Here is a 72,089-nt window from a genome sequence, read left to right as displayed (position 1 = left end):
TTGTGTCGACCGCTCACTTGGTGGTCCGGCGGCTAATTAGCATCACCCGCTAAGCACGCACGTCGGGCGCCGCAAGAACCCACCCCGATAGTGAGGGTAGCTCAATGACACGCTTTACTAAAGTTGCTCTTCGCGACTCCCGCAGGGCGAGCACAAGTACCCCTTACAAGCTCTTCTCCGGAGCGCCGCACAAGCTTCTTGCGGGCTTCCACGGAGACCACCACCAAGCCGTCTAGGAGGTGGCAACCTCCAAGAGTAACAAGCACCACCGGCTTGCAACTCGATTACCTAGTGCCACTCGATGCAACCTCACGATGCAATCGCACTAGAATCGCTCACTCACACAATCGGATGATCACTATCAATTATGTGTGAGATGGAGGGCTCCTAAGCACTTTCAAGCATGGACACAAAGTCCCCAAAGGTGCTTAGCCCTAGCCATGGCCGAAGGCCACTTCTATTTATAGCCCCAAGGGCTAAACTAGCCGTTACCCCTTCACTGGGCAAAAGTCAGGCTGACCAGACGCTCCGGTCGGGTTGACCGGACGCTGGACCTCAGCGTCCGGTCGCCCGATGACAGCCACGTGTCACCTGCATTAAACGGCATTCTTCCAATCTCAACGGTCATCTTCTGACCGGACGCAGCAGCTTCAACTGACTGGACGCAGCAACCCCAGTGTCCGGTCGTTTCTAGTAAGGTACCAGACATGACCGGACGCGTCCGATCGCACGTGATCAGACGCAGCCCAGCGTCTGGTCACACTCCAGCTTCTGCGTCACCGTACGTTAGCCTGACTGGACGCACCCTGCCAGCGTCCGGTCGAAGACCGACGCTGCATGCTCTTGGCCACCACTGACCGGACGTAGGACCCCAGCGTCCGGTCACCACGTGACCAGCGTCCGGTGCACTCTATGAGACCCGGTCTTTTCTGTCTAGGGTGCCGATGGCACCATCGGACTATCCGCACTCTACGGGCGGACACTCCGCCAGTGGAGTTTCTTCACCAAGTTGATCCACATCAACTCCAACTCCATCTCCTTTGTAAATGTGCCAACACCACCAAGTGTACACCACCATATGTATGTGTGTTAGCTTTTCACAATCATTTCCCAAAGGATGTTAGCCACTCAACTTGCCACGCCACTTGATCCTAGCGACGATGCAAAGTTAGATCACTCGAGTGGCACTAGATGACCGACATGCAAACAAGTTTGCCCCTCTTGATAGTACGGCCATCTATCCTAAACCCGATCATAAACTTCTCTACACACCTATGACCGGTGAAATGAAATGCCCTAGGTTATACCTTTGCCTTGCGCATTCCATTCCATCTCCTCCAATGTTGATGCAACACATGCACCAACATGATCAACAATGATATGATCCACTTCATATCATCACGTGATCATATTGGTTCATCGATCTTGACTTTACTTGCTCTTCACCGTTGCCATCGTCCGTCGGCGCCAAGTCTTGCTCAAGCTTCACCGCCACGCGGTCCATCACTCCAAAGCCTTCGACTTGCCCTTCACACTTGCAACCGGTCCATCAAGCCAAGTCTTGTCTTGATCTTCTCCACCTTGATCACATGACTCAATGTCATGTCTTATGTGCATTTAAGCTCCTTCATCATCACATGTGTGAGCTTTGCAACATCTCCAAGCCATTTTCACCTTCATGGCATATGTTGCTCACACACATGTACCTGTGGACTAATCACATGTGTATCTCACATAAACACAATTAGTCCACCTAAGTTGTCACTCAATTACCAAAACCAAATAAGAACCTTTTAGCTTGGCACCGCTGCATCCACCCTGCTTTGATTCTATGGCTAACATCTTCATCAATATCCCCGTCTCTCTATAGCATTGATCCTAAATATCAAAAGGTATCCTTCCTAGGCACTACTTGACCTTCCAAACTAATATCTTTCTCCTCCCGAGTAGTAGTGCCGAAGTCACATCTCATATACTCAGTTTTAGTTCTACTGAGTCTAAAACCTTTGGACTCCAAAGTCTCCCACCATAACTCCAGTTTCTGATTCACTCCTGTCCAGCTTTCATCAAATAGCACTACATTGTCCGCAAAAAGCATACACCAAGGGATGTCCCCTTGTATGTCCCTTGTGACCTCATTCATCACTAAGGCAAACAGATAAGGGCTCAAAGCTAAATATTGATGTAGTCCTATCCTAATCAGGAAGTCATCCATGTCTCCATCACTTGATCGAACACTAGTCACAACATTGTTGTACATGTCCTTAATGAGCCCGACATACTTCGTTGGGACTTTATGTTTGTCCAAAGCCCACCACATAACATTCCTTGGTATTTTATCATAAACCTTCTCCAAGTCAATAAAAAACATGTGTAGGTCCTTCTTCTTCTCCATATACCGCTCCATAACTTGTCTTATTAAGAAAATGGCTTCCATGGTTGACCTTCTGGGCATGAAACCAAATTGGTTCATAGAGACCCGCGTTATTGCTCTCAAGCGATGCTCGATAACTCTCTCCCATAGCTTCATAGTATGGCTCATCAACTTAATTCCCCGGTAATTAGTACAACTTTGAATATCCCCTTTATTCTTGTAGATCGGTACCAATGTACTTCCATATTGGAAAGATTTGATGTTGCGGCATAATTTTGATGTCATGCATATAGGGGAAAATGTGTATGAGAACTTTGTGAATACATTCTTGGGTACTGATGGGAAATCTAAGGATAATCTGAATTCTCGCTTAGACCTTCAAGCTCTAGGTATTAGAAATGATCTCCACCCTGTTAAACTTGAAGACCAATTGTATTTACCACCTGCACCATATTCAATGAGTCCTGATGAGAAAAAGTTATTTTGACAAGTGCTAAAAGGGGTAAAGTTTCCTGCTGGTTATGCATCTGATATACGACCCAATGTTCATGTCAATGAGAGAAAGGTGGTTGGTCTTAAGAGTCATGAGTGCCACATTGTTCTACAACATTTACTACCACTTGCTGTGAGGAAAATATTGCTAGAAGTAGTTAGTGCTGCAGTTATTCGTGTTAGTCATTTCTTCAAGAAAATTTGTGCACCTGCTTTTCGGACAAGTGATATGGATAGTCTAGAGGCTGATATTGTTGAAACTTTAAGCCTCCTAGAGACTATATTCCTTCCTTCATTTTTTGACATGATGGTACACTTGATGGTTCACCTTCCTGCCCAAGCAAGAATAGCTGGTCCAGTACATTTTCGTAGCATGTGGCCTGTTGAGAGGTAGCACAGTTCAACTTAAGAGAAGAAAATAAATACCTACTGTTTTAATACCATTATGAGCTAATTATATATGTGTATAGGTTTTTGATGAGATGTAAGGGTGATGTTCGTACAAAAAGCCATCCGGAGGGATCAATTATGGAGGGTTCTTTATTTCATGATAGCCTTAAGTTGTGTGCCCACTACTTACATGATGAGACTCAATTTAGCCGGCGACTTAGAAGTGATGAAGGGCAGCAAACAGAAATTTGTAGCTCAACTCCTTTCTTTGATAGCAATGGTAGAGGTTTAGTCGGGAAGTGCACAGTGACTTTAGACCATAGGACTTGGCTTCAAGCACATAGATATGTTTTGTTCAACTATGCCGATATAGGGCCTTACTTGGAGTAAGTTATCTATTGCACTTTACATCACATCTGTTGTTTCCATTGCACGATCAATTGATAAATTGCTTTTTTCAGCAAGCACGCTCACTATCTATCGTCACTTGGTGTTCGAAACCAACGAGATATCAACCGCATGCAGCGTGAATCCTTCCGTGAGTGGTTTCGGTCGCATGTAAGTAGGAAGAGAACGTAAAAACATATTTTCTACATTAACTTGACATTTATCTTAAAGTTAGTGTTGCATACTAATCACAGGTGGAAGGATTGTGTGAGGATGCACCAAAAGAGATCCAAATTTTAGCTAAGGCACCAATGATGATTGCACGAAAGTACAGTAGCTACACGATGAATGGATTTGATTTTCACACAGAATCCTATGATGTGGGTAGGTGTGTCCAGAATAGTGGGGTTGCTCTAGTTGCAGAATCGGCATGCTTTGAAAGGGGAAATAATGATAGAAGCATAATAGGAAACAAGACTTATTATGGTATTATAAAGGAGATTGTTGAGTTGAACTATGAACACAAAGGAAATGTGGTTCTTTTCAAGTGTGCTTGGGTTGACAATCGTGTGCAGGACAAATGGGTAAAAACTGATCAGTTGGGGGTCACTACTGTGAACTTCAAGCATTTGTTCAATACAGGTGAAAAGGAATCTGATGAGCCTTCCAGACTAGCATCACAGGCCGTTCAAGTCTTCTATGTTCCTGACCCAGTTGATACTGAGTGGGTTTCTATTCATCAGTCAAAGCCAAGAGATTTCTATGACATGGATAATTTGGAGAGTGAGCACTTAGATAATGGCAATGGACTAGTTGTGCCATTGCCTGATCTAAATGCTAATGTGACTGTCGATGTTATTAATCGATCTGTCCCTGTTGTTAGAACAGAAATAGATGGTATAATTGTTCCAAAAACATCCAAAAAAATCTAAGAAGTAAGTGTCCTTTGCATAATTTGGTTGCTGCTGATTTCTTGGAAGTATTTCCCTTTTTGTATTAGTGCTTATAAAAACAAAGTGTGCTTACTTTTTGTACTTTTCAAGAGGAAAAAATGCCCCTAAGAAGGAAGAATATGGATGGCCTCGTTAATGAGTATGAGCTGCAGCAGCAAGCACAGATTGCAAGAAACAAGCAGCACCTAGAATCTTTGAACATTCCTACTCTGAGCAACGCGGTGCAGCCACCACCAGCTAAGAAAAGAACAAAGGTCAGCCTAGTCATCCTAATCTCCTCCTGTGAGCACCATGATACATCAGAAGCATGCTTTTTTTGAAACACTAATGGCTGCTGTTGTGTTATCTTTTATAGAAGACTTATCCTGCACCCACTGATGGTCGTAATTTGCGACCAAGGCCACAAAAAGTACTGTTGATACTGTAAATGAGCAGATTGTTGATGCTCCTGACTATATACCAACCGGAGACTTCTTATGTGACAACAAAGGTAAATATTTAGCACTGCAGTCCTGAATATATCTGTTTTTCAAAAGTAATACTCGCTACACGTGTTGTTCCATGTGCTTGATGCTATAGTAAAGTGAAGCTTTTTGTAGAAGCATTAGTATTATATTATGATTGGTTATGTTTCTCACATTCCAAATTAATTTCTACAGATTTGCTCAGTGGTACGCAACAGAAGAGGGATGGAAGAGGCATCACACAGATGAATGACATATTTTTAAGGACTGCCGACATGCCTAAAATCAAAGTAACACTAAATGAATATGGACAGCCTGTTGGAGAAACTGCTAGGAAGCTAACTAGTGTCATTGGGTGTCAAGTGAGAAAGAAATTATCAATTGGTTGTAAGGACTGGAGGCTTGTTGATCAAAAAAGAAGTTAGCAGTTTGGAATGACATAAAGGTACAGCACCTATTATTTAGCACTGATTTTTTTTCTGAACTGAGTGGCATATCGAATTGATAACAGCTATTGTGTCTTTCTCAACTGAGCAAAATACAATTATTTAGCGCTGATTTTTTTTTTTGAACTGAGTGGCATATCGAATTGATAACAGCTATTGTGTCTTTCTCAACTGAGCCAAATACAACATGATCTGTATGTTTATTTCTGTGCACATGATCTGTTAATTTGTAACTCATTTTTACTTCTTGTACTTATGGAAATTGCTATGTTTATTTCTTTGTGTTTGTTTTTGTGCACATGATCTGTACCAAATACAACATGATCTGACCCATGTTACCCTGAAAATTAGGCATTCTATGACATGGATGACGATGTCATGAAATGGTTCATGGATACAGCTGCAAGGAAATGGAAGGATTACAAGGCGGACTTAAAAGAGAAGTTTTTTGATGAATCATTGATGGATGATGAACTCAAGGCAAGAGTTGGTAATACAGTAAATGCTGCTGATTGGGATTACCTTATTCGCTTTTGAAGGACTCCTGAATCTGAAGTAAGTACCAAATTATATGAATATGTTTTTAGAACTTTTGGGGGACTCCTGAATCTGAAGTAAGTACCAAATGCTTTCAATCTTAGGCTCGTACAGCAAGAGGAAAGGCAAATCGTGCCAAGTTGCTGCAGCTTCATACATCAGGCAGTGTGAGCCATGCATGTTGTAGGCATGATCTGGTAGATAAACCTTTCCCTCACATTACTAATTCAAAATACATTGTTTTGAGGAATTTTTATTACTTCAAAGTTTGGAAAAAAAACTTGTAGGGTAAAGAACTTGGTCGCACCCCTCGAAGAGATGAAGTTTACATCAAAACTCATACAAGGAAAAATGGAGTACCTTTAATGCAGGCATCATCAACAATTGTAAGTTTCCTCCAGGAAAGTAATAGCAACATGTAATGTTATATATAAACATACTTATTCCTTTTTTGTAGAATGAACTTAAAGCAGTTGTTGAAGCTCGTCCAGAGTTGAAGGACAGATCAATTCAAGAAGGAGATGCATATGCTGCTATTTGTGGAGAAAAGGAAAAGGCCGTGCCCATGTTTTGGGTTTAGGACCAACACCCCAAGAGATTCGCACCCCAAGGTTGAAGTCATACATGTCAACAAGGCTTCAACTGGAAGTCTTGGCTCGTAAAAACTCTGAAATTGCGCAAGCAACCTTGGAACAACGTATCGTTGAACTAGAAGAGCAAAGGATGGCACAAGAAAGGCAAAATGCTGAAACTTTGTCACAACATGGTTCTAATTAAAGACAACACATGGTAAAGTACTTTCGATATCTTTGTCTCTTATACAACGTCTTAAGGCTCCATGTTATGTAATCAAAATATATCTTCATACTCTTGATATGTATTATTTCATTGCATGATGTAGATCCCGAGGTCTAAAGAACATGTTGATGCACATTATGATGCTCGACGCGAAGAATATGACAATATTGCAGATAATGAGGATTGTGGTCAGGACATTGAAGCCCCACCAGTGTCTGCTGGCATGAACGCTATAAACACAGCAAGAAATAAAAATGCCTCTCGCTTTACACATGATGGGCTTGTAATGTTCACCATCCTCTTGTTAAGTTTATATTTGTGATTTAATATTTGTTCCTCACATTTCTGTAATTCCCATGGATGTGTCATCTACTTCAGGTTGGAAAGGAAGTGATACTATTTGCTATGCTGAGGCCTGATCTCCCTGTGGCTAAGGGAACTGTCCTTTCTGTTCATCCAAAGACCATGGTAGGCCGTCAGCCTCTTGGAAAGCAGTTTTGTGAAGTTATGGTGGAACATGTGATAAGAAAGGATGCAGTTCTGCCTCGCCCTTATGATCATATGGAGAGTATGGCTGGGGCTTATATGATGTCAATTGCGTGGCCATACGAGCGAGTAAGAAATTACACCTAACATCATTTCTTTTTTGCTTTTGATGAGTGTCCAGTGTTCCTATTTGATGCGCTTTATATAGCTGAAGCCTTGCAACAATGCATCTGGATCTTCCAATGGTACACCAGGTATTTTGAGCCCCTTTATGACTCTTCCTTTGACCTGTACATATGTCTGCTCGCTGCTGCTATTTTAGCAGCCACATCTGGAGTGGTATATAGTTAGTACATATAGCTGTACATATGCTGCTGCAACATATAGCTGAACATTTGCTGTTGCTGCTGCTGCTAGCCACAGTTGGAATGGTATATTGTGGCTAGCTAAAATGTTCTCTGAGATTGCAAATAGCTAAGATTGAGATGCAAATAGCTGAGATTGCAAATAGCTGTACATATGCTGCTATTTTCTAAGATATGCTGCTGATGAGATTGCAAATAGTTGTACATATTTTAGCTGAAATTGCAAATAGCTATACATATTTTGGCTGTACATATGCTGCTATTTTCTGAGATTGCAAATAGCTGAGATTGAGATGCTAGCAATTTTTTAAGAGCACAAGCCAGTACTGCCCACATGCCTAAAAGTATTAGCAAATTTCATTGCACGGCTATCTGAGATTGCAAATAGCTGAGACATAGACCTCCAGTTTCTGATTATTGTACTACTTTCAATCAATTTAGGTTGGGACATCCCCTGCAGCTCTTCTAGTTAATGATCAAATTGATGTTAATTTTATTTTTCAGGTAGCGTTGGGTGCCACTAGCTGCTTACAAATGAATGGGATGTCAACTTTTGCGCAACTACTGCATTTGGATCCAAGTATTTCTTTTGTTTTCTGAGTTTCTGGAAGAACTTGTGGACTTGACTCGTTGGCAGTGCAAGAACCTGCTGTTGGATCCATGCATCTCTTTTTGGTTGCTAAGTCTATCAAAGTGATTGTGTACTGCAAACAATCTAGTATGCTCCCATTTATATTTTATGACTTGGTGCAAATTGGATATGCTGCCATGTATGTAATTGTGCGACTTGGTGCAAATGTTCAATACAACTATATGCATGTCATATGAAGATCCATGTATTTGGGGACTAAATTTGTGGAGATGAATGTGATATGATGTATTTAATATGTAATGATTCTGCTACGTTGGATTTTATTTTTTTAATTAGTTTTAAAATCCCTATTGGAGAATCTGTCGGTAAATATATGTATAACATCGCACGGTCTGTCAGCATAAATGGTAACACGTTGTCTGTCGGTGATTTTTCTCCATCGGTCTGTCGGTAAAAGGGTAGTCTGTCGGTAAAACTTTTTACCGACAGGGCTTACAGCGACTAACTTGGTCTAACGGTATATCTCTACATCGACAAACTGTCTGACGGTAAAATGACTTATACCGATAGATCGTCCGACGTTCTGAGGCTGTGGTGTAGTGATAAAATAATGGCGGTTGGCGGGGAAAGGCGTCGACGCTATCCTCAAACACGTGACGGCAACTGCAACACAAGCCAATGTTCGTCTAAACGGCAGTTTACAGTGGGTTCACATAGGGCGTGATTGGTTGCTCCGGCATTGGTGATCCGGGATGGAGGGCCTGTGCAGGCTCTTCCTAGCCATGATGGAAGCATGCAAGTGGGTGTGTTTGGTTGCAACCGAGTACAGGATACCAGATGAGCAGTGTCGTGTTTGGTTCCCCGTTTGCACCGTTTCGTTGTATGAACTGGTGATTCTAGTTCTTGTTTGGTTGGCCGCATTGCCCCAGGTCTGAGTACCCATGTATGAGTTTGGTGTGGTTACCACCAGCTATTGCAGAATGAAGAAGAATAGAAGGAAACAGAGATAACTTTGCCTCAGTTCAACAAGCTTCACATTGACAATGACCTTGGAGCTTCTAATGACATAAACATGATAATAGTACTCCCAACAAATCATAAACAAGGGCGTGATTGGTTGCCCAAAACATACAGTTCCTCACAAGGTCATTGTCTCCACACGTTTTCATGGCATTTTGAAACCATCACAGACAATATGAAACAATTAGAGGCACCTACAACAATGCTTAGCAATGAAAAACTCAAGCATCATCAAAATAAACGACCGAACTTGGAGCAAAATGAAGGGTAGTTCAATCGATTTGCCTCAGATTTAATTGCCTTTTTATTTGACCTTGAATTTGGAGCTTAAGAAACATAGACAGCAGCAAACCTCAAACAGATTGTAGAAAACCAAGATCATGATAGGAATGAAACCATGAGAGGCATCCAGCCCAGCCATCAGATCATCAGAATTGTCCAGCTATTGCTTAGGCATGGATGTCTCACATGGTTTGATTACAGCCATGAGAAGCATAAGCAGAAGATAGAAGAAACAATGCTCCAGTACCTCACAAGTCCAAGGTCAACAATGTGCATAATCCATTACTCAAACTGGCACTGTTATCTTCGTAGGCATGAAAAGGATCTCACAATTGTATCAGCCTTAGTCAGAAACTGCAATCATCCCAGGTAGCAAATAAGAACACAAATTGCTAAGGCAAGTTCATGACTCCCATGGAACCGTGGGACACATCCATCCCAGCCATCTGGTAGGCATGCCTACAACAGTTGCTTGGGAATGGATGTATCCCACGGTTTGATGAAAGACATGAGAAAACACAAGCAGACAATAAAGCAACAACAGGAATAATACCCACAGCTACCTTAGATTGCTATAGTTTGCATCATCAGCCAAATAGGAACTCCTACAAGAACAATAACAGCATCTAAAATGTATCAGGTGAACTGACAATCAAAGGTATTTTAGGGCTCAGATCAACTAAGTGACAATCCATCACCCTTTGTTAATGTCTACACCACACAGATCAACAAAGCCTCACATCCATCACCATGGCTCCTATGCTATTCTAGACTAGGTGCGGCCTTGGTTAGGCGGCAACTGGTTCTTTGTAGCATCAGTTGAGGTAAGTGCTACACATCAAAATACTTCCTACAGCATAAGACAGTTAGCATGGCTATGCAAAAGTGGAGAGGCCAGCTAGTATGCATCTAAGCAAAGTAGGTTGTGCTCAGGTAGGTCCTAAGCCACATGATCCTATGAGCCTCTGTCATTTGAACAGAGCAAAGTTCCTCAGCCTTGTTCTTCAGCAGGTAAACTAGGGCAAACATGAGTGCCTCCTGTGAGTACCCAGGGCAGTCCATAACATAGCTATAAAGATCCTGATGCACCTCATTGTGCTGTGGAGTCTTGAGGGCATCTCCTACATACTCCATAGCCTTGATCATTCCATTCGTGAGGTCTATTTCCTCTGGGGCAAGCTTCCTTCTCTTGCCACCCCTTTCCTCCTGGCCCTTGGCATTAGAACCCTTAGAGCCTTCCATACCAGAAGGAGTTCCCTTTCCAGACTCAGCCTCTGTGCCACCTAAGTCAGTGTTGTCCTCAACGATATCAATATCACCTCGGCCAATGTCGGTTGGAATACCTAGAGGCTCATTTGAGCCCATTGCATACCTGCCTGTTGCCTGGTTACCACCAAAGATGACCTCCATCTAAACATAGTTCTCTATTGGTGTGTTCAAGAACTTAGCATCAGCAGGATGGTCCTAGTTAGTGAAACAGGTGTAACTATTAGACATAGGGGAGCAAAACAAAAGAGAAGGGATAGCTGAGGTGTTAACCAAACAGTTTCTAACCTTGGTGTGGCCTAGCAGGTGTTCATCATCAAGTACTATCATATGGTGGTCCTCATCCCACAAAGCACCACTCAAATCCTTGAGCCTAACAACCTTAACCCACCTTTGCCTCCACTTTCTCAGGTGATTGTAAATCTACTGGGTGGTCATATTGACCCCAGCAAACTCAGAGACCATGAGTGCAACCTGCCTAACATGTACCTCCTTGAACCCTTTCTCAGTTTTGACCCCCTACCCCACCAAATCATGGAACCTCCTAAGCATGAACCCAGACTGGATAGGACTCTAGTGCATAGGGCCATTGGGTTGAGGGGCTGCTTGGTTGCCATCATCAGTAGCAACTACCCCACCCTGTTCCACCACATTGTCCTCACCACCAATGTTAACAACCTGGTCAGGCACATTGTCCATTTCCTATCCACAACTAGTACGTAAGGAAAACAAATTGCATGGTATGAAATACAAGTTGAACAAATCAAATAGGCAGAAAAGGAATAGGTACTACATCATTACAAAGTGCCAGAGGTCTCAGTAAAAATACAAGTTTCTCCAATGCTACAAAACAATACACACACCATGCCACTACACCCTAGAATTCCCCCTATTTTGCCACATCTGTGTAGCCCATGTCTCCCTCTATTGTGCCTAGGTACCATTGTCAGGGACATGATCTGGTTGTGAGGCATTATCATTGATGTTAGGTGTCCATGTGGATTTAGCAGGCACAAGCTCGTCCTGCCCATGCCTGAGGATCCAATTGTGAAGAATACAACAGGCTAGAACAAGCTTAACTTGGGTCTTGTATGGGTGGAAAGGTTTGTTGTCCAATATCCTGAATCTATTCTTTAGAGCCCCAAAAGCCCTCTCAACTATTACTCTAAGAGACGAATGCCTTAGATTAAAAAGCTCTCTTTGATTTTGAGGTCGGTTTGAACCAAACTCCCTCAAATGGTACCTTGTGGCATGAAATGGTGGCAAGAAACCAGGCCTCACTGCATAGCCAGCATCGACAAGATAGAATTTGCCTAAAAATTAGCAGATTGGAACATGTTTTAGTAGTTTCATTTAGGATTAAGCAAAGTGTCAAAGTTTTTTTTTGTTTGGATGATACCTGGTGGCACTCTAAGGCCATCATCTCTTTCAAGAGCATCAGACAAGATAAGAGCATCATGTGCAGGTCCCTCCCAACCAGCAAGCACATAGGTGAATCTGAGGTCAAAGTCCACGGCTGCCAACACATTCTGTGTGATGGTGTGCTTCCTGCCTCTAAAGGCAGCTTGCATCTTCATAGGCACTCTAGCTAATACATGAGTACCATCAATTGCTCTTATGCAGTCCTAATTGAAAAAAACATAAGTGCAAGTGAACATTGACACTAAACTGATAATGCATGAGACCTATGTATGAAAAGTTATGGATACCAACCTTGAAATAGGGGTACCACCTTCTACTCCCAAGGATCCTAGGATGGACATTGGTAGCAGGAGGGACAATCAATTCATTCCTCAGCTCTCCTACCTTATATAACACCTTCTGGAAGAACCTACTAATTGTCTCTGCGGACCTCCTGAAGGTAAGGTCAACCACCCTAAACCTCTCATTGTGACCAAAACATGCAAGAACATGGCTACTTGTTCTTCAACAGATGCATGTATGCTGTCAGTGACAAGCTCTCTACTACGGAAAAGATCACAAAGTTGGAAAAAAAGGGGCCCTCCTCATTCTAAGAAGGTTGACACAGTGCACATCATCAGATTCATAGATGTATCTAAGGTTGTTCATCCTCTGTATGTCCCTCTCAGCCAAGGGACCATAGGTGACTGAGCGCGAATCTTCAACTCTCCTCCTAAACCACATGAAAAACCAAGCCGCCACTGCAACAACCACAGCAGCGGCAGCCCTTCGCCTAGCTTCAAATGCCATGTCTACCACAACAGGATGGAGGGCAACATTAGGAAGCGAGCATGCAACATGGGTATGTACTGCTTAGCAAGCAAAAAATCAGACAAAATGAACAATGAAAGACGCGGCTGCCACACCAAAGGGTGCTCCTCCAGCGTATACTGTTAACCAATCAACATCATTGACCTCTAGGCACTTTGCTCAGTGTGTACAACAAAATAGGCATCAGCATGTACAAGATCTACACAAAACATGAGGTATAAACAAAAAATGAAGCATCATGTACAGATCTGAGCTAGGAATAGGTAAATCAGGTATAGCATCATACAGATCTGAGGATGTCAAACCAAGAACCCTGATTTCTTGGCATTTCAAGCAAAATCCACCAACAACTCAACAAAAAAACGACAGTGAAGAAGAGGAGGGGAAGAGCGCAGGTGGCATATATACCGTCCAAGCGCCGGAGGACCGAGAGAAATCTGCCGGCGAGGGTTGCCTCGGTAGGGCTACCGAGGTCGAGGGGGAGCAAGACGGGAGTTCGCACCGGAGCAATGGTAGAAGGAGAGGCGAAGAGTGAGGCTGGTAACCCTAGCCGAGACCCGCGCGCGCGCTTTATGGCCCGGACGGCCTCATCTCCCGCGCTCGGCGCGAAGGTTCCCGCCAAGCACCGAGCGAGCCAGGACCGAGAGGGGAGGAGAAATCGAGAAGATGGAGGCGTGCGGGATGGCGGAGGGGAAAGGTATGGAGAGGAGCAGGCAAATGGTGCTGAGTCGGGATACCAATCAGGCCCTCACTGCACCAACTCGTGCCGGATGGGCCTTAGGACCGCCCCGTCGGGGCAACCAATCACCCCCATAAAGTTTATGCCCTAGACACAAGACACATCTAAACGGTCGAACTTGTCAAAGAAGCGATTTCAATGATGGTATTAAACGGTGTGTAAAAGCGAAAATATACCTTTAAAATGTTGTTTTGGTGATAAATCATAGTAAAAGGTTGGGTGCTAGATCAACTCTTTGGGTTGGTGACATTGGATTTGCGTGTGGAAAAGAAATTTTGGTGTTTCTCAAACGTCGTTTAATTTATATGACTATGTGGATGATTACTTACATATATAATTGTTTATTGTCTATATGTCAAATTGTGTAACTATGTTTCGTGTCTTAATTTACACTTAAAATTTTATATAAAACTCTATATCAACTGCTACAGTGCACATTGTTCAAATCGTCTAGTTAGTCGTCTAGACTGTCTAACACTAAGTAGATAGATGGTGGCTAACTGTTTAGCTTTTAGGTCCTTGACGTTGAGTCTTCAAAATATCTCTTCCTTAGAAATTTGAATCTCTTCCTTAGAAAGTTGAACTTGTTATTTATATGTTGAGTGCTTCCTTGACGACAGAATTGCCTGGGGCCCTGGGCAAGAGAACCCAGGTCACAGCCGCGAAGCAAGCAAGCAGGCCCAGGGTGCTACTGCTGTCCAGCCAGCCTCCAGGAGACATGGGTCGTCACTCGTCGTCCTGCATGACCCACCCATTCTCGGGTCTATTCCAAAGCAACGTGTTGCACTCGGTTTTTTTTTTTTTTTTGGAAAATGGTGTTCTTGTCCCTTACACATATGGGCAATTGTGATTTTGCCCTCGTTTTTTTAACTTTGTGATTTTGCCCTTAACTGTTCACAAGTCAACGCGATTTTGCCCCTGGTCAATGCGAATTTGCCCCAGTTTTTACCGTTGACCAGGGGCAAAATCGCGTTGACTTGTGAACAGTTAAGGGCAAAATCACAAAGTTAAAAAAACGAGGGTAAAATCACAATTTCACAACAAAGTAGGGACAAGAACACAAGAGCCCCTTTTTTTTAAACAAGTTGTACTCGAATTTTTTTTTAAACAATGGCAGGAGCTCTGCCTTTCAGTTAAGACGAATGAAGTTTATATACAAGCAAAGGTAACCAAGCGTGGTGCCAAACACCGCGAAAGGTTAGCCCACCCACACAACGCGGTAGAGTACACACTACCATGAGTCATCGTTGCCGAGCGTGGCTGCAAAGCAGCCAGCAGCTCCGACTTCCCATGGCAAAACACCAACGACCCATCCTAAGATGACAGACCAACAGGCCCGAAGCAGGAGGCTGCAACAGGTCATCATGGCCGAGCTCAATGGCTCCGCGAAGAGTAGCTCCGACTTCCTGCCTTGATCCCACGCCTCGCCCGCGGCGATTGCCGAGCCGCTAAAGCTGGAACCCAGCCGTCGGAGAAGGAGGGTTCGACCCGCGTCATCATTGCCGAGCTACATCCCCTGATGCAGCAGCTCCGACTTCCCGATGCAGAACTCGTCGTCTCGCGTCAACCGGGCGCTGAAGAGGCAGAGGACAACCGCCGAAGGAGACATCATGGCTGAGACGGATTTCCACAGCGACGCCTTCAGGAAGGGTATGACGCAGATAGCGCCGCCGTCGCTTGTCCAGAAATGGATCGGGGTTCCACCCGTGGAAGACATGGCTGGGGGCACAAGAACACGACGCCCCCAACAAGGAAAATGGCGCCCACAGGCGTCGCCGTCGCCAAGGCTTTCGCCCGAGGTGCCCCTAGCACAAATGTCGAGCCAAGATGCCGTACCGTAGCCTGTCGCCACCGTCGTCGTCACCGCCATCCCGCAGAAGCGCCTCCAGAGGGGCATCGACGCGCCGGCTGCTCACAGCAGCCGCACAGCTGCGTCGGCCGCCACCCCCTCCGACCGGGCAACATGCAGAGGTGGACTTACCCTGCGCGCGTCACCCTGTCGCACGCCGAAGCCGTCGCCAGCTATCGTCGCCGGCACAAGCACCCGCCGTCGACGCTGCCGACCTCCGCCAGCCACCAACAGGCGCATGCCCCACCTCAGGTGCCGCCCCCTGCCCTGGGGGCACCGTATAGGCCCAATGATTGGGCAGGCCTCGGAACGAACCGTCCGGATGGAACATGACTGAAAGGACTCGCGTGTGTCCACCGTTATCGTTACTAGCCACGGGTGCCCGCGCTTCGCTGCGCGTGACTCTTTTTGGATATATTCTATTTAGATCTTTTTTTTAATGCGAACAGACCTGCCCCTTCGATTCTATCATTAAAGGCATTTGTATCTCTTATCAAAAAAATTATTTATCATTTTTATGTACCTATGACAATTTGTAATGCATTTTGTTTTCTTAGTTTTAATGTCCATATATAATTTTAATTTAGCTTAAATTTAGGAGAAATTTTTAGTTCATATTCATATTTAACAAAATATTTTTAAAACTTATTTTTCCTTGTTGTTCCTCAAATTAACGGTCATGCATGACTATGTGATAATTAGAGCCTTGCTTCAACTATATGAACAAAATTTATCAATAAGAGGACCCTAGAAGTTCTTATTTATAGTTCACTTATGATCAAGCAACAATGTTAGGATTTGTGGTATCCAACATCTCTAGATATTTAACACTACAACAAAGGCATGATGTCATGAGTATTAGATTAGGTTAATCAAGCATATCTAATTTGTTGTGTTGTTTTTTGCTTGTGGCATTTGTCACCCGTAATTGTGCAATTAGCCATATTAATAATCACTAAAAAGTCGCAATTATGTTTATTCAAGGAGGCAACTGCATGCATGTATTTTATTTATTGTGATTGGCCATCTAATCTATTATATTTTTTGGTACCACGTGCATTGAGTATGGGACGTGAAAAATCAAGAGACTGAGCATGTCTACATATACCCATTTTATACATCTACTACGCCATACATACATGTACAACATGGCCCCACAATGGATAAGGCCATGCTGTCCTACCTCCCAAGGGTGCCCTGATGCACTTTCCCCTTTCTTGTATCCCAGTGATCGTTTCCAAACACAGATTTGTTCTCTACATTCTGTCTAAAAGAGATTTTACTTTTTGCTTAACAACTTTGCCCAAACTTACCCCTTTCTAGAAAAATGAATTTTATTCCGGCCGTTGCAAAAATCATGCATTTAACAAATCTACAAAGGTAGCCTCTGTCTGGCACAAGCAACTTCTCAAAAGGCTCTAAAAACACAACTCAAGTAGCAACTAAGCACTAATTAAGCCCATTAGAAAATGGCCACCCATCTTTGGGGAAGACCTTCTTTATATGGCTGCACTCCTCTAGCATACGACATGCCCATTTCAAATCTCGGCATGTGATTCTCCTTTTGGAGGGTGGACGAGTAGCTTGTCTCATAGGTAGCCCTGAAAATGACATATAAATAAGAAAGGGTGTCTTATTTTCAAAAAAAAAATCCTCCGACACTACCAAATAGACCATATTACTCCATTCGCTCCCACACAAAATTGAGAGCATTTTAATTAAAATGAATGAATGGCGAATGAAGTAGATCAGTCTACATTGCCATATTGGTCCTTAGTTCAGTCCCAACCCAAAAGCCATATACTGGCTTTCATAGCTGCCACATAAGCAATAAATTACCTAAAGAAACTATAGCTCACAGTGCATTGTTTGGTACGTGGGCACTTAATAAAATTCAACCAATCCATTCTTTTGTTTTCTCCTTTCCCAATCTTCTCTCTCCTCCCTGTACCCATTTTCTTCTCCCAGTTTAGAAAGATCCAAGCTGCCTGGTCCTCTTCTCATCCGTAGCCTGACAGGGAGCAGCGGATGGCCACTAGCCAGTGGGCAGTGCATGTGAGCGGGTGGGTGGCGGGCCTGTCCCGGGCGGCATGGCGGCGCAGCATGAGTGGGCCAACACGTCGGCAGGGCTCGTGAGGACGAAAGGAGACGGGTGAGTGGAAGTGGGCAGTGTGGCTTGTGACGATGTTGCGCGAGCAACGAGTGTGACAGTGGTAGTGTGAGGCGGGGCCTCACTGAGGCGAGCTCATGAAAGGTCCTTGTGTGGTTTTGGTAATTGAGTGACAACCTAGGTGGACTAATTGTGTTTATGTGAGATACACAGGTGATTAGTCCACAGGTACATGTGTGTGAGCAACATATGCCATGAAGGTGAAAATGGCTTGGAGATGTTACAAAGCTCACACATGTGATGATGAAGGAGCTCATTGCTCATGAGACATGGCATTGAGTCATGTGATCAAGGTGGAGAAGATCAAGACAAGACTTGGCTTGATGGACCGGTTGCAAGCGTAAAGGGCAAGTCGGAGGCTTTGGAGCAATGGACCGCGTGGCGGTGAAGCTTGAGCAAGACTTGGCGCCGATGGACAAAGGCAATGGTGAAAAGCAAGTGTAGTTAAGATCGATGAACCAATATGATCACGTGATGATATGAAGTAGATCATATCATTGTTGATCATGTTGGTGCATGTGTTGCATCAACATTGGAGGAGATGAAATGGAATGCGCAAGGCAAAGGTATAACCTAGGGCATTTCATTTCACCGGTCATAGGTGTGTAGAGAAGTTGATGACCGGATTTAGGATAGATGGCCATACTATCATGAGGGGCAAATTTGTTTGCATATCGGTCATCTAAGTGCCACTCGAGTGATCTAACTTTGCATCGTCGCTAGGATTGAGGGGCGTGGCAAGTTGAGTGGCTAATCCTTTGAAAAATGATTGTGAAAATGCTAACACACATACACATGGTGGTGTACACTTGGTGGTGTTGGCACATTTACAAACGAGATGAAGTTGGAGTTGATGTGGATCAACTCGGCGATGGAACGGAGGTGAGAAGGGTTCGGAACTCCATCGGCGGAGTGTCTGCCCGTAGAGTGCAGATAGTCCGATGGTGCCACCGGTGCCCTGTTTCGAAAAGATAGGGTCTCAGTAGTGGCAGTCAGCGGGCAGGCATCGGTCTTCGACCGGATGCTGGCACTGGAAGTGACCGGACGCTGACAGGGTGCGTCCGGTCAAGGTGATGTGTGATGACGCAGGCAGAGCAGTGTTACTGGAGGTGACCGGATGCTGGTGCTGCGTCTGATCGCGACCGTCTGGACACGTCTAGTCATGTCTGGTACCTTACTGGAAACAACCGGACGCTGGGGTTGCTGAGTCCGGTCAGTTCAAGCTGCTGCGTCTGATCGTCAGATGACCGTTGAGATTGGATGAACAGCGTTTGAAGAAGGGGACACGTGGCATGCATCGCACGACCGGACGATGAGGTCCAGCGTTCGGTCGATCGGACCGGAGCGTCCGGTCGTCCCGACTTTTGCCTAGTGAAGGGGTAACGGCTCTATTTGTTCGTGGGGTTATAAATAGAAGCCATGGTCGGCCTTGGGCTGGTAGCTGAGCACACTAGAGCCTTGGTGGCTTGTGTAGTAGTGCTTGGGAGCCCTCTATCTCATATATACTTGATAGTGATCATTCGATTGTGTGAGAGAGCGATTCTAGTGCGATTGCATCGTGAGGTAGCATCGAGTGGCACTAGGTGATCGAGTTGCAAGCCGGTGGTGCTTGTTACTCTTGGAGGTTGCCACCTCCTAGATGGCTTGGTGGTGGTCTCCATTGAAGCCCGCAAGAAGCTTGTGCGGTGCTCCGGAGAAGAGCTTTGTGAGGGGCATTGTGCTCGCCCCGCGGGAGCCGCGAAGAGCAACTCTAGTTGAGCGTGTCATTGAGCTACCCTCACTTTCGGGGTAGGTTCTTGCGGTGCCCGACGTGCGTGCTTGGCGGGTGATGCCAATTAGCCGCCGAACCACCAAGTGAGCGGTCGACACAACGGGGACGTAGCGTGTTGGCAAACACGTGAACCTCAGGAGAAAAATCACCGTGTCAATCTTGTTCTTCCCGTTGGTTTGCATCCTCGTTACACAAGCTTGTAATTACTTTCATATACATTGTGCTTGTGTAGTTGCTCTTGTAACCAGTTAGCTTGTGTAGCTTACTAGTTACCTTCTTGCTTGTGTAGCATAGAAGTAGCTCCCTTGCGTGGCTAATTAGGTTTGTGTAACCTTGTTAGTCACTTTGCTTAGTTTGTGTAGCTAAGTATTTACGCTCTCTAATTTGACATTGGTTGCCTTGTTATTGAGCATTGCTAGTGAGCATTAGGTGGCTTTGTGCTTTTGCTTACTAGCATGTATAGGAGCTCCCTTGTTGCTTAAAGTACTAGTGGCATAGGTTTGTGTGACCTTGCTCCTAGAATTGGTTAGGTGAGCTCTAGCTAGCCCGGCACCTTTGTTGCTTAATCAGTATCATTGGAAGGTGCTAGAGAACATAGATAGAGGGGTGTAGTCTTGGCTAGACCGATAGTTCTAATTCCGCACTTGTTTCGGTTAGTCGATGTAATTAATTTTAGAAAGGACTATTCACCCCCCCCCCTCTAGTCCGCCATCTCGACCCTACAGCTCGGCCAAGCATGGCGGGCTAGCGGCACATGGCTCGCTCACCGAGACATGGCGGGGTGCGCCGGGAACACGGTGAGGTGGGATGTAGAGCCGGCCAGGCGGCGCTTATGAGGATGCCACAGGTGGCGCGGCCAAGCAGCGCTAGCCATGGGGGGCCAGCGGCGATGCGGACCAAGTCGGGGTTGTAGAAACAAGTAGTTTCTCCCCAACGCGAAAGCTGCAGTTTCTTGGCTTCTTGGTTGCAGGGCGGAGGGCCGATGTGGTTCCTCACGGAAACCATTTTCTTCTACTTCCTCGTTAACTTTGCCGTACTCTTGGTAAAAGGGGGCCGGCAGTTGAGGTCGCAATATTTGGCACAAACGTTGCAAGTCAAGATGCTTCATTTCAGTACGAAGTTAACTCTGTGTTGTTGTTCTGTGGCTCGATGTTATGGTTATGCATAGTTTTGGTACCAAAAGCGTGTAAAGAGAACATATTCATGTGAAGGAGGCCATGTTTATTTTCATGTCTAAACACAACCTTCCATGGGAAGCAAGGTACGCCAAAGAAGGCAAAGGAGGTGGAGGGGTGCAGTGGAACAAAGGCAAGGTCATGTTTTTATAGGCAAGAGGAGAATCCTGGAATTCACTATTAGCAGGAACACGATAAATAAGAACTAGACATGGCCTAAAAAATCAAAGTACAAGAAATTAGTGTGACATGACTTGGTATTGCAGTACATGGCATTGTGTAGATTCATGAAAATGCATTGGACAAACACAACCTTCCATTTCTCTACTGTGTAGCGAAAGTGAAATATCATCCTGGCTTAATGAGACTGTCCTCCCGATTGTTTCCACGGTTCTCAGTTCATTGAAAGCAACATCGTATTGTAATGTGACAACATATAGATATATGCAGTTATTATGAGAGTTACCATATGGGTTCAGATCTTATTAGTCCACATTGTTCCATGATAGGCAAATAAATTGATCGTACCAACTAAACTCTCAGGAACAATGATCAATGTTCGAAAATACCAAAGATAATAACTGAACGCTTGATGAGTTTTTTCATGCTATAATGCTTCATTTATACAAAGAAAAGATCATAGGAGTGACAAATATAATACTCGCTCCATATTCCTTGCAGCGATGCATCAATATTGCGAGAAGACAGAAAATTGTAGCATGAAGGGTCAATATCATGAACAGGTTTGGCATGCAATATGTTGCTATCTAGCATGGATGGATGCTCTTCCGGACAAAGACGACAAAAGGGCATCAGACCGGATGCATGCATGAAATGTCACAATCATACTCTCTCTCATGTATTACTATGTGGTGACGATGACTCTGAATAGCTCTACAGTTCTTTTTACCTGATCATGCATAGGCTCTACTCTGGTCATAGAAAATTGTTATTTGTGGTGCAATTAACTTCATCATACATATTAACTTATCAACGCCAATCAAGTACATGGCCAGGCTTTCAAATCTTTTTCCATGCTAGAATGTGTCATTTCTAGATAGAGCGTTATTATTTTTTTTTTTTTTGCCTCCTACTGATAAACAATGCTAGAGCGATAGTATTAGATATCACCACCAGACCCATATAAGCATCTAATTTTGGCATGCATGTTTTAACCACTAGCGTTGATGTTTTCTACAAGAAGAAGCCATAAGGACAAGTTGCAGCAGAAGGGAGGCATGTATGGCATGGTGACCACTGCAGCATGCATATCTAAACGACTGCATGAAGAAGAATCTAGGCTGCTTTGCAACTGTTCGGCAATCAAGCCACACAAATCATATCGGCCGGCGCTGGTAGAACAACTAACGTGGCCATGCTAGACGGCACGACCTCATACTTTTAATATCTGGGGCCTTGCTTGCCCTTTGGGGCGACGAGTGACTGTGACTGGACCTTGAAAACAATTCTAAAATAATGCTAGTCAAATGATTCAAAGTTTAAATAAGTTTATATAAAAATATTAACATTTACGTATTACATTGAATAAACATTATTAGATCGGTCATAAAATATAAATTATATCATACTTATTTAGAAGTTAATTAAATTTGAAATAATTTAACTTTATCTAGATCTATAATTACAATTTTTAAGAACGGAGGTAGTACTTTCTCTTAACACCATTTTTTTCTTCGCTGCCCGATCCAGATCACCTAACAGAATCCTACTCCCTTCGTCCTTAAATAATTATCGCTATAGTATTTGTGCCGGTCAAAATTTATCAAATTTAACTAGGTTTATAGAAAATATTAATAATACTTTTTATCTCTAAACAAGTTTAATATTTAAATAGACTCAATGATCTATCTAACGATAATAATTATGTACTACAAATATTAATATTTTCTTCTATATATTTGGTCTAAATTAAAAAAGTTTGACTTCTCGGAAAACGAGAACGACGGAGCGAGTACGTCCCGTGACAAGCACACGTGGCACCGTAGCAAGATCGTCCACTGCTGTTGCACACATTTTAGAAAAAAAAAAACAGCACCCGATTTGTGTTTACACACTTAGATCAGTTTGCATTGCCACGCATTGAAACACGCCCGTCTCAGGCGAAAATAGTTCGATGCTAGCGAAATAAAAGGACTGTACGCACAAACCCCGCCGGTTTGGGCATTCCACGGTCGGTGTTCAGTGTTCTAGTGCTTCTCTTGCAAATCCTTTGAATCTGCAAGTGAGCGCGTGTTTAGGCCCAGTTTAGATGTAAAATTTTTTGCAAAATGCAACTGTAGCGCTTTTCGTTGTTATTTGGCAATTAGTGTCCAATCATAGTCTAATTAGGCTTAAAAGATTCGTCTCGTGGATTTCGTCTAAACTGTGTAATTAGTTTTATTTTTTATTTATATTTAATGCTTCATGCATGCGTCCAAAGATTCGATGTGACGGGGAATATTGAAAATTTTGGCAAAATGAAGTGGAACTAAACATGGCTTAGTTTCCATCCCCAATTCCCAAAAAGTGCTACAGTATTCATCACATCGAATCTTACGATACGTGCATGGAGCATTAAATGTAGACGAAAAAAAATTAATTGCACAATTTGATTGGAAATTGTGAGACAAACGTTTCGAGCCTAATTAGTCCACGATTAAAAACTATTTAACAAATAAAAATGAATGTGGTACAGTATCATAAATTCTAAAATTTGGTCAACTAAACACGCGCGGAGAGGAGAGGTCAATCGTTGCCATCAATTCGAAGGAGTCCAATCGCAGGGTCCAATCGTGGCCGTCTGTCTGCTGATCCACTCTGTCCAGGCCTCCAGGGCGACGTGACAACTCAACGAGCCTATTTCCAGGCAGGCATGCTCTAACACCATTCACCAAATCGGCAAGGTTTGAGCAGCCTCCGCGTGGCCCCCTTGTAGTTCAGTAGTTGTAGCCAGCCGCTGGCCCGGCAGTGGAACGACGGATACACAAATGTTTTTTCCCTCTTATTAACAGGAGAGCTTTATTAACAGGAGTAGGATTTTATTTAAAGCATTCCACAAATTATGAGAAAAAAAAAAGCACACAACTTCTGGTCATCCTAGTAGCACATAGGGCAGTGGTCGTCAGTCGTTGATGGCAGCGCTTCTCGGCTCACAATGGAGTGATGGACGCAGCGGCAGCCGAGGCAGCGCTGCCTTGAAGTGCAGCCGAACGGGCCTATAAAGTTCCTAATCACTCATCCGCTGACTTTATTTTGGTCTCTCTTGATTTTTCAAAGATCTTCGATCCACCTTCACAGAGGATATGATGGGTATCTGTTTAAATATCACAGACTCTATTAGCTAAATGAATGTTCTCTAAGCACCAAAGAGACCCTAAACCCTTCCACGTGGGTTCGCGAGCCGGTCCGCTTTCATCTCTACTAATTAATCACGTTGTAGCTTGGGCTTCTACATGCCTCCGTGAAGGTAAAAAATGTTGCGACGGAAGGAAAAGGTTTAGGAATGATATAATTGCCCCTATAAAGCTAAGCATGTTTGTAATTCGGAAGCTTTGTAGAGATTTTAAACTTAGCATGGAGTTATGTGCTTGTGTTGGGCTCTTAAGTGAAGCCTCGTAAGGAGCTTGTAGTTTTGATAAATCCCACCCATATTTAAAATGGTAAGTACGTGCTACTAAATTCATGAAAAGGGGCCCACAAACCCCTTGTGAGGGGATCTCTTAATGGACCCATTTGGGCCATGGGGATTAAGCTCGCGTGGAGCTGTGTAGTAGGTCCATGTGAGTTATTCTTTTAATTAGGTATAAGTCGAGCTTGTTTGAAACATAGGAATTTCTAGAAAAGTCATATTGTTTTTCAATCCGGGATAAATAGTAAAGCGCAATTAGACAACACGTCAAAACGAAATTATTATACAAATATTTGTCCGACGAAAATTCTAAAAAGTATGTTAAAGAGCAATTCAAGTTGTACTATACACCTAGGGCTACTTCTGCAATGTACTCCTAATGTTGTTAGCCACCACTATCCTCTTTTCTGGATTATTACAAGCTGAATAAAAAAGTAATAATAATAAAAAAGAACTCAAGCAGATACGTAGTCGTCCTGCCCCAATGCCCATCCATCAATCCATCCGTCCGTCCATCCATGAAGTTTTCACTTCACTTTTGCGACGTGACGACCGAGCAGACAATGCATGCAGAATCGGCAAGGTGTCTTGCCTACCACCGCACTAGCAACCCAATCAGGCAACGACAGGACCGGAGCGAACAGTGCGTGCAGAAGCCGTTCGGACAATGCTGTGGTTCAGTTGCGGCAACCGGAAAACGAGTGGTACCGGGTCACAACACTGCCACACTGTTGTCGGGACTCTTCAACGAGCGCGCGCCAGGACCAATAGCGGCGCACACGCGTCCGCCCCGCTCAGCTTCCTCCTCTGTGTGTTACTGTTCATCTTCCCAGAGAGCCGCCGCCCACCTCGACCACCGCCCAGGCCGTTGCCGACCTCCCTGCCCACCCACTACCCCCACAGGACGAGCCCGCCCTCCCCTAACTTTGTCGGCTGCTCGCCCCCGCTGCCTACCCCGCCAATCCGGGTGTCCTGCCCCGCCCGGCTCGGTGGCACCGCCGCTGCCTTGCTCACCGCCGGCCAACCCGCCACCGCCGCCGTGTCGCGGCCGCCGCCATGCCGGCTAGCCGAAATCTATAGCTAAGGAGATTCTCAAAGCTTCACCGGCCAGCCAACCCTAACCCTAACCGCCACCTCCGCCGCCCCCGCCAATGGAGACCTCGCCGCCAGCCGCTCCGCCCACTGCCCGTCCGCTACCCCCGCCCCCGCCCCCTTGTTCTTCGATTCCGGCACATGGGGCGTCGTGTGCGCCGCTACGGTTAGCGGTGCACGCGCGCCCGAATAGTGATTGTGCACTGTTGTTGGTCATCAGTCCAAAATAAAAGCCACGGTTTTCTTAAAACGGAAAGACGTGAGCGTGTTTGTTTAACACGGGCAATTCCTGGGACCACGCATCAGAGGCAGAGCATGCCGTGCAGGACCGACCATCCATACTCGTGTCGGCGTCGCCATCAGTCGTTGACGCGCTGACCCCCAGATGGCCAGGTCATCTCTACTGACCTTTCCGCTTGATGCTGTATTATTTGCAGTGAACTCACAGAAGCACACCTTTTTGTCATATCTATTGACTGTTTGAAATAATATCGATCGATCCCGTTTTGCCGGCCGGCCGGGAAGGGACAGAAGCTGAGAAGCTTCATCATGGACAGGAGTACTCGGTCCTACTTGCTTTTTACCCTGTGTGCATGCAATGGTCAAGGGTCAAAATGACGTTTTTTTTTGTTGTTGTCTCTGGGCCCTGATGTCATTGACACGTTGTGGCGGTCCAAAACGTTCCTCAAGGGAACCGGTCCTCAAAGCCCAGCCCAAATCGAGCAGTAAGCCTAGCGTCAGCCCCCGTCCTGAGCCGAGCGTCCGCACGCAGTCGCCGTCCCGTGCCCCCGTCCCCGTCCTCATAGCTCGTCTCGACGCGCGACGCCCCCGTCCTCCGCTCGGTCGCCAGCCAGCTACCCGCCTGCTCCGCCTCAGCCCTCCGGACCTCCCCCTCCGCCCTTGGCAGCCACAGGCAGCCGCGGAGCTGCCCAGCCAAACAAACGGCCGCCGCCAGGCCGCCCAGTCGGCATGGGCCAGACCAGACGCCCAGCCGCCCAGGCTCCAGGGCCTTCTGTTGTGACTGAGCCACTGAGGTGAATGTTGTTCGCCTGTTCTAATTTTTTGTTTTGGTTGTCTCACTTTGTAATAGTAGGGCATAATAATAATAGATTAGAATGGAAAGATACTATGCTAAGAAAGATGCTTCAAAGATTGCAACTAATGAGAATCGGGTTGAGTAAAAAAGACCCCGTGTTCAGCCTGATATGAATGACTTCGTTGCTGATCCGGGGCTTAGAAAAGCCAACTAATATTAGCTTGTTTTTTGAAGAACTATGACACATTTTCATTTTTGTATGTAGATTTGGTGGTAACGGTCATTTGTGAAGACATACTCTCTCTAGGTTGGTAAAAGAAGTCGTTTTTTTATCATTTAGTTATAAGAAGTTCTTTATTCGGTACCTGTCGGGTTCATAAACCCGGGGTCCCTCAGGGACCGGCTTCCACGCCAGGGCTCGGCCCAGGAGGATGACCTTTTTTCTTCTGGACCGGTCCGAGAGTCTAAATTCAACAGACCGGAGCACTCGCTTCAGGCCCTGACCGCCTTCGGCCCATCTTTCCGACCGGAGCACTAGCTCAGGCCCAGGCCAACTCAGGACGGCCTCTCCGATCGGAGCACTAGCGTCCGACCCCGGCCGCCTTCGCACGGCCTCTGTTCGGAAAGCCTGGCCCGAGGACCACCTTCGACTCCGACCCCGTGTCTCCGACCGGGGTTCACAGAAAACCCTGCCCATCGCTGTTCTCCGACTGGCGCATCAGAACTGACTGGGGCCGTCCGACCGGGGGCACCCGCTCGGAGGGAACCAGAAGGCGTACGAAGAAAGGCAAGACGGGGCTCGCAAGTCAAACCACGGCACTAGAAACCATACCCTGCGGAACAGTACTTTACAACCGCCCTGCCACAAAACAGTATTGTTGGCACCGGTCAGAACGCCCATACGGTAAGACCCCATGTGCCTCTGGGCATCAACAGTATTACGGGCGCCGGAGTTCGCCATACCGGGTAAACATGGTAAAGCCCTACCTCCAGTCGGCGAGACAACATTTTTGCAGGTACCGACGTCCTCCAGTCTCGAAGAAAGCAGCTCAACCTCCCACGTGCTCCTGACATTCCACAGTGACATCAAACAGTATTGAGGGCGCCCACCATTATCCCATCCCCATCGCGCGTGGGCAACAAGGCTTAGAAACGTCCGTACTCTCTCTCCGTCTCCCTTGTAAAGCCATTCCCTTCTTCTGTAAAAGGGGATGCGCTCCCTCCAAGCACAGACAGTTAACCCAAGTCGACTCCTTCAAGTTCAGGTCTATTAGATCAATAGTTCGCAACCCTTCGAGCACACGCTCGGACACTCCGTTCATAGCAAAGCTCCAGTCGATCTCGGCCCTTCCGACCGGACCGACCGGACACCCCATCTCTCTCTCGTTTGTAACCCCACTGCAGACTTCGAGCGCCTGGGCTCGGGAATAAAGTCGCCGATCGACCCCCACTGGACGTAGGGCACGTTGCCTAAACCAGTATAAATCCCTTGTCATTGAGTGTTAGGCCACCTCCGATCACAACGTACAGCAAAACTACAAATATTCGGCGTGTTCGGCTGGCTTAAAGCCAGCCGGCTGGCTTGTTTTTCCTTTCACAGAATCACTGTTCACGTCCTGCCAGAACAGTATTTTTCTCTCACAACAATCAGTCGGAACAGTATTTTTCAGTCCTGCCGAACAGGCCCATTTACTAGTTGGTCATTTTCTGTATCGACAGTACCTTTCTATCATTAATGATGTATTGTTTGTTTGAGCACTTTTGAATTAAGTGTTATTTGTTATAATAGTCTATGGCTAGTATGATTTCTAGACTTCTATTATTAATGATGTATTGTTAGTCCCCTCGGTCTTTCTAGATCCGCTATCGTCTGGGATGTGACAACAGTAGGCCACCGTTTCGCGTGCACTGTGCCTGTCTACCACCGCACTAGCAATACTGTAGAAAACGTTGTTGACGCAGAAAATCTAAGGCTCTGTTTAGTTGACGAAATTTGGAAATTTAGCTACTATAGCACTTTCATTTTTATTTGGTAATTAGTGTTCAATCATGGATTAATTAGGCTCAAAACGCGCGATTTCTAACCAAACTGTGTAATTAGTTTTTTTTTCCGTCTACATTTAATGCTCTATGCACGTATCGCAAGATTCGATGTGATGGCTACTGTAGCACTTTTTGGGAAAACTTTTTGGAACTAAACAAGACCTAACAAAGGAGTCGATAGATTGCCTCACTTTCGTAGAAGGGCACACATGACTAGTTTTCGAGCAAACTAGTAAAAGAGATAACTTCTTCGATTACGACGAAGAATCACCGGTTGCTTTATGAGCAAAAACAATAAAGGATGATACTCCGATGACGCCGGAGCACGCCGCTTGTTTTGCGGAAAACTAGCAAAGCATGGTTGCTAACCTAGGTGCGAAAAAGTAGAAGAAAAGTAAAAGAACGATAATAATAGATTTGTTTTGTGTCGATTGTGTAGAGATCACAATCAGCCGTTTACCCATTATATATATACTAGTTAACATGCACGTGCGTATGAGACATTTGTATTTTTTATTTGCTATTTTCCAGCTTGCTTGTCGTTACCATCTTACCATAGTATTTTTATGTTTATTTGAAACCAACATTTTTTTGATACTTGTATCTGCAAATTTTGTTGTATATAAATTCATTTATTTTTTTGATTTTTTGTTTCAATATATGGGATTTTTTTTGTGAAGCATTTGTATTTGTATCCAATTTATTTTTGTCTTGATGAATTCTTTTTCTTTTTTTTACTTTCATAATTTTAAATCCCTCGTTATTTTTTATAGTGTACATATGTTGCGGCATTAGAGTTGAATACCATATCGTTCAGGTAACATAGTGTACATATGTTTTTTCTTCAACAGACAACCTATACGGGAGACTCATTTACTAAAATAATTCTCTTTTAGGTTTTATTGTTGAAGAAAATGTCAAATAAGTATTAAACTTTTTGTCTGTAGTGTTATGTAAAAGACGAATAAGTCTTGTAACTTTGTATTTTGGGTGTTGCGGTCGGAGATAGCCTCATTGCTCCTATCGGCATCAATTTATCTACAGCGGCGCATCCCAATTCACTGTCTTCCCCATTTCTCTCCGGCTCCTCTCCGTACTCCGCCCCAGCTCCAATCCTCCAACCCGCCATGGTTCCTTGCCGTAGATGTCGGGGAAGAATGCGAGCCGTGCATAGCACTGCCTTCGGGGCTGGCCGCGCCGCCCAGGGCTGGCCGCCGGGGAAGAAGTTGTGCCGGGCAGAGCACCTCCGCCGGGGCTGGCCGCAATGCCTTCTGGCCGCCGGGGCAGGGCTGCGCCGCCGGGCAGGTTGCCGTTGCTGGTCGCGCCGTCCGGAGGCCGCCAGGGCAGGCCCTCCTTCTCGGCTGCGAGGCGACAAGGGCGCCTTCGGCTCCTACTCGGCGAGTCCAGTGGTGGCTCCAGCAGCTCGCGTCTCCTTGCCGTGCTCTATTTCGTGGTAAGTTCAGTCGCTCAGACTCATTGGCTGTCGTAATCTTCCTCATCATCATCTACAGCGAGACCAGGGATGGGGAAAGATTTAGTATCTCACACTGACAGTTGGCATACTGCATTATACTTTCGTTTGTTACTTAGATGAGTAGCATCCAAACTCTAGTACTTATATATTTTTAGTTATCATTTGCATCGTTCTTCAAAGTTGAAAATTGTAGTCCACCACCAATATGTTGTAGGTATTCCTTTTTAGTGCTTGCAAAATACTTTTGTAGTGCCGTTGAATAAAAATACTATTGTAGTTATCTGAGTTTAGATGACACAATATTATTAAGCAATAGTTGGTACACTAAATATCATAAGAGACCATTCAGTTCCAGCAAATATAGAAGGGCTTCTGAAATATCTGTAAAAATGCTTTTCCTTTCCAAACTTCGTGAGCAAATTAGCTTTCTAAAATAAGAATTGTAGTGGTGGATCTACAATTTTCAAAAAAAAATGGAAGACGTTGTCATAGCAGGACTTGAGTGAACACTCTGAACATCTCATTACTGCAGAAAATAGCAATGATAATGTAGTTCGGTCCAGTTACTGATTGACTACTTTCTTGTCATCCTGACTACAAACTTTGATTCATTATTGACACTGTTAAGCGATGGTTTGTTTAATGTAATGTGTCCCGTATATGCCAGCACAACTGTTCAAGATGTTGATCGAGCTATTCAACAAAAGAATGGATTTCCTGTTCCTGGTAGGAAAATCAGAGTTAAGCTAGAAATGAATCAGTGCTCCACTGAAGGAACGTTTGCAAAAGGAGAATAGTGAGGCTCCTCTCCTAACAGTTTGTTGCTGCTGAAACTCAGTAGATTGTGGATCTGACTGTCATTTGTTTTATTTGCTTGTGAGCAGTGCAATGCAAGTGAAGGACTCTGATTTAAAAGATGAGGCAAACGAGACTTTTCCTGCTGGAAAGCATAAGAGGAAATCACATAAAACAGATCCAGGTTGTAATGTAAATTTCTTTGTTTTATTTAATGTTTTGCCATGGTTAGTATTTTTCAATACTGAGGCAAGATGTTATGTTGAATCATAGCATTACATTTGTTGTCAAAGGATGCTATGGTATCAAAGGAAGCTCCCATTGGCGACCCTGAAAAGGTGAAAAAATCTGAAAAGCAAAGGTGTGTACTGCAATATTTTACTTCAGAAGTCATCACCTAAATCTAACTTGTCATTTTTTTGTAGTAACATTATTTTTAATTGAACCTGGTTGCTTCGCTATTATCACGCCAGGATCATGGTGTTCTTTTTGGTAGCCATCAGCCTTAGCCCGTAACCGTGCACGATAGTTACGCTAATATTCTTGGTTTCTAGCCTGTCTTTCAACATCTTTATCAGAAGACATTACATCAATAGTTTGTGCTTCACGTTTCCTTTTACATCTTATTGAATTTCTATTCTCCAAGCCGACTTCATCCTCTAACAAATATTCGAAAAGGTTAATTGATTTTGAAATAAATAATCCAAACAGATTGTTTTTAAAAACTAAATAACATACCACCTTGAACATTGCCATCTGATGTTATGGTCAGATTACTATCTTGTCTTGTGGTTGAAGCCATAACAAGGTTTAGGTTGTCCTGTTTATATTGTTAATATGGAGCACTGCAATCAAGGAATTTTAAAGCAACGGTGAAACAAAAAATTAAAGTAAAATGCATAAACTGGAAATATATTATAGACTCAAGTGACAAAATTTTAAGCAATTGAGGTTTAGTTGCAACTTGCAAGTCAGAAAATAGATTACTTTTTAGAAACAGACAGTTGAAAGAGAGGTCAGAATACTTTTTGAAAACATACATGCATGACAGATTATATTAAGCAATCTTTATTAGACCCTATCAACACAAAAATAAATAATTGAGAAACTTTTAAGCAATTGAGGTTTAGTTGCAACTTGCAAGTCAGAAAAGAGTAGATTACTTTTTAGAAACATGTAGTTGAAAGAGAGGTCAGAATATTTTTTATAAACATGCATCGCATATTATATTAATCAATCTTTATTAGATCATATCAACACAAAAATAAATAATTGTATATCTGCATTAATCAATCTTCTGATGTGTCAAGTAAAGAGCTGAAGGTGTCCACGACGGCATGTCGGCAGCTACAGGCGTGAAGGCGGCGCCGGCCGCTGGGGACCCGCAGATGAAGCTGCTAATCTTCTGATGTGTCAGGCAGGGAGCTGAAGGTGTCCACGATGGTTGGTCGACAACTACAGACGTGAAGGTGGTGCAGGCCGCATTCACGACACGTGCTATATGCGGAGGCCTGGAAGGAGGAGGTGGACTTTCTGATCTTCCTGCTGCCACGTCCGTGACTCCGTGCCGAGGCCCGGTATACGTGAGGTTTTATTTTAGGACTACAGGAAAAGGAGGATTACGTGAGGGAAAAACCAACAACCGCGAAAAGCAATTCTGGGTGGTCGGGACTCGGGAGGGGTGACGTGGCTACGACGAGCGGGTTGGAGAACTATTTGGTGAAAAAAAACTCGGCGAGGGAGGGCGACGGAGTGGTTTTACGTGGCAGGAACGCGTAAGACACGACTGTAAGACCTTTTTTTACATACATGGCCCACCATTAGATTAACATCTGCCGTTAGATTTAAAGATATGAATCATCGGAGGGTCCTCGAATAAGGTGGGTATGAAACTTTTCGGTGAGAGCTATTTTTCAATTCCTTCGCTCTTTTATAGTATAGATAGATATATAATGAGCATGCCCGGTCTTCGGCAACAAAGTAGGATTCCTATACACGTACGACAACTATCCACGTATTGTTTGTTTGCTTACAACAAATATAATATTCCTATTCTCTAGTTGATCGGCCATGCAAAACGTAGATATTATCCTGAGTCCGATACTAGTACAACTTCCTCTTTCTTGATCCGGCTAATTAAACAATTAATCTTTTCCTCTGTCTCAAATATTTCCACCTCCTTGACCAAGCCAAACAAATAATCCTGCGCGTCAGGGACCAGCAAGAATATAATGGGAATTCTGTTCATGTGCACAATCCTGACCTCTTACCACAAATACTGCTCGAGCCTCCATCATGAATTACATACTGTTCGAGCCTCTATCCGTGAATTACGTACAGAAATCCTCTCCGCACACCCACATACGTTTTAGTCATCTGGCATGTTCCTTGTCTCTTCATGTGTATACTCCAGCATGGAACGCCCTTGGCCCTGTTACAACTCTTAATCAATGTGCCAACTAATTTAGATTAATTATCATCAATAACATATATAATCTGGCCGATCATGACATATTCTCTAGCCAAATTACACCATCAACAAACCCAACGAGGCAACAGCAACGACTGTGGACTGGAGCAACAGTGCAGCAGGAGCCGTTCGGACAATGCTGTGGTCAGTTGTGGCAACCGGAAAACGAGTGGCAACGGGTCACGCACTGATCATCAGTCTAAATACAAAGCCACGGTTTCTCAAGAGGGAAAGCGTGAGCGTGTTTGTTTGTTTGCAACATGAGAATTTCCGGGACCATGCACAGCACACAATTCATGCTACGTCGCCAAGTCGGTCAATTGGGAGCATAGAAGGTTCCTTATTGTACTACTACTGAGCACTGACCGTGTTGTGTTGCAGTGACGAATTTTGAGTGCTAGAAGAATAATGTATTTTGGGACGAGAGAAGTGCTCGACGGCTTAAATGGACCATGACTATACCTTATTATACACAAAAAATACTAAGGCCCTGTTTGGTTTTTATAAGTCAGGTGATTTATTAAGTCAGGTGACTGAAAACCAGTGACTTATAAGTCATGCCGTTTAGTTGTAGATGACTTATGAGCTCATGCCTGTTAAGTGAAAGGTGTGGGCCCCACGTGAAAAAGGGTGGCTTATAAGTTTTAAGCAGGGGTAAATCAGCTTATTTCTTATAAGTAGAGGTGACTTATAAATTGATGATGCTTGACAAAATCAATCACGTATTTCACTTTTTAACTTAAACCTCCCTCCCCCTGAGCATGTGCAATCACGGGTCAAGGGTCAAATGACGACCAGCCTTTTTGTGTCTGTGGGCGGGTGGACCCGGATGTCATTGGCACGTCGTGGCTGTTCGAAACGTTTTCCAAGTGCGCGGGGTAGCCGTCGCTAGCTAGTCCTCGGATGAAGTGACGATGATGATCGAATATCGATGTTATCTGAGGTCTGGTTTAGATGGCAAGTTTTTTCATTTTCTCTCTATTATATTAAATCTTTGATATATGTATGGAATATTAAATATAGATAAAAAATAACTAATTATATAGTTTGATTGTAAATTACGAGATGAATCTTTTGAGCCTAGTTAGGCCATGATTGGACAATAATTGTCAAATACAAACGAAAATACTACTGTATCAAATACTAATTCCTAATTCCAATACCCAAGAGAGAAGCAACTCGATTAGAATTCCGTCCTGCATACGACGGAGTACTAGGTAGCTAGTCCTCGATCCGCAGGGAAAAGTGATCAGTAAAGTACAATTGTTATTCATTAATGTCCAAGCACGTGGTTGTGGACCGGTTCTCTGCGGTCACCACGCCAACGCGTCCATCATCTATCCACTGGATTCGCAAGTCATTTCGTGCCTCGGTCTCGTGGTAACATTCACGCCTTAGTTGGACCCCAAAGTCCAAAAAGTTACTACAGTATCTGTCACATCGAATGTTTGCAGCCCGTGTATGGAGTATTAAATGTAGACGAAAAGAAAAACTAATTGCACAGTTTGATGGAAAATTGCGAGACGAACGTTTTAAGCCTAATGAGTCAATGTTTGGACACTATTTGCCAAATAAAAACGAAGGTGCTACGATAGCCCCAAATTCCAAATTTCGCGAACTAAACAAGGGCTCGTATGTGCTGTTGTACTAGCTAGGTTTTTCTGTGATGACGATGATGATGATGGGATGGAAGCTGTGCTATCGTTTGCATGATCTCCATTCCTTTTGCTTTTAGTTGTCTTATTAGTACGTATTTCATTAAGAGAAAAGAATAAGCAGTACAGATCAACACTCGGCAGCGGCTGGTAACGAGCATTATACCACCTGGAGCCACACACAGTTTGCTTAGTAGGCTATAATAATACAAATCGAATTTTGCAACTAGGAGGCGAAGCTCGATACAGCACCAGCAGCACGTTTAGCTTCCTGTACCCGGCGAGCGTCCACTCCCTTGCTTCCTCCATGATCTTGGACAACAGTTGCATCGGCTGCAAGCTTGGCCCCCCAAATGTTCTTGCATTTCGCTCTTTCCAGATTGACCTACCGACACGAAAAGAACAGGGAGTCAAAACCCTTTTGCTTTTGGTTGCTTTGAGTTACGCAGAAGAAGCCTGAATTTAGAATTATTATAATAATGACAATGATGCACGTAATAGCATCTTCGTCGTCGTTCGCAACATGCATTCCGCTCGTGGGGGCAGTCACCACAGGAGTCAATAAAAATACTCTAATATGCACATGCTAACAAGTCAATTCAGAGGCCGGGCATGATTGATATTTGATTAGAATAGATAAACGTTTCGGTGGAACACCTGGGGGGTGCAAGTGCAACCAAAAAGTTTTTTGGATCCCCCCTCTAAATTTTGAGTTATTGCACAGCCTTTTGCAATACTAACTTTCTGTTTTAAAATACTCCTAGCTATGTTAAGCTTTCTTGTACGTTTGTGTATTTTTTTATTAGTAGACAAATGATGGTACGATGTTTGGAGCACCCCTTTATATGGCAGAATCCGTTGGATATATTATGGGCTTGGTTCATAATATTTAATAAATCAAATAAACTCTATGGTCCATAATAATGCGTGATATATGGTTTAATGGATTTTGACAGGATATTGACTCGGCTTATATGGTTGGAAATTGTCTATCTATATTGAGAGGCTGAGAAAAGGACGTAGATGTGCCACGCGCGCGCCGCCGCCGGCTGGGACGTGGGAGAGGCAGGCGGACGGACGGGACGAGAGTGGTTTTGCCACTCAATCCATATAATTACGGGAGTTACTCTCTTTTATGTTGGTGGCGGCGGACGGACGGGATGGGAGTGGTTTTGTCACTCAATCCACGTAATTACGGGAGTTACTCTGTTTTATGTGGCGGCTTCATTGCGGGAGTTTCTCCTGTTACTGCCGTCTCTGTCCTTCTGCATCCACCTGCTTTCTCCATCCTCGGATCTCCTCCTGAGCACGTTCACTTCCCTAGCCGCAAGCTTATAATCTCAGTCCCTCCGTCAGTCATTCTTCTTCGCTTCCAAGACACCAAATATTCAGTTGCTATCTGGTTCTCCCCGGTTCCTGCGCACACTGGAACTAGGAGAGTAGGGCCTTCAGAACGCCTGCCGTCTTCGAGTTCACCTGCTCGGGTGAAGGGCGGCAATCATGTTTTTGGAGAGTGTCGTTGGCGACACGACTACTCGCTACGTCTACGTCCTCTTCTTCCCGGTGCACGTTGAAGGATCTCCAGTGATCGGCACTGCTTCCTGTCTGCACTGCAACGAGCGAGACGACTACACCGACAGGCACTATATCGACTAGTGCATCCGGTTCTGCCGCTGGGTATGTTTCTATTCTTCGCTATCCAGTAAGGTCTTGTGTCAAAAACTTGCTGGTTAGTATCATATACATGGTATTCATGCTTAGATCACACAAGCACATACATGATGTCACAAACCTCTTGGTTATTGCTATTTTCTGGATTAAATTGCTACTAAAATTGTCTAAATTTCTAACAATCCAAAAATGTGACAGGCAATTCTCGGTATTTGGCTTTGCGAGTATGCTAAAACCGAATGTCTTTGAGGGCACTCATTACAAGAGGTGGCGGCAGAGGTGCTTTCTATGGTTGACTTATATGCACTGTTATTTTGTTGCAGAACCTAGGGCTGTTGGGCCGCATACTCCTGATGAGGAGCGTGCGTTCAAAGATGCTGACACTACGTTCAAGGCAGCATTTTGGAGCATGCTTGGAGACACCATAGTCGATGCATATGTGCCGCTACAGACCGGTACAGAGATGTGGGACGCACTTGAGGCCAAATATGGGGTTTCTGATGCTGATTCTGAGTTGTATATTATGGAGCAGTTTCATGACTATAGGATGGTCGATAGCCGTTCTGTAGTGTAACAAGCTCATGAGATACAAACACTGGCAAAAGAGCTCAAAATTTTTTGTTGTGTGTTGCCTGATAAGTTTGTGGCAGGCTGTATCATTGCTAAGCTACCACAGGCTTGGATAGATTTTGCTACTTCTCTGAAACATAAGAGACAGGAGTTTGACATTGCCAAGCTCATTGGCTCTTTGGATGTTGAAGAGAAGGCGAGAGCAAAGGATGTTCGTGGCAAGAAAATTGGTGAGGGAAGTTCTAGTGCCTATGTGGTGCAGAAAAATCCTCCCAAATCCCACAAGAAGAAATTCCAGCAATAACCCAAACAAAAGTCCACCACTCCTTTTAAGAAGAAGAAGAACAAGGAAAATAAAAATTGTTTCACTTGTGGTAAGCCTGGGCACTATGCTAGAGAGTGCGAGGAGGCTAAGTGGAAGCCAAACAAGAAAACAACAAACACAGTTGAGACTGATGCAGGAACAACAGGGTACGGTAATTTATTGTCTACTATTCTTTTGGTTTGTCATTCACCTGATTGGTGGTTGATACAGGAGCAAATATACATGTGTGTGCTGATGTTTCTTTGTTTTCTTCTTGTCAGGTCGGGCGGACTTCCTCCTCGTTGATGGGGAACGGGGCGCGTGTGGCTGTACGTGGTGTTGGTACGGTCGATCTAAAGCTTACTTTGGGAAAGACCGTGAAGCTGAAGAACGTGCATCATGTCTCCTCAATAAAAAAGAATTTAATTAGTGGTTCTTTGCTTTGTCGTGATGGTTTGTGTTCGAGTCTAATAAGTGCATACTTTCTATGTATGAAACTTTTGTTAGAAAATGCTATGAGAGCGGAGGCTTGTTTCGCTTTGTCTTTGATGAATACTTGTTTTAATTCCCTGAACCATGTGAGCCACGATAATGAAACAAATATTTAGCATTCGCGCATATGTCATATTAATTTTGGTTGCATGACTCACTTAGCTGGTTTAAATTTAATTCTAAAATTTGATTTGATTAAAGGTTCTAAGTGCTATTTTTGTGTTGAATCAAAGCAACCTCGCAAGCCTGACAAGGCTGCTCGGGGAGGGACTTGGCACCGTTAGAACTAATTCACTCCGATGTGTGTGAGATGAATGAAGAGTTGACCAAAGGTGGCAAGAGATATTTCATAACGTTCATAGATGATTGCACTTAATTTTGCTACGTGTATTTATTAAAAACAAAAGATGAAGCATTACATTATTTTAAGATCTATAAAGCTGAGGTAGAAAATCAACTTAAGAAGAAAATTAAACGTTTACGGTCTGATCGCGGGGGAGAATATTTCTCAAACAAATTTTCTGAGTTTTGCGTGGTGCGTGGTATTATTCATAAGACAACGCCACCATACTCACCACAGTCCAATGGGATTACAAAGAGAAAGAACACTCTAATTGAGTTGAGTAATGCCATATTAGAGACTGCGGGACTATCTAAGGAATAGCGGGATGAGGCAATTTTGATAGCGTGTCATGTCCTGAATAGAGTGCCTAGAAATTACAAAGAAATTACACCAATCATGTAATGGGAGAAGAGATTAAATCTTTCTTACCTACGAACCTAGGGTTGTCTGGCAAAGATGAATATGCCAGTAAACAAAAAGCGAAAGCTTGGACCAAAAACTGTTGATTGTGTCTTTCTCGGTTATGCTATTCACAATGTGGGTTATGGATTTTTAATAATAAACTCTTGTGTTCCTGATATGATTGTTGGTACAATTATGTAATCTAGAGATGCAACATTTTTTAGAGTGAATTTCCCATGAAAAATACACCTAGCACTTCTAGTCATGAATCTATTTTTCTTCCTGAGACACATGAACCGGTAATACACACTGATGTTGAAACCCATGAAGAAATTCCTGAGGAGGATAATAATATAGTCACTCGAAAGAGTAAGAGATGAAGGACTATAAAGTCCTTTGGTGAAGACTATATTATATACCTTATGGATGACACTCCCACAACCATACCTGAGACATATTTATCTCTTGACACTGACTTGTGAAAGGAAGCTGTTCAAAGTGAGATGGACTCTATTATGTCTAATGGAACTTGGAAAGTGGTTGATCGTCCTTACGGATACAAACCAGTGAAGTGTAAATGGGTCTTCAAAAAGAAGCTTAGGCCTGATGGTACTATTGAGAAGTACAATGCGAGGCTAGTGGCTAAAGGTTATACTCAAAAGGAAGGCGAGAATTATTTGGTTACTTACTTACTAGTTGCCCGTTTGATGACCATACGCTTGCTGCTTTCTTTGGCTGCCTCACATGGTCCTCTCGTTCATCAGATGGACGTTAAGATAGCTTTCTTGAATAGAGAGCTTGAGGAAGAGATCTACATGGATCAGCTGATGGATTTGTAGCAAAAGGTCAAGAGGGTAAGGTTTGTAAATTATTAAAATCCTTGTATGGCCTAAAGCAAGCTCCTAAGCAGTGGCATGAGAAGTTTGACAAAACTTTGACATCAGCCGACTTTGCTGTGAATGAAGCTGATAAATGTGTCTATTATTGGTATTGTGGGGGAGAAGGTGTAATTTTGTGCTTGTATGTGGATGATATTTTAATATTTAAAAATAATATTAATGTGATCAAGGAAGTGAAAGATTTTCTATCTAATAATTTTGAAATAAAAGACTTGGGTGAGGCTGATGTTATTCTTAACATAAAGCTACTGAGAGAAGAAAATGGTAGGGTAACACTTGTGCAATCTCACTATGTGGAAAATGTGCTAAATCGCTTTGGATATAGTGATTGCACGTCTTCTCTAGCTCCCTATGACCCAAGTGTGCTATTAAGGAAAAATCGTAGAATAGCACGAGATCAATTGAGATATTCTCAAATTGTTGGCTCATTTATGTATTTGGCTAGTGCAACAAGGCCTGATATCTCGTTTGCTGTGAGCAAACTTAGCTGGTTTGTTTTAAATCCGGGAGATACACATTGGCATGCTCTTGAGAGGGTGTTGCGCTATCTGAAAGGAACCATGAGCTATGGCATTCATTATACCGGGTATCTGAGGGTACTGGAGGGTTACTATGATGCTAACTAGATATCTGATGTTGATGAGCTTTATGCCATAAGCGGATATGCGTTCTTGTTTGGAGGCGGCGCTGTTTCCTAGAAGTCTTGCAAGCAGATTGTTTTAACAAAGTCAACAATGGAAGCAGAACTCACAACATTAGACACCGCTGGCGCTGAGGCCGAGTGGCTTCATGAACTCCTTATGGATTTACCGGTTGTAGAGAAACTTATATCGGCTATTTCTATGAACTGTGATAACTAAGGTAAACAATTCTAAGGACAACATAAAGTCTAGAAGGCATGTGAAAAGACGGTTAAAATCTACCAGAAAACTGAGAAACTCTGGAGTAATTGCATTGGACTATGTCCTTACATCAAAGAATCTAGCAAATCAGTTTACAAAGGGTCTATCACGTAATGTGATAGAAGGTGCGTAGAGGGAGTTAGGCTTGAGACCCACTTGAAGTCATTCTATAGTGGTAACCTGTCCTATGTGATCGGAGATCCCATGAAGTAGGATGGTGAAACAAGCTAGTGGTTGACTAAGGGAGAGACCCCCTTATGTTAAGGTCCGAATCGTTTGAGATGCACTGTTTCTCCAATGTTGTAAGGCGGGATGGTTAATTCATTAATGTGATCCGAGTGGCTTATTTAAGCAGGGATGTTGTCCTATAGGACATCCTAGAAGGAACACACCTATGTGAGTTTGATTGCTAGTCATAATCTATGAGATGTGTGTAATCTCTAGACACTCATGAAAGGCCTTGAAGTGTGACTTATATGCTTTAAATAGAGGGGATGCTTGTTGCAGCCTAGTACCATATAAGAACTTTAGTGAAACTCACCTCACACAAAACTATCAATTCAAGACATAGTCCATTGTTCAGTTGTGACTAAGTGTAACTACTGCTCTAGATGGATGTTCAACTTAACAGTCTCCATCGAAACTCTGGTATATAAAAGAAATGTGGTTTTGATACTATTTTACTACGAACCCTAGAGTTTGGTGGGGATTGTTGGATATATTATGGGCTTGGCCCATATAATATTTAATAAATCAAATAAACTAAATGACCCATAATAATGCGTGATATATGGTTTAATACCATATGAGATTTTGACTAGACATTGATTCGGCTTATATGGTTGGATATTGTTTATCTATATTGAGAAGTTGAGAAAATGACGTAGGTGTGCCACACGCGCGCGCCGTCGCCGCCGACGGCCGGGCTGTGTGTATGACGAGGCAGGCAGGCAGGCGATGAGCAGACGGACAGTATGGGAGTTGTTTTGCCACTCAATCTACATAATTACGGGAGTTACTCTCTCTTTTATGTTGGTGGTGGTCTCCTCCTGACCCCATTCATTTCCTTGGCTGCGAGCGTATAATCTCAATCCCTCCATCAGTCATTCTTATTCGCTTTCGAGACACCACATATTCAGTTGCTCTCTGGTTCTCTCCGGTTCCTGCGCGCACTAGAACTAGGATAGCAGGGCCTCCGTAACGCCTGCTATCTTCGAGTTCACCTGCTCGGGTGAAGGGCGGCAATCACGTTTTTGGGGAGTGTCGCTGGCGGCACGACTACTCGCTACGTCTACGTCCTCTTCTTCCCGGCGCACGTTGAAGGCTCTCCGGTGATCGGCACTGCTTCCCGTCTGCACTACAATGAGCGGGACGACTACACCGACAGGCACTATGTCGACTAGTGTATCCGGCTCTGCTGCTTGGGTATGTTTTTGTTCTTCGCTATCCAGTAAGGTCTTGTGTCAAAAACTTGTTGGTTAGTATCATATACATGGTATTCATGCTTAGATCACACAAGCACATACATGATGTCACAAACCTCTTGGTTATTGCTATTTTCTAGATTAAATTGCTACTAAAATTGCCTAAATTTCAAACAGAATCTAAGCCTATCCACATTTTTCTTGACCGTCAATTCTTTATAAAATGCGTTACCGGTCCCGGAAATTCCCATGTTGCTTGCATAGAGCCAAATTCTCTCTCTCTCTCTCTCTCCTTTTTTCTATCTTCCACATCAGCATATATTTGCTTGGCTATAAGACCATTACCAAACTTGCTCTAAACTTAGCCTCGAAAGAAGCTTGTAGAGATTTTAGACCAGTATGGAGTGGAGTGGTGAAAAGAGGCCTACAGACCCCTTTGTGTGTGGGACTTCTCTCATGATTGATCTATTTGGGCCAAGGGAATTAGGCTCACATGGAGTGGTGTATGTTTATTGTGAGTTATCTTTTTTAACTAGACAAGTCGATCAAGCTTGTTTGAAACACGAGAATTTCTAGAAAGTCATGTTTTTTTTCCATGGCAAATAGTAAAGTGTAATTAGATATTCGAACATGTCAAAACGAAATTATTCTATCAGTATTTGTGCAACGAAAATTCTAAAAAGCTTGTGACAGAGGCAATTGAAGTCGTACAATCCATGCATGGCTACTTTCGAAATCCAGTCCTATCTACTTTTGAAATAGTAAATTACAAGCAGAATAAAATAAGTGAATAAAAAGAAGTGAAGCAGATACGGAGTAGAGTACAGCGTCCATTCGTCCTGTGCCCAACTGCCCATCCACCCATCGAGGTTTTACCTGGCTTTTGCGACGTGACGACCGATGAGCAGACAATGCACGCAACGCAAACATGCAGTCACCGAATCGGCGCAAGATGTCAGCCGGCCACCGTGTCGGCGTGTGCCTACCACTGGACTAGCAAGTGCGTACTGTAGCAACCCAACGAGGCAACGGGGCAACGACTGTGGACTAGAGCAACAGTGCAGAATCCGTTCGGACAATGTGTCGTGGTCAGTTGTGGCGACCGGAAAAGGCCACGGTTTCGCCCTCTGCTCCAAATTATAAGTTATTTTAATTTTTCTGATATATATCTAGACGTAGACATATAGTTAAATGGATGTATAAAAAAATTAAAACGACTTATAATTTAAAACGGAGGGACTAGTATACTAGCTAGGAGTCTCTTATTGTATTACTGACAGTGTTGGAGAGGCCAATTAATGCTAATACGAGATCACATATTTTTATTTAGGAATTTTGAATGCTAGAAGAAGAATATATTTTGGGACGGAAGAAAAATCAGGTGGTAGAAAAATGACACCCTATAATATATGCGGACGAAAAATCGTGTGTGCCTACCAAACAGGTCTCGTTGACTGTGTAGAGCAATAGTAGGATTTCCTTTGCATGTGGTTCAACCATTTAATTACCAGATGGTGTGGACCCGTTCTACGCTCTTTTCACCGGGGTCACCACGGTCATGTTCGCTTCTCTTATAATACGTACTTTTCAGCTTGTTTTTTAGTCGAAACAGTGTTTTTCTCTCACAATAAATCAATCGAATCAGTCTTACGACTTGTTTTTTCAGCGAAGTGAACGGAGCCCGCACCAACGCGTCCATCATCTACTACACATGGCTCTCCACTGGCTTCGCAGAGTCAGTAATATTCATTTGTGGTGTGCTGCTAGCTTTTTCTTTGATGATGATGATGGGATGGATGGAAGCTGTGCTATCATCGTCTGCATGATCTTCATTCCTTTTACTTTTGGTTGCTTTGAGTTACGCAGAAGAAGCCTGAAATTACAATTATTTTATTATTATAATGATAATGATGCACGTACGTAATACCATCTTCGTCGTTCCCAAACATTCCGCTCATGGGGTGGGGCAGTCCAACAGCGCATGGCTGACCAGACCAAAGCAGGAGTCAATAAAAATACTCCAACTATCTTAACAAGTCAATTCAGATGGCATGATTGGAAATAAAGGTTTCGGTGGAACACCTGGGGGCGCAAGGGCAACCAGAAAGATTTTTTTGTTGATCCCCCTCTAAATTAAAAGTTAATGTACAGCCTTTTGCAATGCTAACTCTGTTTTAAAATAGCCACGTGGATGTTATTAAGCTTTCTACATTTCTGTATGGTTTTATTATTAATATATAATATATATAATATAGATAGACAAGTGAGGATACGATGGTTGGAGGACCCCTTTTCATGGCAGAATCTAAGCCCATTCGCATTTTCCTTGACTGTTTATTCTTCAAAATGCATTACCGATCAAAGTTTAAAAAACAGTAATGCTCCTATCAGCGCGTCTGTCCGTCCGGACAGGATGGACCCGCCTCACGCCTCGCGCGCACTCCCCCGCGCCGCGTCAACTAGCCTCCATTGGGTGACAGCACGTAGATGAACACATGTTGCAACCGTATGTTTCATGCGTTTTAGATGTATGTTGCATAAGTTTCATCTAGATGTTGCAAAATTAGATCTGGTGTTGCATATATTGCAATGTCAATACACGTATGTTGTAAGTGTATGTTTCAAATGTTTGAACTGTTTCAAATATACGTTGCAAGTGTTTTATCTGGATATTGCATATATTGCAATGGCTATACATGTATGTTGCAAGTGTATGTTTCAAATGTTTGAGTTGTTTCAAATATATGTTGCAAGTGTTTTATCTAGATATTGCATATGTTGCATTGGCTATACATGTATGTTGCAAGTGTATGTTTCAAATGTTTCACCTGTTTTAGACCTATGTTGCAAGTGTTTCATCTGGATGTTGCATACATTTCAGACATATGTTGCAAGCGTCTATTCAAAATGTTTCAACTATTTCAGACGTATATTGCAAGTGTGTTTATCTAGATGTTGTAGTTGCTATACACGTTGCAAATGTATGTTTATAAATGTTTTGCCTGTTTCAGACGTATGTTGTGGAAGTGCTTTCATGTTGCAACATTAGCAGGCGTAGGGAGCGGATGCATGCAGATATGCGGTCTGCAGCAAAAGAAGAGGGCGTGTGGCGCATCAACAGGCATGTGGCGTGGTCCCCACAACCTGCATGCGCATGAACAGGCATGAGGCGTGTAGGCGCAGCAGTTGCACGTGGCATGCGAGGGGCGGGCGTGCAGGCGCAACAGTTACAGGCGGGGCAGGCGCCGTTCCATTTCTTCATGAGTACAACACATTCGCGCGGGATCTGTGCATAGGGAGGAAAACTTGCTGCCACTCCTGCAACAGCATGCAGTAGAGAAAGGGCACTGCTGGCGCATGCGAGACTGAGGGAGCAGGGCGTGCAGGTGGGTGCTCAATGCTGGAGCGGGCACGCAGGAGGAGGAGGCATAGTAGTTAGGGTGGACAGCACGGCGGGGGAGGCGTGGCCGTTCGAACGGGGCCTAGCGTCCGGACGTCCGAGCGCTATCCACACCCTTAAAAATGATATACTAGTCCACATGTTTAGAATGTGTTACCAGTAAATTATATTAATAAATGCCCTTATTGTTACCAAAAATATGAGATGCATCTCTCGGCCTATCTGCTTTCAAGGTGTTTATTACGCGATGCACATTTATAAGGGCACCTACAATGGGTCATTAATTAAGAGCTTTATATAAGCATATCCACGTAAGAGAGAGCCGGAAAGAGAGAGAACATGTTGCCACTATGCCTGCCGCGAGGGCCGCTTCACGGATTACAAGATATGCATGGATCCCTACCATGGATGGGGCTGGGAGGAGTGCTGCCACAAATGCCAAGTGCGAGCAAGGTTGCAGTCGTCGGTGGCTGCCGCTAGGCACAGGCGAGGACAGGGCCGCCGCCACCACCGTTGCCGGGTGCAGCAGGCTCGGTAGCTGCCGCCACCATGGTGACCTCATGACACTTGTCTCCTCCTAGCCCTAGGCTGCACTTAAGCTTGCCATCTGTGAGGGCCCACAACGCTAATGGTATCGAGATACATAGATGAGGTGGCACGAATATGGCGTCACTATGGTTTGGGAGTGGAAAGTGAGGGGGATAGACAGAGAGATCGAGGAGAAAGGGATGGTGTCATTTTATTGTCGCGCTCGAGACCGACATAGAATCAACACTAACATGACATGGTCAAACCCACTCCATGTCGAAGTGTACCCAAGTTCTACAGCTAAACAATTTAAACCTTCACGATGCTCTAACAAGACCATTCATTGCTACTACACACTTGACCCTATTTGGGGCGACTTATTCTCACCTCAGTTTGGAATCAAAGCTACCTTCTTCCTCCCACAGCTAGCTTCTAAAAGAATCTAGATCAAAGAAATCACATGGGCCATGGATGTTTGGATGCTAATTAGGATGACTAAACATGAACTAATTATAAAACTAATTGCAGAAGATGTGGCTAATTCGCGAGACGAATCTATTAAGCATAATTAATCCATCATTAGCACATGTTTGTTATAGCACCATAAATTTGTCTCGTGAATTAGCCCTCATTTATTAATTAGGTTTATAGTGAACCTATATTTAATACTTCTAATTAACATCCAAACATCCGATGTGGCGGGGCTAAACTTTAGCCCCCTCATGTCGAAACGGGGCCTTGGGCTCACATGGAGTTGGCGGGTTCGGTGTGAGGTATATCCTTTTAATTAGACATGTGAAGCTTGTTTGAAACATGGGAATTTCTGAGTAAGTCTTGTTGTTTTCGATCCGAGGGAAATAGTAAAGCGCAATTAGATATCCGAATACGTTAAAAAGGAATGATCTATTGAGGTACTGCTACAGCAACTCCTCCAATATTGACAAAGATAATATTGGGCTACCACAATATATGTATATTGGGAAAACATTATTGGAGAACTGATGGAGATGCTCTATGCCACCACTTTCCTCTTTTTGGATTACAAGCAGAATTAAAAATAATAATAAAGATAAATATATATACCAATGTTGCCATCATTTCCAGAGAATTCAAGCAGAGTAGCACAGCGTCCTGCCCAAGCCCAAGTGCCCATCCATCGTCCATCAAGTTTTCAGTTCACTTTTGCGACGTGGCGACCGTGCAGACAATGCACGCAACGCAACGCAAGCGAGCTTACATGCAGTCAGTCACCGGATCGCAGGATCGGCAAGATGTCAGCAGGCTGTCGTGTCGCGTGCCACTGTGCGGCCGTGCCTATCAAGCGCACTAGCAAGTAGCAACCCAGGCCAACGAGGAGGCGACGGCAACGGTGCAGAAGCCGTTCGGAAACTGTTGTGGTCAGTTGTGGCAACCGGAAAACGAGTGCTGCGTAGCGCGCGGGTCACTGCTCATCATCAGTCTAAAAGCCACGGTTGGGAAGACGTGGGCGTGTTCGTTTGTAACATGGGAATTTCTACAACGACCACGCCAAGTTTGAAACGTAGGAATTCCTTACAATTGTATAGTTCATATATGGTTGTAAAACTACCTTATGAAAAATATTTTTACTGAAGCCTCGTTCGTTCGGTTAGCCTTCGATCCGAAAAGATTACAATTAAGATATGATACTAGTTTATTTTGATCCGTGTGTAATGCCGGTGTGTTTTAATTTTTTTTCTCCGATGGATACTAGTTTATTCATAGCGTAATATTCAGTTACTAGTAATAATAACGTTGAGAAAAGAAAAATAGAAGCCAGCCAGCAATCCACGCTCCCAATCGCGCGCCTGGAATTTTTTTATTTTCAAACCCTAACTCCAGTACTATTAGTTATTTTTTTTTATTTCAGTCCCTAATTCCAGTACTATGTTTTGCTTACTGACAGCAATGGCGCCGGCGCCACATAAAGGCACACGGCACCGGTCGTTGAGGCGCTGACTGATTCCAGGAGAGTACTCCTACAAGTCTTTATCCCTCGTGCATGCATGGGTCAAGGGGGTCAAATGGCGACCACCTTAATTATTTTATGTTCATTGATGGGGCCCGGTGTCAATGAATACAAGTGATAGATAGGTGCAGAGGATGGAGAATAATATTCCCTTCGTCCTAAATTACAGGATATTAGGTTTTTCAAGATGCATAAAGAAACGTTGTTTCTAGAGAGACAATAAATAATTTGAAACGGAGCAAGTACATGAGTTTGCAAGTACAATTCGCAAGCAATGAAGGAAATAAACAAAAAAAAAATGGAAAAGGTGAATGACAAAAAGAATCCTTTTTCTCCAAGAGAGATGGACCTAGGCAGCAGGTGCGTCATTTTAATTAATAATTACAGTATTAGTAAAAGGAAAGACACCAAAGCTTAAGAACGCTCCTCGAACTTTCTGCACGAGTACATGTAAAGTTGTTGTACTACTATATGTCAAGCTACTGTTCGATGATATCCATGCAAATACACTAGTCTATTTTGGAATATCGTCATGTTCGCTGGATCGTATCAGACATGCTTATCAGTCATGATATAGTGTTTCTCTCACAACAAAATAGCATCAGCCAGTTTATAAGCCACAAAAACGATCAAGCGAACAGGACGACCGAGGAACTAGCCAATCAATTTTCCATACAACTCCATTGCTGCCTAGGAAACATCTGGTAAGTTTAAACACAGTAAGTTTAATCTACACGCAACAATTAAGACCTCTAAAATTAACTTTAGCCTACACCATACACGCCACATAGAGTTTCCGTCTTCCATCTCCACTTTGGAAAAAGAACCCGTCTTTCTACATACAAAAGCATCGTATTTCCAATTTAGTAATTCGAGTGCGATTTAAACACACAATCTCGAACAAAACTAAAAAAAAGAGAGAACATATCTTAGCTGCCAAGAAATTCTGAAAATCACGACAAAAAAAATCCGATATCATCCCTAATCGATGGTTGTCATTTCTTACATCTCAAGATCTCTGCTCCATTGTAGTACGAGGCAAGGTGTATAAAGAGGCAGGGACAGAAGTGACCATGTATAAAGGAGAGAGAGAGAAAGGAGTCGAGAGCAAAAGTAGGACATACATCTAACATAATAAGTGATCCAATAAATGAGGTATACCTCTCTAGAAGCAACGGAATTATACACATATTGCTACAAAATCATAATGACGAGTATGTACCATTGAATTTCAAATCCAATTACCGTTAAAATTTGGGTTGCAAAATTATGTGTTAATAGAGTGTAACCATTTCTTAAAGGTTTACCTTGTATTTTCTAATGGAGAGACAATTGAAGAGAAACCATTATAATTAGTCCTTTTTGAAAACTAATAAGAAAGATAGGAGCATGAGAAAACACATGATTTCGACATCAATACAAGTGAGAAGAAGAGTATATATGGAGAATACACGAGATTGCAAGGACCACGTACAATTCACAAGCAATGAAAGGAAATACAAAAATTGGAAGAGGAGATACAATGACAAGAAAGTTACCCTTTTTCCTCTATATAAGAGAGTCGGACCTAGGCAGGTGAGCCATTAATTAATAATTTATATATAAAAAGAAAAATCTAAAGTGCAAGAACGCTCCTCAAAACTTTCTACACGAATACTACACAGTTTATGCCAAGCTACTCTCTTTGTTCATATCCATGCAAATACCCAACCTTGGGATATGCACGAGGAACAAGCCAATCAATTTCCCATACTAAGCGACATCTCCACTGCTGCATAGGAGGTAAAGTTTCTGATAACTAAGTTGAAAACACTAATTTTATATTTCATACAACAATTCCATTTTCAAATGAACTAAGAAATAAAAAATATCACGTTACAAATAATGTCTCTTAGTTTAATTTTAGGCTACAACGTACACGTCTTCCAAAGTTTCCAACTTCCACTTCTATCATTCCACTTGGGAAAAGAATCCACCTTTCTACTTATGGAGGCATGGTATATCCAATCTAGCAATTCACGGCCGATTTAAACACGGCAATCTCTAACCCAAACTCGTAAATCTTAACTACTAAGAAATCCCGAAAAGCTACTACTAATATGACGAAAACACCTAGATCGCCTCACCAGTAATCACTGTCCCTCACTTGCACCTCAATCAGTCATTCATCCAGACGTGAGGCCATACAGAGGTAAAAAGAGACAGGGACAGAAACGTCCATAGACTCTCTGGAGAGAGAGAAGGGAACAGAGAGAGAGTAAAGGAAAGAGTCCAAGACATGTAATTCACCGTACTACTATTTTCTCAGAAACGCATGTCCTATCTCTCTTATAAAGAGACAGGGACTGAAACGTCGATAGGCTCTCTAAGGAGAGAGAAGAGAGAGGAGGGAGGAGGGAGAGAGAAAAAAAAGTCCAACACCACCAGGCACGCCCCTCTCTCTCTCTCTCTTTCCATCTCCTTCCCGTCCAAGCCGCCGCCTCCTGCCCTCCTCCTAAAATTTCCGTCTCCTCCGCGATTTCTCCAACCCCCATCCGATTCTCCGCGACCGCTTCCTTGGCCCCCGCCACCCAGCTCCGTCAAGATTCCGGAACCCGCCGTCGCGATCTCGCATTATTAAGGTATATACCAGAGTACTAGTCTGCTGCTACTAGTAAAAATTCTGCGCTGCTACTAGTAATTTCGTTCCATTTTTATTTACTGCCGGATCGTCGATCGGATTAGATCGGTTAGTTCGTCGCTTCTGTCGGTATCCTTTGACTGGTTCGTCGAAAGGTCAGGTTTTTCAATCTGGGGGTGCCTCGTTTCATCTTCCTAACGAGCGGATTGCGAGTGATCGGGGCCGGGGGTGGGGTTTTCTTGGGTTTTGCGAACCTTGAACCGCGTTGTGGTGTCAGATTACACCGCAGCGGGTAGGTTCCCCGAGCTCGATTCCGCTGCATTCGGCGGCGTTTTGGTGGACTCCGGTGCTAGAATTGCGGATTCTTTTGATTTCCTCCTCCCTGCTCTGCTAGTGTTACAGTTTTTGGTTATCTGTATGTATGAACTGCCTGGAGTGTACTTGTGGGCGTTTTCTTTTCCCCCTTTGCTGGATTGCCAAAATTCAGTCTAGATACCGCGATTATTGGACAGTTTGGATTTAACTTACACGAGCATGCCCGGATCACAGCGATTCGACTTCTATTTAGTTTGTTGAGGTCTTGCTGTCTTGTGTAAAGCTATTTGTTCTGTTCCCGTGTGGAGCCTTTGCCTCCCCGCTTTTCTGCTGGTGCATTGTCTGTTCCAAGTATCCAGAAAGATAGTGCTTTTGTTTATGTCTGTTTCATTCATCGGAATTTCGTGATCTCGGATTGCAACATTGGATGGGTTGTGTTGCAGGGACAGTGAAGGAACCTGCATTGTGTGGATTGATTCGGCACCAGGCGTCAGCTGCTGCCTAGTGTTCGGCTGATCATCATGGGGGAATCACAGAATAGCCAGGATGCTTCCAGGTTCAGAGCTTTGGGCAACGGTGTCTCCGGTGCTGGGCAGGGGAGTGCTGGTGACAGGGAGCTTCACAATGGGACCATTGCTTCTCAGGCTGCCTGGGCTTATCCGAATGGTGGAAGATCATTGGATTCTAAGTTTGGGTTGTATGACACGAGCTTTGGAAGCAATCAGCATTTTGGTTTCTCTCACAGTGGTAATCTGTATGATGAGCAGTCCTTGTCCTTTGCTTTTGAGGGCATGAGTTTCAGTTCCCGCACACCTGATGTGCCTACCAGTCATCGCAATGTGCCGCTGACAAATGGACACTATCCATCTGGACGTGTGGATGGTACTCTGAACCAGCAGCATGCACCTGCAACACTCCAAGATGATGATTCTCTGCGTCTACAGTTCAGTGTGCAACATGCCATGCAGCACACTGATGTTGAACACCAAGAACAATCTCACAGATTTCCACCGCAACTGGGGAAATTTTCAAGAAGCTCTGGGCTGCACAGTTTTGATAGCAATCTGGGTGTTCCTTGCCACCCATCAACTGCATCAGAACCCTTCCAACAAATGTGGCAATCTCAAATGTACACACCCCATGATCAGAATCAGAATGTTGGCTCAAACTTCATGTGGCAGCAAAATATGGGTGTACAACCATACTCTATTATGCAACCGAATTATGTCTGTCCACAATTGCAACAAGTTCCTGGGTTTGGTGCTTCTCGACATAGGAGCAATGAGCAGTATGCAGTTTCCCCCCCTGCAAATGGCCCATCCTCATCATACCTTGGAACACCAAATGTTCATTGGCTGGAAAATGGGTATTCTTACCTAAACGGTGCTGCTTTTCAGAAAAGAAGAAATAGCGGAGGTCTGAATAATACATTTGCAGACAGCTTCCCAAGTACATCTTACACTGGCAGTTCATGTGGCAGTGGCGATTTTCGCCATTTTCAACGGGCTGAAAAGGTTTTCAATCCATATGGACCGCATCACCAGCAAGCTGATAATCTCGCTCATCCATATGGCTTAGGTTTCTCACACCATCAAATATCTGATAAACTCAACACAGCAAGTTACCCGGAAAGGATCCTAATGAGGCCTGACGTTGGAAATTCAGTAAAAGATTTTGATTTATCTCCTTATGCTCACTTGCTGAAGTTCTTGTCCTCAAAATCTGATACATATAAATCTATTGACGAAGTGATGGGAAGAGTATGCATCCTGTCAAAGGATCAAGATGCCTGTCGCTTTCTGCAAAAAGTATTGACAGAAGGCACTCAAGAGGACATTGATAAAATATTTTCTGAAATAATTGACAATGTTGGTGATCTTATGGTGGATCCAACTGCTCACTATTTAGTGCAGAAGATTCTTGAAGTGTGCACCGATGACCAAAGGACACACTTGATTCGTGAAATCACTAAAGCACCAATAACGCTTCATAAAGCTTCTTGCAATATGCATGGGTATGAACACAATAATCTTTACTGTTTTATCATCCATATTTGTTGCTTTTTGTCTCTGATCTTCTAGCGAAAAATTTCAGGACTCGTGTAGTGCAGAAGGTTATAGATACCATGAATACCTCTGATCAAGTGTCAATGGTGGTGTCCACCTTAAATACTGGAATAATGCGTTTCATGACGGATTCTTATGGGAGTCATGTTGCGCTCCATTGCCTGCAGAAATTGTTACCTGACCACAAGGCAGTAAGTTATTATATTCATGTGTTTTTGTGTGTTTTCAGCAGTACTTTTTTTTTTTGAAAGAGTGTTTTCAGCAGTACTTGTACATGTACATGTTGGTTGTATTAAACTTTTGTGCAGAAAATTACTTTTTATACTAGAAAACGATCTCTATATTCAATTTGTTTGCTACACTATAGAATATGTAGCCCACAACTGTATTTCTAGCAGAGAAAATACTAGTTTCCTTGAACACTTTGTATATATGACTGCCCAAAGAAGCGTGTCACAATTCATCAGTCCGCATTTTAACACGCACTGTGTAACTGTTGCAGTTCCTTCTTGAGGCTGCTGCATCACGCTATCTTCAACTAGCAAAAGATCGTCATGGCTGTTGTGTCCTCCAGAAATGTATTGAGCATTCAAGTGATGGACAGAGAAACAACTTGTTGTGCAAGATTACATCCAGTGCCCTGGCACTTTCAGAAGACCAGTATGGGTATGCTCGTCCTCTTTTGCTCTATCCATCTTAGCAGATATCCTGATCTAATATGAATGACACTACTGTTATGCCTTTGCATAATACACTATTCAATCTTAGCAGAGATCCTCATATAATATGAATGACATTGCTGTTATTATGCCTTTGCATAATACTCTTGCAGGAACTATGTTATTCAGTTTATTCTGGCTCTCAATATTGAATGGGCAACAACCAGAATAGTGAATGAGCTGGCAGGTCACTTTGGAAATCTATCCGTGCAGAAGTGTGGTTCCCATGTTGTGGAGCATTGCCTGAAGCTAGCACCACGGCTGCTCTGTGATACAATCATCGACGAACTCATGCAAGATCCTAAATTGCTCCATATCATTCTTGATCAGTATGGGAACTTTGTGATTCAGACAGCACTTAAACAGTGCCAGGTAAAGATACTACTTAATCCTCGGCCAAAAGAGTTCCATGTGCAACCAATTAATGGTTTTTAATGTTGGCAGGGTAAACAGCATACTGCTTTTGTTGAAACTATCAGACCGCACACTGCAGTACTGCAAAGTAACATGTATGGGAAGAGGGTTCTCTCAAGGACATGCTTGAAGAACAAGCACTGCCGATTTGGCTTCTATTAACCTAACATTTTTGGCGAACATGTCTCCAGAGACAGCAGACAGAACCATTGTACAATTCTGTGATAACTTGCAGATCTTACAGATAGGGTGTATCTTCGCAAAAGGAAAAAGGATCTTTTCTTTCCAGGGAAATTTTGGTTAGGGGAAGCATTTGTCTTGGCCACTTTAGTGTAATTTCGTATGTAGAATCAGTATAGTTTCATCTGGGTGTGATGATGGTGATTTACATTGCCGGCATCGTTATCAGTCATGTAGTTTATTGTACCTGTCAAACTGTAATAGCAGTAACATCGTGTAATGTGTTAGGGGGTGTTTGGTTGCCCCTCCTAAATTTTAGTCGCTGTCTCATCGGATGTTTGGACACATGCATGGAGTATTAAATATAGACTAATTACGAAATTAATTGCATAGTTTGCGACTAATTTGCGAGACGAATCTTTTAAGCCTAATTAGTCCATAATTCGATAATGGTTTGCTACAGTAAACATGTGTTAATGACGGATTCATTAGTCTTAAAAATTTCGTCTCATGGAGTACTGACGGATTATGTAATTTGTTTTTTTATTAGTATCCGAACATCCCATGTAACATTCTCCCGACACACCTCCTAAATTTGAGTAGCTGGATCCAAACACGCTCTTAGTTGTATGGTAAAACCTGAAGTGGCACAATATAGTCTGGTCTTTTGTCTTCTAGAAATTGAATTGAAACAGTTGTTTAACACTGCTTTGGGGCCACCGGCCAAAGTTGGACCAACGTGTAAGGTTTTTTAGCATGTCATTTGCACTTAGATAGTTTCTCTTAAGTAGTTTGCACTGCTGCTGTGTTTTGTAATAACTTTTTTTATACATATTTGGGCTTTTCATACACAAAAAAGAAAATTATAACGTGGTGAGAACAATGTTGCCTTTGCTGAAGTTATAGCTGTGTTGGTTCTTACAATTGGCTTAGAACAATGTTGTGTTCCAATAAGGCTCCCATGAGGAAAATTCAGCTATATACCATTCTATCATAACGATTTTCCTCTAGTTTGAAGCACAATTAGGGAACCCACTATTTTCCTCTGGAGCACAATTAGGGAACCCACAATTTTCCTCCAGTTTGGAGCACAATTAGGGAATTTCGACAAGGCTCCTCTCAATCAAATGGTGAATTTAAAACCAAGACAGCCAACTCAGAACCAACACAAGCATGGAAAAATGTACTCCCCAGCAGCCTAAGAATCAACAAGGAGCCCAGCTGCCTAAGAATCAACAAGGGGCCCATGATCAGCACAAGTTGAATTACCAAGGAAGCATATAATAATAGGCAAGTTGAATTCAGAACAGCACAAGTTGAATTCAGAAGGTAGCATATTAGGAACGAAACAGGTACAAATACTTTGTTTCAATTGAGAATCCAAGTTCCACAAATAAAGTGCTCTGCTATCTTAAACATATCAGGTTACAAGAGCATGGAAGTTTCCAATTGGGCAGCTATGATGCTTCAAGAAAAACATCAAACTCAAACTACACCTAGAACCTGCCTCGCCCTCTAAAACCACCCCGACCTCCACCCCGACCTCTGCCACCACCCCTTGGTGGTCCTCTGCCGCCACGGAAAGAACCACCGCCACGGCCTCGGCCACCACCCCTTCCACCACGGCCGCCACCTCTAGGTCCTCCTTGAGATTGTCCCCTGTTTGAAGCAAGCAAAAAAGGAGAAAGGATTAAATAACTCATGATGCTTGATATAATATAACTACTGAGATGTTAGAAACCTATGAGCCTCTTGTTTAGTTCCTATATTTTTTTCCTCAAATGACGCAGGAGTTGTGCGGCATTTCATTAATCATTAAGAGAGAAACGAGATACAAACAAGGTGAGGCTAACAGCGCCAACCAAACACACCCCTAGGTTCACTACCTAGTTCATTAGAACTTGCCGCACAATTAGTATTTGAATGATTTCTTAACAGCGAGGTAAGAAGGTACAACAACAACAACAACAAAGCCTGTCAGTCCCAAGCAAGTTGGGGTAGGCTAGAGTTGAAACCCACCAAGAAGGTAACAATTAGTATTTTAACAGAGAGGTTGGACATTTTTTCACGATTTCACACAATTCAAATAAGCTCAAACACAAATTGTTTGAAGTAGTAGGTGTGAGCTTATCAATTAACTATCAAGTACAAAAATAAAAAAAAGTTATCAAACGAATGAGGCATCTTGGTTCCATTTTTCACAAAACAGCAAGCAAACAATGCAGGAGAAAAAAGAGATATCTAGATCGGCTCATACTTTGGTTGCGGCAGGAAGCGCGAGAGAGGCAGCAATTTCATTGGGTCGATGTAGAACTTGTCGCCTTCCTTGTATGCTGTTGCAATGATTCCATCCATCATCTTCACAGAGAAATACTACACAAACCAAAAAAATAATAATAATATTCACGACAACAGTAGTTGCATAGCTAAAGGAGTAATTTCAAAGTACCCTTAATAAGAGTTGCCTTACTAAATAACACGTCAGAACAAGTACCCCAGGAACGAGAGCAGGGACCAACGCTAATTTAAAAAAGAACACCATGCTCCAAAGTGGCATTTTAAGGTTCAATTGTGACAACATATCCCAAAATCTTGGTGCAATGCTAGTACGAAAAAGACCTCTACTACAAGACTAAAATCTGCAAAATCACGCATCAAATCCTCATCCTCACTAAACTAAATAATCAGTGCTCTCTAAGCAACACACCTTCAACAAGCTATGCCAACACTATTGCTCTTGCCACACTAGAAATTCGCAACAACCTCAACTCAAGTTCCCATGAGAACATAAAAAAAGGTACTTTTTTGTTTTTATCCTTGAGGTGTTCAGAGAGATTAGGGAGGCCAGGGTGGCGGCGAAGATAGATGCTCACGGATTCGTTGATGGGGCCGAAGATCTCCTCGACCTTGCCGATCTGGGTCTTGTTCTGCAGATAGATAGGCGCGTTGAAGTAGGGCACCTTCTCGTTGGTGAGCTTCGTCACCGCCTCCCCCTCGCAGGCGTGCAGGAACGTCGACACCTCTGCGCGCGCAAGACAGAAATCCGGTCAGAAAATATCACCCCAGCAAAGGACTGAGTACTCTCACGGGAGTAGAGGTGGCACCGACCGACGACCTCCGCGGGTGGGCCCTCGTCGCGGAACCCTCCGCCGAACCGGCCCCCGCCGCCACCGCGGTCTCTACCGCCGAACCGACCCCCGCCGAAGCCCCGGCCTCCGCCGCCGCCGAACCGGCCCCCGCCGCCGCGCCCTCTCGGTGGCCGCATGGCGCGAGCGGTGCTCTTGGGCTCGAGGAGAGAGCTGGGGTGAGAGGGATGCGGAGGAGGGCCTTGGCAGCGTGGGAAGGGAGGGAGGCGGCGGAAGGAGAGGATGGGACTTAGAGGCAGGGTTTATTAGGGTTTTAGCGCGGCGGGTGCGGGGTTTTTGGTGTGGTGGGTTCGGAGGATGACAGGTGGGCCCGAGATGGTTTAGTGAGGGATGGCCGTTGGATCGGTGTTCGGGCGGGACAGGATCAGTGGACGGTGATGTGGAAGCCCGGCAGAGTTTTTTTTTTAAGTAACCAGACAGAGTTGTTCTTGTCGTTGTTGTCACTTGTCCTCCACGATCGCGTAAGACAGGGACAAATTACATGGTCTCCAAAACTTAGCTTGCAAATGCCCCTCTCTAATTTGCAAATAATTGATATTTTAGACAATGACATGGTCTCCAGCCCTATTCGCTTCAACTCATCAGTCTAAGTGTTGTTCTCTCACAATAAATGAGCGAACAATACTTTTTAGCTAGCTTTTTAGCGAAATGAATAGGGCCGCTTTGACCATTATTTCTGTTGGAATATAAATGAACATTCTAAAAGACTTATACTTTTATGAAAGCATTTTTCCTAAAATTATCTATGCATATGGTCTTAAAATTTCCAAACCAAAGCATCTTAAAAGGTTATTTTAACATCAGTTTTAAGAAACAGTAATGCTCTCTACCGATGGTCTATCCGACCGGACGTGACAGAACCGCCAGCACCCACGCCTTGCGCCTCACGTGCCCCACCCGTGCCTCGTGCCTCGTGCCTCGCGCTGCTCACGCTTCGCCTCTCCCACACCTCACGCTACGCACAGTCGAGGTTCGTGGACCGTCGATGACCTTTGCGTCAACGAGCCTCCATTGGGCGGCGGTGAGTAGATGGGCACATGTTACAACCGTATGTTTCATGCGTTTCAGATGTATGTTGCATATGTTTTATTTGGATGTTGTAAAAGTAGATCTAGTGTTTGCATATGTTGCAATGTCTATACACATATGTTGCAAGTGTATGTTTTAGGTGTTTTCAAACGTATGTTGTAAGTGGATTATCTGAATGTTGCATATGTTGCAATGGCTATATACGTACGTGGTAAGTGTATGTTTCATCTGTTTTAGACATATGTTCTAAGTGTTTTATTTGGGTGTTGCATATGTTTCAGTGGCTATATACATATGTTGCAAGCGTCTATTCAAAATGTTTCATATCTTTCAGACGTATGTTGCAAGTCTTTTATCTAGATGTTGCATATGTTGCAGTTGCTATACACATGTTGTAAGCGTATGTCGCAAATGTTTCACCTTTTTCAGACGTATATTGTAGAAGTGCTTCATGTTGCAACATTAGCAGACGCAGGAAGCAGGCGCATGCGAAGGCGGTCCCCGCGAGCGCTATGGTCCCCACCTACATGAGCATCAGCAGGCACGAGGCGGGCATCAGTAGGCACGAGGCGCACAACTACATTTGTAGGCGCACTAGCATGCGGGAGCGGGTGTGCAGGCGTAGCAGTTGCATGCGGGACATGTAGGCGCAGAGTTGCATGTGGGGCAGGCTTTTTTTTTTAAAAAAAAGGCACGATAGGCTTAGCAACGTGCGGGCAGACGGGTTGTGCGTAGTAGGCGGGGCGGTCACGGGCGTCCGTCCGACCGAACATCCAGGCGCTAACAACGCCTTTAAGAAAACGACTCGAACCTTGTCCAAAACACTATTAATTATCTGCAAAACTAGAAAGAGTATAGTTCATTTTAGCCTTGTTTGAAGTCAAACTTCTTCAATTTTGATAAATTTTTAGAAAACTATATTACCATCTAAAAGATATCAATTAAATACAATATCAAAATATAATTTATAGCGGATTTAACGAAGGTAGTTTGATGACATAGATATTAGTGCATCTTTTTGGTCAAATCAAAGTCAATGATATTTGAAGTGATCTGGAATACGGAACGATGGGAGTAGCTAAGGGTAGTCCCAGTGAGAGTTTCATATGCATTTAATAGCCTGTCACGTCGTGAAACTAGAAGTATACCCTGCGCGTTGCTGCGGGATACTCTTAGAAATATTTTGTATGTGGCACCTTGCGCAGTGCAACATTATTTTCTTAGACATAAAATTGTTGCATTATGGAAGAATATAATAAAAAGGTATTAGAATATTATATCAAATTATAGGAAAACGTAACGGTCAAACAAATATTATGATATCCATATGCCATGTATTGATATATATTGAAAATTGTAATTATACTTAAAATAAGTTTGCACTTAGTGGGGATCGATTGGTAGCCTCTAGGGAAATAGTATAAATTGCACAGTTCAATAGAAAGCAGAAAGTTACGCGATAAGAATCTGCAAGGAAAAGATTGTCACCTATATGAATAGTTTGAGGTAATTAGAGTAAGTAAGTAAGCAGCACGGACCACAAACATCATAATATTAGTAAACTTGTGCTTAGTAGAATAAATAATACGGAACAATTCGCTGCATGCTACACCCAATTCTGACGATCTGCCAGCTAGCCTACGGTGATAATCAAGAGGGAAGCAAGTCAGAGTCAGTCTACTCCCCCCGTCTCGCCTGTCTCTCTATTCTCTATTGCTGGTCTCCATTTCTTGGACCTTCGAGCATGTTTCTTCTGCTCGTGCAGCTCCTTCTGGACTCCGTCGCCACTGGTGATTTGGTGAGCGGCGAGCAGCTACAGCCGGCAGGGGAAGACGCCCCACTCACCATGGCCGCAAAGCATGCGCGTACCGCGCCATGGCCTTGAGATCGATGGATGCTTCCTTTGCCACTGACAGGCCGAGGCAGCATCATATGGAGGGCTCAGTTGGGAGTGGTACTTTGTTGAGGAGTGGCGTGGGGATGAGATGCCACACAACTATGCAAGTGGTATATATATGAACCTTGTGGAAAATGAAGAGACGCAACTTCTTGTATTCTTGGTTAGAACAATATACACACTCCAATGGTTCTAAAGCATTTCAATCACTGCGGATGGGAGAGGAAGAGACAGGTGATGACAGTTTCTTAGACCTTAATGATATCAATCAATTGATTTGTTGGGCACGTGAATAGGTAGGACCGGAGACGATCGGACATCGCGCATGTAGGGTTGAGTGGATGGAAAAATTAGTGGCGTGATCACCGGAGGAGAACATGCGCGGCTCGAAGGAAGTGGATGACATGGCTTAAGGATATGCTAGAGAAATAAGACAGTGGAGTTTTGCTTTATGAGTATATGATATGATAGTTGTCTTTCTACGATTCTGTACTTGTAGCACGATTTGTATCTTCTCTTTATTTCTTTCAACTATAGCAGCTCACGCCCATTTTGGTTGACTCTAGTCCTCAGTCCTAACTTGTAAGCATCATCTGAGACTTAGACGTAAGCAAGCTTATGGGAGATTTATTTTTCATGGGTAGCATTAGCAAGGTTTTGACGTGGGTGGTGCCTTGGGGTTTAGCCGTTCGCCAATGCTACCATTAAGACATCTAGAAGCTTGGATGCCTCGCTTCACTCACTGTCGCATGCGCTGCTCGCTTAAAAATACAAAAAATCAACTCCTGCACGCCTTGCTCTGCTTCGCTCCCACACGCGGCGCTCGGCTCTGCTCCCGCCTATGGCGTTCGACTTCCAGCCCTACCAGATGTGGCGCACAGCTGCCCTTTCCTAGTTTCGACGTGCGGCTGCCGGCGAGTCGCGGTGGCACGGTGCCTGCCCTGCCAGGCACACAGCCGCCTACGAGTCGCAACGCTCGGCTACCGGCCCTGCCAGGAGCGGCACGAGACCGCTGCCTCCCTACCTCGGCGCACGGCCACTACCTCCCTGCCCCGTCGTGCAGCCACCGCCGAGCGACTGCCTCCGAGCACCGCCGGACCGCTGCCTCCGGCGAACTCCACATACCAACGAGCCTCCATTCTCCCAAGCAGCAAGGAGATATTTACGCTGAATCTGCATGTTGCAAGCGTCTGTTTCAAGTCTCTAATGTTTCAGAGGTATGTTGCAAGTATTTCATACGGATGTTGCACATGTTGCAATGGTTGTACACGTATGTTGCAAGCTCCTATTCTCAATGTTTCATATTTTTTTCAACTATATTGCAAGTGTGTTTATCTGGATGTTGCTTATGTATTCACACATATGATGCAAGTGTTTTATCTGAATGTTGCGTATGTTTATAATGGTTTCAAGTGTTTTTAGGTGTTTTTGCAAGTGTTTTAGACGCATGTTTCATTTGTTTTCAGACGTATGTTGCAATTGTTGTATCTGGATGTTTTAAAACTAGATCGAGTGTTGCATCTCCCTCCTCGTCCTTCTGTTGTCTCGTCTCGGTGTCAGGCGTGGGAAGGCGGAGGCGTGGCATGGGTGGGCCCCACATGCTTGCAGGCGGGCGCAGCAGGTGAGACGTGGGTGGGCAGGCGTGAGACTCGGGACAAGGGGTAGCGGCGCGGGCGTCCAGATAGGGGCTAACGTCCGGATGTTCAAGCGCTAGCCACGCCCTTAGCCTTTTAGGGGTTCATAGGTTGTTGCTACATAGCTAAATTACTAGTGTGGCTCGTTATTAAAAACTAGCAATTTTGCATGTGCATTGCAACGTGAGAAACAACCTGTCATATATTAATGGAAACGACATAAATAATACATATCTATTTATTTTTTAATAAAATTTCAAATCTATATATAATTTTTTTAAATGAACGACATCTATAATATAAGTTAATGTTTGTTGGGGGAACCATCCTTGACACGACACCCCGCCTCTGCCTCGCCAAGTGTAGGACCTGAACCGCTTTTCTTCCATAATACCTTTCGCTCGGGGAGCTGTACCCTCGCCTCAGAGGGCCTTCATAGCCCAACCCAACCACCGGCAGGACCTCAGTCCCTGTCGTCGTCCCGACGAGCACAAGTGCTAAGGGACCTTTGGTACCTTGACCGCTTGTGACCTTGTCGTAGCTTGGGACGAGGGTCACTTTGGCTATCTGTTTTGTAGTATTCCAGCGATCTACGAGGCAAGCAGGCGGTAGAATACCTTCGGAACCGTCCTAGAGGAACGGCCTAGAGGTGACGAAAAAGGGGAATCGCCCATGTGGAAACCCTAACGGCATCTAAGCAGGTCGTTGAGAATAGGGAGCGAAATGACCAGGGCGCCCCTAATCCCATGTAAGAGGGCCCGTCAACCCTGGTGTATTTGTAATTTCTTCATGTCCCCGTGTATGGCCTATAAATACCATGTGAGCACTTCGTATAGTGTTAAATGATGAATTAATGGACATTTACTCATGAATTTATTATGTAACTCTTCCGTGTTACCCTTGCCTTGCTTCACGTTCACTTCTCTTCCTATGGGACACCCTTGACCTCCACCACGCTGATTCCCAGCGAAGGTTCAGAGGTAGAGCGAAGCTCCCACAATATTGGCAATAATATGATAATGTCCTATTAAGCCTACGTCGAATTAAAATATCACCTTCACAACTTTTTTTCTCTCGTCACAAAGCACAAAAATATTTAAATGTAAATATAACTTTAATTTTTATGCTATCCAATGTTGCTATAGTTAAATATCGAGCTCCCCGACTTTCTTTGGGAACCCATAAAATATATAATTCTAATCTCTGATTAAAATTGACAAGATGTTAATTGTTGACGTGTCAAGGTTGATTTGTTCGCCGATGATTATGACCAGAGACCTGTATCATTTTTTTACATAGCAACCTTCGTTGGGATTATATAGATAGATTTATTTAGACTGGATTAGTCAACAAACTGCATAAAATTTTAATTCGCGGTTTGATTAGTTTGACCATTAGCTGAATTTAATAAGAATAAGTTTTGTTTTTAATCAAAACTATACCAAGAAATTGATGGTAGAAATAATTATTTCTTAGAAAAAGACCATTGGCTCAAAGACCCATAATATCGTATTTATATTTATTTTTTATCTTTATAAGGAAATGAAAAAACCATCCCTCCAAAACAAAATGGCAGAAAAAATCGAGATAAAAAATAGAAACGGAAAAACCAAGCGGGACAACAAAACCTTGAAATGTTATGTGCTACGGAAAAAGTGAACAATAACAAAACGAGAACAATAGAAAAAAACAAAACAAAAAAAGGATTGGAAGTGCACATGGAGGGGGGCACGGAAAGGGAAAAAATCAGAATCGTGGACCCGTAGGACAGCGGATGCGAAAAAAAAGAAAGGACGGTAACACGGACACGCCGGGTAGTAAAAAATACGGAACCGGTTAGGAAAAAATTATTACATATACGACCATTTTGGAATGGACTCCGTATCGCGTTAGATAAGAGCTATTCTAATTCGTATGAATATGGGTTATATATATAAGTCTGGATTGTCCGGTAGTCAGAGGGAGACGGAAAAAAAAGGTGAAAATTTTGCCTTTTATTATTACTAGCAAATATGCCCGTGCGTTGCAACGGGAGAAAAAACTATCAAACATTTATGGAGAACGAAAATAGAAATTGTACATATTATTTATGTTTTGCCATTTGCAAAGTTTAAAGTTATTATAATTTATTTTGTGATACCCATGACATCAAAATATAAGTTAATATTGGCAACAATATGATAGTGTATTATTAAGCCTGAATTAAAATACAATCTTGATAGAACTTTTTCTTCTATTGCAAAGCCCATAAATATTTATACAGAAATAAATTTTAATTTTAATTTTCATTCTATCCATGTGTTGCTATATTTCAAGTAAACAAATAGCCGGTTACAGGTGCCATTATTGCCTGCTATAGCTATTTTGATCGGTATGTCGCTATTTGTTTACTTGTTTAGTTTAGTTGTTTTAGCTTGCTATAAATTGCTATACCCGACTCTTAACCTCAAGATAGCCTTGCGGCTAAATATCAATAGCTCGCTATTTATTGGTTATTACATTGCTATCGGATTCCCATGGCCTTTGAGGACCCATAAAAATCTATATTTTTGATTTTTAATTAAAGTCAATAAGGAGTTAGTTGCCAATATGTTAAAGATTAGTGTCAACTGGTGATTATGACCGGAAATCTCTCTTGATTATTCACATGATAGCCCTCATCGGTGATTGATGAGATACATTTATTTAGACTTGATTAGATAATAAGCTACTCAAGTTTTCTGTTCACGTTTTGATTAGTTAAACCATCGACTAATTCAGATTTTACTAAAAATATGTTTCTTATCAAATTATCTTACTATTACTAATTATAGGCTTCAATAGAGCTCCCATGTTAATCCTCACCAGAAGTGCTATAAAAAGATAAATGATAGAAATTGTCACATTAATCACATGCATCTGGCCATTAATCCAAGGACTTCAACTATCCTGGCCATTAGATCTGTTTTGGTTTTTAAAAGTTATCCACCTCTGCAATTATATAGTAGAAAACAAACAAAAATTCTTTTCTTAAAGATAAAAACATATGGCAAATACTCCTGGACTCACGGAAACATCTGGCCATTAATGTAAGGACTCCAGCTATCTTGGCCATTAGATCTGTTTTGTTTTTTAAAAGTTATCCACCTCCGCAATTATATAGTAGATAACAAACATTTTTTTTTACTCCTGGACTCATGTTTACACACCTTTAACGTACATAAAAAAGTATTCAAGAAAAAAACGAATGGAAAAAAAATATACTCACGTTCTGTTTTGTTTTTTCTAACTTCATCGTATTGAAAAAATTTTCTCAAAGAAAAAAAGTACGGAAAAAATCTAAACTAATATTTGATCGGTTAAGTATTAACAAGGATTCAGCCCCGGTCAAAAAAACCCCACCAGGATAGCCCCACTCTGATCTAGATATTTTGCATCAGGAACCCTGATCTATTTCAAAAACTATTAAGACCCTCACACCTTTCCTTTCTATTTGGCATCTTTACATCTTGAACCCTATATTTGTTTCTATTCTCTTCCCCACTCCTAATCTCCTTTTGCAATATTAACCCAATCGTGAAAATAGAAAAGAAACGTGTCCGAGTCCGTGACTGGGCAGGGCTGGACGAAAGAAAAAGCCGGACAGAAATTTTGCCTCTTTAGTATTAGGTATAGACTAGCAAATATGCCCGTGCATTGCAACGAGAGAAAAAACTAAACATTCATGCAAAACGATAACATGAATGGTACATATCTACTTATTTTTATGCTTTTATAATTTATTTTATGATGATCATCACATCCATAATATAAAGTTAATGCTGCCAATAAATAATAATGCCTATTAAACCTGTATTGAATTAAAATACACCTTGGTATATTTTTGTAACATCCTAAAACTTGCAATCTTTTAAAATAGTAAATTTGATTTATTTATGTTATATTGTGAGCATTAAAAGATAGGGAAATAATAAATTTTGTGGAATTAAAATTTGAAAATAAGGTTAGAAACTTTTTAATGCATACATGCTGCTGCATATCATTTTGTGAATGTTTGGAATTTATTAAAGATTTCAAAAAGAATTGAAATTTGAATTTAAAAATGGATTTGGAAAATTGTAAAAAAAGAAAAAGAAAAGAATCATTTTTCCTCTCCCTCACTTTTGGCCCATATGGCCTTTCTTTCCCGCGGCCCGCTCGCTCTTCCCCCTCTCTCCTTCCTGGGCCAGCCCAGCCGCACGCGTCAGCCGTGCCAGCCCAGCAGCCGCGCTAGCCCAGCAGCCGCGCCTCCTTTCCGCGCCCAGCCGCTGACCGCCTGGCCCCGCTGTCAGAGCTGCCCCCTTCCTCCCGCGTCCACGCCCGGTCAGCCGCAACCGCCGCCGAACTATGCCCGCTCCTCGTGCATCGTGGGCGCGTCACCCGCTCCTCGGCCTCGTTTTAAAGGAGCCGGACCCCCCGCGCGCACCCGGCTGCTCCCCGCTCTCGTCTTCACGCTTGCCAAGCACCGAGGAAGCCTGCAACCGCCGCAGCCGTGGTCACCAGGATCCGCCATCGCCGAGCTCGGAACCTCCGTGCGAGCAGTCGACTCCGAGCCGCCCCCGTCTCCATTTCTCCCTTGGTGAGCTTCGCCTTGTTCCCCTATCTCTCCCGGTACCGTTATTTCCATTTTTTCTTGGCTTCTTGAGCCCTGGCCGCGAGCTCCGCGAGCCTTGGCCGCCGGCCATGGCGGCCACCGCGCTAGCCGCCGTTCCCGGCCGCCGTAACGGCATGGCCGAGACCCCCTTCCTCCCCCGCGCTCACCGGTGCTCTCGGATTTCCGTTTGGTGAACCCTAGCCCCTAACCGCGCGCGACTGAGACCTTCACGCCGCCGGCAATGGCGCCTCACCACCGGCGTCACTGTGGTCGGCCGGATTTCTCCTCTCTCCCTCCCCAAGTCTAATCTGAACCGCTCATTTCTGATCCAACGGCCGAGATCAGCCGATACCCTTTCGTGTGGCAGTTTTGTAAAAGAGACCCTGGACTTTTCTAAGTCCTAACCCGCAGTCCAAGGCGTAGTTTCCCGAATGCGCAATCCCGTTTGGAAAGCGTAAACTCCACGGCTTAAGTCAAAAATATGTTTTCAGTATTTACAGAAATGCCATTTGAACTGTTTCGCTTATAAAATTATCGTTTTAGCTCCGAATTGATCCATTCAAATCGCGTTAGCTTTGTAATTTCATAAGCTACATGTTGGAACTACTGTTAGTCAAGTTTGGAACTTTTTAATTTCATGATTAGATTTAATTAAATATATGGCTATAGGAAAACCCGTTTAAATCATAACTTTCGTATTTTAGCTCCGTTTTTCGTGAACTTCGCGTTGACGTGATCGTAGCGAGATGTAGATTATGTTTACAAACATTTTATCTTGTTTTCAATACTGTTGGTGTACTGTTCTAATGATAGGAATGTTTACTTTGCATGAATGCTTTTGGAATGTTGTATGTTGCCGTGTTGGTCGCGTTCAGACGGTGAGGAAAACGTTGGAGACCAAGAACTCTTCGACGACCAGCAGGACCAGCACGAGTTTGTGAACTAAGGCAAGTATAGCATGGGCCTTCCTTGATGTCCTATTTCACTTTAATCAATTACTCATTTGCATGTGTCTAATTTTGATACCCGTAAGGACAACCTAGTGATTGTTTATCCTGTTTCTTGTCTCCTATGGGTTAATTGCATATGGGTAGATTGCTAGTGCTCTAACTGAACTTGATATACATGTTGATAAATGATACTATGGAACAAAGTGAGTAACATGTTTTATAACAACTGTTCCATAGGGCGAAAGTGCAAATGACCTTTGTTCATGTTGCTCCCGGCCCTCCATAAGGACTTATCTGTCGGCAAAAGCTGGGACTGACAGTGCAACCGGGAGAGTCATATGGCTCTGACTTTAGCTCAGTAATAGGATCTTTCCTAGCTAGTTAGAGGTTACCTTTTTGGCGTAAATGGGGCTTGCCACGTTGGGTATAGGGCTGCCTCTGTTCCTATGAGTATAGCCGCGATGGATATGTGCCATAGGAAAGGGGGGTTCATACATCTGCCTGCCAAGAAAACCTAGCGGCCCTAACTTGTTAGGGAAACCTATGAAATGACTTCATAGTGTACCCTGCCCGCTCACCTTGGTAGTGACATGGGAGTAATTAACCCGGGCATATGGGGATCACGACTCGCGGTGAATGTGCACCACCTCTGCAGAGGGTAACAAACTGTTATAACAGCTGTGCTCACGGTTACGAGCGGCCCGGAAAACTCACAGAATAACTGGATACTTGATGATGATCATTTAAAGTTGTTCAATGATGATATATGGTACACTTGACCCTGATATATGTTCTTATGGGAATTAAATGGGAGCTTAAGCACAACTTGATAATATCTGATAATAAAAGCTTGTCGTACTAAAAATGCTAACTGCAGTAAACCAGAGTCAATCCTTTTTGAGCTTCATAACCCCATGTTAGCTTGTTAAGTACGGAATGTACTTACACTTGTTTATTTTCTTTACTTGGATAAAAATCCCAGATGGGTAACAGATGACAACGGGTATGAGGATTTCTCGGAGGATTTTTAGGCTTGTGGTCAACCAGTTGACCTTCCCTGTGATGAAGCCCACGAGAGTTTTATTATCTTTTTATTTTTTTCGCTGTGATGTATAAGACTAAGTTTTTATTATAACTCTGATGTATGAGACACCGTGATGATACTTTATATAATTTGTCAGCTTGTGTGTGTGATTGATTCCTGGGCACACACGAGTTTTGTGCATTCAATTTTATCTTTAAAATTGGGTGTGACAAATTGGTATCAGAGCTGTGTTGACTGTAGGACGTAAGCCTAGTTAGAAAACGGTCGTTTTAGCATCCTTGCTCCTCTGGTTTCTTGCTTACTGTCTTATTCTTGTTATTTTATTAAAACATTTATGCTTTTTATACCTTAATCTATTATATAAAATTGTTGATTCTAATTCTATCTCACTTTAAATCTATAGATGTCTCATAATCCGAAGACTGCTCGACTCAGCACCGCCGGCTATCGTGCCATGTTCACCCCGCGTGCCCCACCGGCGGAGAGGGAGATTGTGATCATCTCCGACGACGAGGAGATGGCTACACCGACGCCTACACCTGCTCCTACACCAGTCGTCGTGCCCGTCTATCCTGTTGTAGCTACACCTGAGGAGTCGACGGCTACTTCCCCTACACCTGCACCCTCCCCAGCTGTCCCCGTGGAGGACGAGGAGATTGGCTGGAAGTGCAAGTACTACTTCAAGCCAGCTCTAGAGACAGCCTACTACTACACTCTCCTCACCCACATGCTGGACGACTACTACCCCGACTTGCACGCCTCCATCAGCTACCACTGCGCCGAGTACCAGCACCCATTGGAGGCTACCTTCTAGAAGGTAGAGCTGGTGGTCACCGCTTGGAACGATATCAAGAATGGACATGAGGTGGAGACTGTCCACTGTGCCCCTGCCAGGAGAGCCCATGCTTTGGATGGCATGGAGGATGCAGCACAGAATGCCTACATCCACTACCATGGTCGTCGCTTTGAGGCCATGAGGGAGGATCGCTTCAGGTTCCTTTCTCGAAATGATCATGAGGGTGTTTGGTAGGTTTTGGCTCCACCAGAGAATGACCCAACTCTGGAGGCAACGGTGCAGCATGTCCACGCTATGCAGGGAGTGGATGATGAAGTCAAAGGAGAACTGCGTGCATCTCAGAGGGCGCAGAGACGTCTTCAGAAACAAGTGGATGAACTTCGAGCACAACTTGGACAGCCTTCCATCTACAAGAAGAAGCGCCGGTCCTTCACCATGATTGACACCGCTCCATAGGTGTTAGGTGCCTTGATCTAGATTACCACGTCGTTAGATTCGTGTTCTTATTTAGTCTTGTTGGTCTTGTGAACTTGGTTGATTAGATGTTTAATTTGTGAACTTGGTTGATTTGGTATTTTGCTTGATTGCTGGAAGTTTGTGGGCATGTCCACAACTTCCTTAGATTGGAACTTTTAGTTAGAATGAAATCTTAATGCAGATGTTTCGCTTTATCTTGTCTCTGCTATGCTGATTTCTGGAGCAGTCTATGTTCTTTTTCTGGTATCTCGAAATCTGGGATGATAAAAATTCTAGAATTTTTGTGGAGATAACTAGACCTCTGTATCTTTCAAATGTCTCTGGAATCACGTCAATAGCTGTTCAGGTTTGGGAGATCTAGCTGACACAAGTTGATGTTCCTGCGCTGTCTGGAATCCAGAACAGTTTCAGTTTAGCTCTACTTTTGACCATGTGCGTGTCAGAATCTGTAAAAGTGGTCTAAATGAAAGTTGTAGCTGATGTCCTAAGCTTTCTAACAAATCTTGGTGCACCTCTGTTGGATCTCTGAAACTCGAGTTATAACAGTTTTACTAAACTGCTGAATATGAATCTTGTCCAGAAAATTCTCAGCATTGTTTCTTATCTTTTGTAAGCTCTCTATAATTGGAGAAATCTCTAAATTTTGCACATTTGTTGGAAAACAGATGGCCGCAAGAGGAGGAAGAGGCAAAGGCCGTGGACGTGGGCGTGATGCTCTCATAAATCCACCACCGCCACCTATGACCATGGAACAGATATTGGGAATGCAAGCGCAGCTGATGCAAGCTATGATGCAGCGCTTGGACAATGAACCTGCAAGAGGGCCACCGCCTGTTCAGGTCAGAGATAAGCGTGGAGAGTTCATGAAAGGCTGACCATCGGTGTTCACCCATGCCTCAGACCCTATGGAGGCAGATGATTGGTTGCGTGCTGTGGAGAAACAACTGAACATAGCACAATGTAACGACCTTGAAAATGTGTTGTTCGCCTCTGGGCAACTCCAAGGAGCTGCTCAGGATTGGTGGGAATCATTCCAGTTTGGACGTCCCAACAATGCTCCTGCTATCATTTGGTAGGAATTCAAGGATAGTTTCTGGTCATACCATATTGCTGATGGACTAGTGGAACTGAAGCAGGAAGAATTCAGATCTCTCAAGCAAGGATCAATGACTGTGGCGGAATATCGGGACAAGTTCGCACAACTATCACGCTACGCTCCTAATGATGTAGCGGATGACAAGGATAAGCAATGCCATTTCCTCAAGGGACTCTATGATGGACTGCAGCTCCAGCTGATGTCTAATACTTATCCTAACTTCTAGTCTTTGGTGAATCGCGCAATCGTGATTGATGATAAGCGCAAGGAGATGGAAGCTAAGAAAAGAAGGCTCCAAGGGCAAGCTTCTGGAAGCAACACTCACCCACGTGCTTATCCCCAGCAAGGTTTCCAGCAGAGGAATCAAGGACCAACTCACCAGGGAAACCATGGTCAGTATCCTCAGCGGAACCAGTTCCAGCAACGCCCTCAGTACCAGCAATAGTTTAGAAATCAGCGTCCCCCGCAACAGACCAGCAATCCTACAACACACCAGGGAGTGCCCAATAATGCTCCTGTGAAGAGTGGTGCACCCAACAATCCCAATGCCTGCTACGGATGCGGAGAAGTAGGTCACTATGCTCATCAGTGTCCTAAGAAGCAGAACCAACAAGCACCTCAGAACCAGACCAGCAATCAGAAGTTCAACGCTCGACCACCTCACACTGCGAAGGTGAACCATGTGTCATCTGATGCAGCTCAGGAGATGCCTGAGGTCATGCTGGGTACGTTCAGCGTCAACTCTATTCCTGCTACCGTACTTTTTGATTCTGGTGCTTCGCATTCTTTTATCTCCCAAGCTTTTGTTAGAATGCATAGCATACCTTTGTGTACCATGAAAAACCCCATACTAGTGAATTCTCTGGGAGGTAGTATGCCTGCTTCTTATTGGAGCCCCTCAACTAGCATTTCCTTAAGGGGGGTAGACTTCAAAGTGAAGCCTATTGTGTTGAGAACAGCGGGAATTGATCTTATCCTAGGAATGGATTGGATGAAACAACACCGGGCAGTGATTCAGTGTCAGGAGAAATCTGTGGTTGTGACATCACTCAATGGAGAAAGAATCTGTGTAGAAGTGGTAGTGCAAGCTCAGCCTACAGCCACAGTGAATCAGCTAGATGGTGAAGTCAATGAACAAGATCGTGTCATGGAGGAGTTTCCGGATGTCTTCCCCGATGACTTGCCAGGTA

At 43.6% G+C, this 72,089-nt stretch overlaps 3 protein-coding genes and 1 pseudogene across 5 annotated transcripts; 3 read left to right on the top strand and 1 right to left on the bottom strand.

The window, feature by feature from the left end:
• Positions 1-5,896: 5,896 nt before the first annotated feature.
• On the top strand, positions 5,897-7,863 carry LOC136489220 (uncharacterized; annotated as a pseudogene).
• Positions 7,864-29,679: 21,816 nt separating this feature from the next.
• Positions 29,680-32,655, top strand: LOC136486940 (uncharacterized). Of its 3 annotated transcripts, none has more exons than XM_066484030.1 (5): positions 29,680-30,040; positions 30,729-30,857; positions 30,946-31,040; positions 31,130-31,217; positions 32,278-32,655. In XM_066484030.1, exons 1-5 carry the CDS (start codon positions 29,715-29,717, stop codon positions 32,321-32,323), a joined length of 684 nt encoding a protein of 227 aa, XP_066340127.1. In that variant the 5' UTR covers positions 29,680-29,714; the 3' UTR covers positions 32,324-32,655. The 3 variants fall into 3 exon arrangements, with proteins under 3 accessions (XP_066340127.1, XP_066340126.1, XP_066340125.1); XM_066484029.1 differs by having other exon boundaries at positions 32,204-32,655; XM_066484028.1 differs by having other exon boundaries at positions 32,172-32,655.
• Positions 32,656-50,314: 17,659 nt separating this feature from the next.
• On the top strand, positions 50,315-54,499 carry LOC136486934 (putative pumilio homolog 8, chloroplastic). The gene is made up of 6 exons (XM_066484021.1): positions 50,315-50,524; positions 51,282-52,852; positions 52,933-53,095; positions 53,407-53,570; positions 53,737-53,995; positions 54,068-54,499. Exons 2-6 carry the CDS (start codon positions 51,360-51,362, stop codon positions 54,197-54,199), a joined length of 2,211 nt encoding a protein of 736 aa, XP_066340118.1. The 5' UTR covers positions 50,315-50,524; positions 51,282-51,359; the 3' UTR covers positions 54,200-54,499.
• Positions 54,500-55,522: 1,023 nt separating this feature from the next.
• LOC136486941 (putative H/ACA ribonucleoprotein complex subunit 1-like protein 1) lies at positions 55,523-57,593 on the bottom strand. Its single transcript, XM_066484031.1, has 4 exons — positions 57,326-57,593; positions 57,091-57,239; positions 56,475-56,590; positions 55,523-55,876 (listed from the first exon to the last, which is right to left on the bottom strand). The coding sequence occupies exons 1-4, from the start codon at positions 57,480-57,482 to the stop codon at positions 55,714-55,716; spliced, it is 585 nt and encodes a 194-aa protein (XP_066340128.1). The 5' UTR covers positions 57,483-57,593; the 3' UTR covers positions 55,523-55,713.
• Between the last annotated feature and the right edge of the window lie 14,496 nt (positions 57,594-72,089).

This window comes from Miscanthus floridulus, chromosome 10 (assembly GCF_019320115.1).
Source record: "Miscanthus floridulus cultivar M001 chromosome 10, ASM1932011v1, whole genome shotgun sequence".
Lineage (NCBI taxonomy): Eukaryota > Viridiplantae > Streptophyta > Magnoliopsida > Poales > Poaceae > Miscanthus > Miscanthus floridulus.
The sequence above is the reverse complement of the archived record's forward strand: the minus strand, read 5'-3'. Positions and strand labels throughout refer to the sequence as shown.

Coding starts and splice junctions, on each gene's coding strand:
- LOC136486940 (XM_066484028.1), top strand. CDS start 29,715: ATGGTTCCTTGCCGTAGATGTCGGGGAAGAATGCGAGCCGTGCATAGC. Junction 30,858..30,945: donor ACGTTTGCAAAAGGAGAATA/GTGAGGCTCCTC, acceptor GCTTGTGAGCAG/TGCAATGCAAGTGAAGGACT. Junction 31,041..31,129: donor ATCACATAAAACAGATCCAG/GTTGTAATGTAA, acceptor GTTGAATCATAG/CATTACATTTGTTGTCAAAG.
- LOC136486934 (XM_066484021.1), top strand. CDS start 51,360: ATGGGGGAATCACAGAATAGCCAGGATGCTTCCAGGTTCAGAGCTTTG. Junction 52,853..52,932: donor GCTTCTTGCAATATGCATGG/GTATGAACACAA, acceptor GAAAAATTTCAG/GACTCGTGTAGTGCAGAAGG. Junction 53,096..53,406: donor TGTTACCTGACCACAAGGCA/GTAAGTTATTAT, acceptor TAACTGTTGCAG/TTCCTTCTTGAGGCTGCTGC.
- LOC136486941 (XM_066484031.1), bottom strand. CDS start 57,482: ATGCGGCCACCGAGAGGGCGCGGCGGCGGGGGCCGGTTCGGCGGCGGC. Junction 57,240..57,325: donor CCCACCCGCGGAGGTCGTCG/GTCGGTGCCACC, acceptor TTGCGCGCGCAG/AGGTGTCGACGTTCCTGCAC. Junction 56,591..57,090: donor TCGGCCCCATCAACGAATCC/GTGAGCATCTAT, acceptor TGGTTTGTGTAG/TATTTCTCTGTGAAGATGAT.